At 36.7% G+C, this 72,089-nt stretch overlaps 1 protein-coding gene and 2 non-coding genes across 4 annotated transcripts; all 3 read left to right on the forward strand.

Moving 5' to 3' along the window:
- Window positions 1-4,581: 4,581 nt before the first annotated feature.
- On the forward strand, window positions 4,582-4,689 carry LOC148547751 (small nucleolar RNA R71). Its single transcript, XR_015898230.1, has one exon. It is a non-coding gene; the product is annotated as a small nucleolar RNA R71 (small nucleolar RNA).
- A 15,041-nt stretch (window positions 4,690-19,730) lies between these two features.
- On the forward strand, window positions 19,731-23,613 carry LOC107613673 (1-aminocyclopropane-1-carboxylate oxidase homolog 1). 2 transcript variants are annotated; one of them, XM_016315774.3, is made up of 3 exons: window positions 19,731-20,533; window positions 21,373-21,700; window positions 23,156-23,613. In XM_016315774.3, exons 1-3 carry the CDS (start codon window positions 19,995-19,997, stop codon window positions 23,405-23,407), a joined length of 1,119 nt encoding a protein of 372 aa, XP_016171260.1. In that variant the 5' UTR covers window positions 19,731-19,994; the 3' UTR covers window positions 23,408-23,613. The 2 variants fall into 2 exon arrangements, with proteins under 2 accessions (XP_016171260.1, XP_016171261.1); XM_016315775.3 differs by having other exon boundaries at window positions 19,830-20,533; window positions 21,505-21,700.
- An 11,745-nt stretch (window positions 23,614-35,358) lies between these two features.
- Window positions 35,359-35,466, forward strand: LOC148547752 (small nucleolar RNA R71). The gene has a single exon (XR_015897105.1). It is a non-coding gene; the product is annotated as a small nucleolar RNA R71 (small nucleolar RNA).
- The last annotated feature ends 36,623 nt before the right edge of the window (window positions 35,467-72,089 follow it).

Consider the following 72,089-nt stretch of genomic DNA (forward strand, 5'->3'; position numbering starts at 1 on the left):
GGTCTTGACAGTGTCACAGATTGGCAAGAATTCAGCTAAGAACTGATGAGGATCTTCTAATGGAAGTCCATGAAACTTGTAATTCTGTTGCATTAGAGAAACTAATTAAGGTTTAAGCTCAAAGTTGTTTGCTCCAATGGCAGGGATAGAGATGCTTCTCCCATAGAAGTCGGGAGTAGGTGCAGTAAAGTCACCAAGCACCTTCCTTGTATTGTTGGCATTGTTGTTGTTTCGGCTGCCATGGCTTCTTCTTGTTTGAAAAACTCTGTTAGGTCCTCTACAGAGAGTTGTACTTTAGCTTCTCTTAGCTTTCTCTTCAAGGTTCTTTCAGGTTCAGGATCAGCCTCAACAAGAATGTCTTTGTCCTTACTCCTGCTCATATAAAAGAGAGAGAAGAAGAATGTATGGAATCCTCTATGTTACAGTATAGAGATTTCTTGAGATGTCAGAGGAAAAGAAGAATAGAAGGAGGAGGTAGAGAGGAGAGAATTCGAACTTATAGAGAGAGGGAGTCCGAATTGCACATTGAGGAAGAGTGCTAGTCCCTTAAATAGAAAAATGTGAGAAGGGGAGGAAGAATTTTCGAAAACAAATTAAAAAGATTTTGAAATAATTAAAAGAAATTTTAAAAAAATGGTTGATGATTTTCGAAAATTGAAATTGAGGTGATAGTTAATTGATTTTGAAAAAGATGCAATTATATTTTTTTATTTTATTTAATTAAAAGTAACCGAATAAAATAAAACGAAATAAACGAAAAATAAAATAAAAGTTTCGAAAATTAAGAGAAAAAGTAAAAAGATAAATAAATAATTGAAATGCTAAAATGGCTAATTAATTAAAAAGATTTGAAAATTTCTGGATATGATTTTTGAAAATTAGAAGAAAATAAAATAAAAGCAAATTGAAAACTAAATTAATTAATTAATTAAAAAGATTTTGGAAAAAGAATGCTTAGTTAATTTCGAAATATGAAAGAGAAAAGTAGTTAGGTGATTTTTTTTTAAAAAGATTTTGAAATTAGAAATCAAAAAGATATGATTGAAAATTATTTTGAAAAAGATGTGATTGAGAAGATATGATTGAAAATCAAATTAAAAAAGAAAGTTTTAAAATTAAAGTTGATTACTTGACTAACAAGAAATTAAAAGATATGATTCTAGAATTTAAAATTTGATCCTTTCTTAATAGGCAAGTAAAAACTTGAAAATTTTGAATTAAATCATTAATTGTAGCAAGGATTTTCAAAAATGAAAAAAATGGAAAGAAATTGATTTTGAAAAGATATGATTGAAAAGATATGATTTGAAAAAATAATTTGATTTTGAAAAATTATGAAAATTTGAAAAAGATTTGAATTAAAAACAAAATCTTCCCTCTTGTGCCATCCTGGCGTTAAACGCCCAGAATGGTATCCATTCTGGCGTTTAACGTCCAAAATACTACCCTTTTGGGCGTTTAACACCCAGCCAGGTACCCTGGCTGGCGTTTAAACGCCAGTTTTCCTTCTTTACTAGGCATTTTGAACGCCCAGCTTTTTCTCTGTAATTCCTCTGCTGCATGTTCTGAATCTTCAATTCTCTATATTATTGACTTGAAAAGACACAATTTTAAAAAATTTTTTGAATTTTTAATGATGAGAAATAATCAAAATGCAACTAATCATGGAAAACTAAGATTAAATCAACAATGCATGCAAGACACCAAACTTAGAAGTTTGTATACTAACGACTATAACAATTTGAAAATGCATATGAGAAACAACAAAAGACACAAAACAAGAGAATTTAAAGATCAGAGCAAGAAAATCATCAAGAATAACTTGAAGATCAATGAAGAACATAATGCATGTAATTTTCGAAAATTAGAAGAATGCAATTGACACCAAACTTAAAATTAGACACTAGACTCAAACAAGAAACATAAAATATTTTTGATTTTAAGATTTTATAAATTTTTTTGTGATTTTTCAAAAATTATTTGGAAAAAAATATAAAGAGATTCAAAATTTTTAATAAGAATTCTAGGAATCATGCAATGTTAGTCTAAAACTCCGGTCCAGGAATTAGACATGGCTTACTAGCCAGCTAAGCTTTCAGTGAAAGCTTCGGTCCAAAACACTAGACATGGCCAATGGCCAGCCAAGCTTTAGCAGATCATTATGTTCAATAGCAAGATTGATAGAAATCAACAAGCCCTTGTGATGATAAGTTGAAACCTTGGTCCAAAAGATTAGACATGGCTTCACAGCCAGCCAGACTTCAACAAATCATCATGAAACTCTAGAATTCATTCTTAAAAGTTCTGAAGAACAAAATAATATAATTTTTTTTTGAAAAATTTTTCGAAAATAAAAAGTAAAAAGCTTAAATATAAAAATAAAATTACCTAATCTGAGCAACAAGATGAACCGTCAGTTGTCCAAACTCGAACAATCCCCGGCAACGGCGCCAAAAACTTGGTGCACGAAATTGTGATCATCAATGGCGCCAACAACTTGGTATGCACAATTGTAATCTCAACTCTTTATCACAACTCCGCACAACTAACCAGCAAGTGCACTGGGTCGTCCAAGTAATACCTTACGTGAGTAAGGGTCGATCCCACGGAGATTGTCGGCTTGAAGCAAGCTATGGTCATCTTGTAAATCTTAGTCAGGCGGATTCAAATGGTTATGGAGTTTAAGATAATTAAAATATAAATAAAACATAAAATAAGATAGAGATACCTATGTAATTCATTGGTGAGAATTTCAGATAAGTGTATGAAGATGCTTTGTTCCTTCTGAACCTCTGTTTTCCTATTGCCTTCTTCCAATTATTCATACTCCTTTCCATGGCAAGCTTATGTTGGGTTTCACCGTTGTCAATGGCTACCTCCCGTCCTCTCAGTGAAAATGGTCCAAATGCGCTGTCACCGCACGGCTAATCAGCTATTGGTTCTCGATCATGTTGGAATAGGATCCATTGATCCTTTTGCGTCTGTCACTATGCCCAACACTCGCGAGTTTGAAACTCGTCACAGTCATCCTTTCTCAGATCCTACTCGGAATACCACAGACAAGGTTTAGACTTTTCGGATCTCAAGAATGCTACCAATTGATTCTAGCCTATACCACGAAGACTCTGATCTCATGGAATGGAAGGCTCGGTTGTCAGGCGAGGCAACCATGCGTCATGAACCAGGAGGCTAAGAGATACGCACTCAAGCTATTGCAAGTAGAAGGAAAGTGGTTGTCAGGCACGCGTTCATAGGTGAGAATGATGATGAGTGTCACGGATCATCACCTTCTTCAGGTTGAAGAACAAGTGTATATCTTAGAGAAGAAATAGGCTTGAGTTGAATAGAAAAACAATAGTACTTTGCATTAATTCATGAAGAACAGCAGAGCTCCACACCTTAGTCTATGGTGTGTAGAAACTCCACCGTTGAAAATACAAAAGTGATAATGGTGTTCATTGGCTTCGGCCCCAGAGGGGGAACCAAAAGAACCAAGACCAGATTAAAATACAATAGTAAAAGGTCCTATTTATAGAGAACTAGTAGCCTAGGGTTACAGAAATGAGTAATTAATGCAAAATATTCTTTCGGGCCCACTTGGTGTGTGCTTGGACTGAGCATTGAAGCTTTCACGTGTAGAGACTTCTCTTGGAGTTAAACGCCAGCTTTTGTTCCAGTTTGGGCGTTTAACTCCAGCTTTTATGCCAGTTCTGGCATTTTGACGCCAGAATTTTTATGCTGACTTGAAACGCCAGTTTGGGCCATCAAATCTCGAACAAAGTATGAACTATTATATATTGCTGGAAAGCCCAGGATGTCTACTTTCCAACGAAATTGAGAGCACGCCAATTGGGCTTCTGTAGCTCCAGAAACTCCACTTCGAGTGCACGGAGGTCAGAATCCAACAGCATCTGCAGTCCTTTTTCAGCCTCTGAATCAGATTTTTGCTCAAGTTCCTCAATATCAGCCAGAAAATACCTAAAATCATAGAAAAATATAGAAACTTATAGTAAAGTCCAGAAATATGATTTTTATTTAAAAACTAATAAAAACATAATAAAAACTAACTAAAATATACTAAAAACATACTAAAAACAATGCCAAAAAGCGTATAAATTATCCGCTCATCACCTTCCATGAGAGATTAGGATGATTCCTCCATGAGAGATTGTAAGTGTTTCCATAGGATTCTCCCATATAATTCACTTCTTCCATTCCAGGATTCTCAGGGTCATAAGCTTCTCCTTCAAAGGAGACTTCTTTAGTACTACCGGATGCATCTTGCAATCCAGTCAGATTCTGAGAAATCATATTGACTTGCTGAGTCAATATTTTATTCTGAGCCAATATGACATTCAAAGTATCAACCTCAAGAACTTCTTTCTTCTGAGTCATCCCATTATTCACAGGATTTCTTTCAGAAGTATACATGAACTGGTTATTTGCAACAATTTCAATGAGTTCCTAGGCATCTGTAGGTGTTTTCTTCAGATGAAGAGATCCACCAGCAGAGTGGTCCAATGATATCTTGGACAATTCAGACAGACCATCATAGAATATACATAAGATGCTCCATTCTGAAAGCATGTCAGAAGGACACCTTCTGATCAATTGCTTGTATCTTTCCCAAGCTTCATAGAGGGATTCACCTTCCTTTTGTCTGAAGGTTTGGACTTCCACTCTAAGCTTACTCAATTTTTGAGGTGGAAAGAATTTGGCCAAGAAAGCATTGACCAACTTTTTCCAAGAGTTCAGGCTTTCTTTAGGTTGTGAGTCCAACCATGTCCTAGCTCTGTCTCTTACAGCAAAGGGGAAAAGCATAAGTCTGTAGACATCAGGATTAGCCCCGTTGGTCTTAACAGTGTCACAGATTTGCAAGAATTTAGCTAAGAACTGATGAGGATCTTCCAATGGAAGTCCATGAAACTTGCAATTCTGCTGTATTAGAGAAACTAATTGAGGCTTAAGCTCAAAGTTGTTTGCTCCAATTGCAGGAATTGAGATGCTTCTTCCATAGAAGTCAGAAGTTGGTGCAGTAAAGTCACCAAGCATCTTCCTTGCATCTCCACCATTGTTATTGGGTTCGGCTGCCATGTTTTCTTCTTTTTCGAAAATTTCTGTAAGGTCCTCTCTAGAGTGTTGTGCTTTAGCTTCTCTTAGCTTCCTCTTCAGAGTCCTTTTAGGTTCAGGATCAACTTCAACAAGAATGTTCTTATCCTTGTTCCTGCTCATATGAAAAAGAAGAGAACAGAAAAGAAGAGGAATTCTCTATGTCACAGTATAGAGATTCCTTTATGTGAGTAGAAGAATAGAAGAATGGAGGCAGGGAGAGAATAAGAAGAATTCAAACACAGAGAGAGGGGGAGGGTTCGAATTATGACTAGAAGAGAAGTGTTAGTAAATAAATAAAATAAATAGAAAGAGATGAGAGAGAGAGAGAGAGAATTCGAATATTAATTATAAGAAAAGAAAAATATTTTTGTTTTTATTTTAATTATTGGCTAGTATTCAAAAAGATTAAAAGAAATAAAATAAAATTACAATTTAATTAAAAAGAATTTTGAAAAAGTGGTTAGTAATTTCAAAAATTAGAAAGAGAAAAGTAGTCAGGTGGTTTTGAAAAAGATAAGAAATAGTAAACTTTTAAAATTAAAACAAAAAGTCAAGTAGTTAATTGAAAAAGATTTGAAAATAAGTTTTGAAAAGATAAGAAGTTAGAAAAAGATTTGAAATTAAGTTTTGAAAGGATATGATTGACATTTATTTTGAAAAAGATTTGAAAAGAAAATTAAAAAGATTTGATTTTTAAAATTAAAGTTAATGACTTGACTAACAAGAAACTAAAAGATATGATTCTAGAATTTAAAGATTGAACCTTTCTTAACAGGAAAGTAACAAATTTGAAATTTTTGAATCAAAATATTAAATGTTAGCAAAGATTTCGAAAATATGAAGTAAAAATAAGAAAAAGATTTTGAAAATAAATTTTAAAATTTTCGAAAATATTAAGAAAGAAATTAAAAAGATTTGATTTTTGAAAAAGATTTGAAAAAATAAAGTTTTTAAATTGAAATTTTGACTTGACTAATAAGAAACAACTAAATTTTAAAAAATTTTTGACCAAGTCAACCCAAAATTTCGAATTTTATGAGTAAAATAAGGGAAAGATATTATTTTTGATTTTTTTGAATTAATTGAGGAAAGAGAAAAACAACAAAATGACACAAGACATAAGAATTTAAGATCAAAACAAATAATGCATGCAAGAATACTTTGAATGTCAAGATGAACACCAAGAACACTTTGAAGATCATGATGAATATTAAGAACATATTTTTGAAAATTTTTAAGAAAAGAAACACATGCAAGACACCAAACTTAGAAATTTTTAATGTTTAGACACTATGAATTCGAAAATGCACAAGAAAAACAAGAAAAGACACAAAACAAGAAAATTTAAAGATGAAACAAGAAAAATCATCAAGAACAACTTGAAGATCAATGAAGAACACAATGCATATATTTTCGACAATTAAAGAAAAATTAAAACATGCAATTGACACCAAACTTAAAATTTGACACAAGACTCAAACAAGAAACACAAAATTTTTGGTTTTTATGGTTTTATTAAATTTTTTTGTATTTTTCGAAAATTATTTTGGAAAAAGAAAATAAAGAAATTCAAAATTTTTAATAAGAATTCCAGGAATCGTGCAATGTTAGTCTAAAGCTTCGGTCCAAAAGAATTAGACATGGCCAAATGGCCAGCCAAGCTTTAGCATAACAATTACATACAACAATCCAATGAATATGATATGTTAAAGCTTCGGTCCAAGAGATTAGACATGGCTTAATAGCCAGCCAAGCTTTAACATACCATCATGAAGCTCGAAGGTGGAATTCATTCTTGAAAATTTTGATAAATTTTTAGAAAACTAAATATATTTTTCTTTTTTCTTTGAATGATTTTTTGAAAATAAAAATAAAAAGGAACTTAAACATAAAATAAAATTACCCAATCTAAGCAACAAGATGAACCGTCAGTTGTTCAAACTCGAACAATCCCCGGCAACGGCGCCAAAAACTTGGTGTGGGAAATCGTGATTCACACTTTTCACAACTCCGCACAACTAACCAGCACGTGCAATGGGTCGTTGATAAATCACTATTTCATGGTTTATCTTGTGCTTAATTGAGTGATTTTTATCAACTCTTTACCCACTTATTCATACTATTTGCATGGTTTTACATTTGCCTTCCTAATTATGTGCTTTGATTGAAAACATGTTTTCTATGGTTTTAAATTACTTATTATTAATCCTCTCTTATTACCATTAGATGCCTTGATATGTGTGTTAAGTGATTTCAGAGATTACAGGGCAGGAATGACTCAGAGGATGGAAAGGAAGCATGCAAAAGTGGAAGGAATACAAGAAGTTGAAGGAACTGCAAAGCTGTCCAGCCTAACCTCTTTGCACTCAAACGGCTATAACTTTAGCTACAAAGATCCAAATGATGCGGTTCCAGTTGCGTTGGAAAGCTAACGTCCGGAGCTTCGATTTGATATATAATATGCCATAGTTGCCCTGACGCTAGGTGACGCGAACGCGTGATCCACACGGACGCATCACAGTGATGAAAAATCAGCGTGGTAGATTTCTCCTCTAGCGATTTCTGGGCTGTTTTCGACCCAGTTTGCGGCCCAGAAAACACAGATTAGAGGCTATAAAGTGGGGGAATGCATCCATTCATGAACAAGCTTTTCATATTCACAATTTTAGGATTTAGATGTAGTTTTTAGAGAGAGAGGTTAGGATTAGGATTTAGGATTTCTCTTAGTTTTAGGAGTGCCTCTCAATCCCAGGTTCAATGTTCTTTTACTTTATATTTAACTCTTACTTTCAGATACTTTAATGCTTATATTAGTTATGTTGCCTATCTGGTTTATGCTACATTCATGTTATGATTTTCTTAATTAATATTATTTGAGGTATTTCAGATTTAAGATTGCTTTGCGTTATTTATATTGATGCTTTTAATTTAATTTAGAATTTTCCCTCTTGGCTTTGGTTGAGTCATTGGAGACACTTGAGTTATCAAACTCATTGTTGATTGAAAATTGGAATTCTTCAAGAATTAATTCGAGTTCCAATAACTCTAACTTTTCTCAAGGAAAGACTAGGATCTGAGGAATAAAAATTAATTCATCCACTTAAATTACCTTTACAGTTAGAGGTTAACAAAGTGGGAGAAAAATCCAATTCTCATCACAATTGATAAGGATAACTAAGATAGGACTTTCAGTTCTTATACCTTGCCAAGAGCTTTGTTATTTATTATTTTAACGACTTGTTATCTTACTTTACTTGCTCTTTCTTTCCAAAACCCCCAATTTACAAAACTCATAACCAATAATAAGAACATACCTCCCTGCAATTTCTTGAGAAGACGACCCGAGGTTTAAATACTCGGTTATCAATTTTAAAGGGGTTTGTTACTTGTGACAACCAAAACTTTTGTAAGAAAGGTTGATTGCTTGGTTTAGTAACTATACTTGCAACGAGAGTTTACTATAACCTCTAAACCATCAATCTTCCAAGTTCTTTCAGTCGTCCAAGTAATACCTTACGTGAGTAAGGGTCGATCCCACGGAGATTGTCGGCTTGAAGCAAGCAATGGTCATCTTGTAAATCTGAGTCAGGTGGATTCAAATGGTTATGACGTTTTGATAATTAAAAGATAAATAAAACAGAAAATAAGATAAAGGTACTTATGTAATTCATTGGTGGGAATTTCAGATAAGCGTTTGGAGATGCTTTGTTGCTTCTGAACCTCTGCTTTCCTATTGTCTTCTTCCAATCATGCGTGCTCCCTTCCATGGCAAGCTGTAGGATCCTCTCGGATGAAAAATACCAGGTACGATCTCTGCACGGGTAATCAACTGTCGGATTTCTCGTCTCGGATGAAAAATACCATGTACAGCTACCGAACGGCTAATCATCTGTCGGTTCTCGCTAGCATCGGAATAGGATCTTTATATCCTTTTGCACACTGTCACTGCACCCAACATTCGCAAGTTTAAAGCTCGTCACAGTCATCCCTTCCCAGATCCTACTCGAAATACCACAAATAAGGTTTAGACTTTCCGGATCTTAAGAATGCTGCCAATGGTTCTAGCCTATACCACGAAGATACTAATCTCATGGACTCGGTCTGTGTATTATATACCCAAGAGAATATACTCTGGCTATCGTCCAATGACTACGTTGAACATCATGTAGACTGCTTGTGGTTGTCAGGCATGCGGATCTTGGCTAAGCGAGTAACGAAGATAGTGGGTGATTGTCATGGGTCACCCCTTTATTTTGACATAACTGAATTAAGTACAAGAGTATATCTTGGAGAAGAAGTAGGCGTGAATTGAAAGAAAAACAATAGTACTTGCATTAATTCATGAAGAACAGCAAAGGTCCACACCTTAATCTATGGGGTGTAGAAACTCCACCGTAGAAAATACATAAGTAAAAAGAGGTCTAGGCATGGCTGTGAGGCCAGCCTCCAAACGTGAACAATAGGGTTTCCAAGTGTCAAAGTCTGTAAAGATGATCAAAAGTCCGAATACAATAGTAAAAAGTGCTATTTATACTAAACTAGTTACTAGGGTTTACAGAAAATAAGTAACTAAGTGCAGGTAGTGCAAAAATCCATTTTCGGGGCCCACTTGGTGTGTGCTTGGGCTGAGCATTGAAGCTTTCATGTGCATAGGCCATTCTTGGAGTTAAACGCCAACTTGGGTGCCAGTTTAGGCGTTTAACTCCAGTTTTGGTGCCAGTTCTGGCGTTTAACGCCAGAAAGTTTTTGTCTAGCGTTTAATGCCAGTTTGGGCCATCAAATCTCAGGCAAAGTATGGACTATTATATATTGTTGAAAAGTGCAGGATGTCTACTTTCCAACGCAATTCAGAGCGCGCCAATTGGGCTTTTGTAGCTCCAGAAAATCCACTTCGAGTGCAGGAGGGTCTGAATCCAACAGCATGTGCAGTCCTTTCTCAGCCTCTGAATCAGATTTTTTATCAGGTCCCTCAGTTTCAACCAGAAAATACCTGAAATCACAGAAAAACACACAAACTCATAGTAAAGTCCAGAAATGTGATTTTTGCATAAAAACTAATAAAAATATAATAAAAAGTAACTAAAACATACTAAAAACTATATAAAAATAATGCCAAAAAGGGTATAAATTATCCGCTCATCAGAGAAGAATTGAAACAGCTTAAAGAGCTATGAGGATCCAAACTAAGTGCTTTCCACTCATTGCTCAATCCTTGGCCATTCACCCCTATTATAGAGGAGTGAAGCTTCCAGGGATTGAAATCTTGCATCAGCACCTTATTTGTCTTCTTCTCCAAAAATCAGAATCAACAGCGGTGTTCAGAGGAGAGAGAGGGCAGAAGCAGTGACATGTAACCATACCTTTCTCTTTCATCCTTTTTTATCTTGCTTCTTGAATATGAGTTGTGCATCCTTACTTTGGCCCCAAGTTTGTTTCTTGACCATTGATAAGCAGCAAAGCACCATTGACTTTACTTTCTTCATTTTTCTAGAATGGTGCTTGTGACATAGAGGATTTCTTCAACGTTCCTTGGTGAAGCACAAATAGAAAAACAATCTTTTTGTTATTTTCTTTTCTGATGGGATCCTCCCTTTTGCTATAGCCCCTTTTACCTTCTCTTCTTTCTTGAATTTAGAAACTAGCTTTTTGTTCTTCTTTTTGTCCTAGCTCCAGAACTTTTCCATTCTTTCTTTTTGTTTCAGAGTGATGTGATGTGAAAGAGAGAAAAGAGAGAGAAGAGAGAGTTTTGGTTTTAGTGGTATAGAGTGTTCAAATAAAATGAATTCAAATGAAACGAAATTCAAGTTTAGGAGAGTAAGTTTTGGTTATAGACCACCATATGGGCTTAGGTTTGATCACAGGACACTTTCTTTCTTTCCTTATGATTTCTTTTCTGATAAAAAACATTTGTGAAAGCTTTTGTTCAAGGTGAACCAATACTTGGGCTTTATGACCTTGTTTGTGTGTGTGGGCCGGATGCTATATGGCTTGTGTCATTTCTTCTTGGGCCAGTTTTATTTAAATTAATTCCTGCACACTAAATACAACCAATTACACAAATAATTTGACAATAACCCAATAATATTTTGTCATAATCTTAATCATAGTTTAGTCTCTAAACTCAATAGCTTGAAAACTCTTTCTCACTACTTTTTGATTTAACTAGGAATAACGTTTCAAAGAGTGTGCGACACTTTATGATTTTCGATTGCTCTAATTTGAATAAGTGACATAAAATTTGGATTATAAAACTTTTGGAAATCATTCTTTCTTCTAAGTTTCAATTGTTTGGGACTAGTTTAAATAAGTGACATATAATTCAACCTAAGGACTCTTCTTGAATCTTATTTGAAATAAAATCAGAATTGCGCTTCACCTCTTTTCTTAAATAATTGACTAGGGAATTTGCAATTAATTAGGTTAAAGAGAAATTGAATTGGAAAAAAAATGGAATTTGATTATTTATGATTTGTCGTGATTGATCTCTGCATGCCTCAAATAAATGAACATAAGGATTATTTTCCTAGAGAATGAACATCTCTGAAAACTTAACATCCTCACCATCATTATCTTCACATTCACTGTTTGCTTTTTATTGCTCTCTGATCACTCGTTTACTTTAATTCCTCACTCTTCTATTTATTTGATTTGTCTAATTAGAATAGTCAATTAATCATTGTTTCTTAGTCCTTTAATACTTGTGGGAACGATGACTCACTCACCGTGATATTACTTGATATGATTCGGTGCACTTGCCGAGTTGTGGTTTTTAAAAATTTCGTCGAATTTTTTCATTCATCGCTAATTACTGTTGAAATATTTCTACTGGAAATTTTTACTGTTGGATTTTTTTTCAAGTAAATTCGACGGTAATATATTATTAATTAATAATTGAGTAGGATATTGATATTGTTCTATATTCTTCTTATCAACTATCTGTTCATACGACAAAATTATATATGTTAAACATGAGAAAAATTAGTCAAACTTAAATAAATAGATCATTTCATAGTTTGATGGCCTCTTAATAAAAACAACAATATTGTTTTTTCTTACAACTGGATACAAGTCTGTGTTAAATTCTTAATACAGTATAGCCTTGCCTAAGAAAACTTGAATAAAAAAAATTATTCTTTGAGATACCTCTTTTTTGCAAAAACCTCAGTTTAGGAACCTTTTTGGTTTGTGCTAAGTAGCAAATGAATTCAATCTAGCTTTCTAGTGTCTATATTTTCTAACTACATAACATTATTTAGTGGTAGTACAATAAAAAATAATGAAATTACCAATTTCATATATGTTACACATGACTTCGTAATGAAATATATTCATGAAATACATTCTAAGATTTGGATTGACAACTAACAAATTTAGAAAAATACTTAAACATGAACTACTTCAAATGATAGCATAGGCATCACTAGTCCTAAGCTGAAGCTAAATAGAAAGAACAATAACAAAAAAGCACCACCTAAGTTTTAAAAAACTAAAAGAATACTAATAACTAATGGTATTTCTAAGTCTTCCTGATATGATCATGATCATTTTCAAAGTGAAAATTCAATTATACAAAGAAACTAACCACACCAACCTCAATCCTAGTTAAAATTCTCAAAACCTCAAACTAAATTGTGATAAACCCTTAACAATACATCAACAATGTTTTTAATGCAAACTCAAGTAATAAACCCTTAACAATACAGAAACAATCACTTTCATTCTTCATAATATCAGAACAATAAATAGAAATTATAATAATAAACACAAAATAATCAAAATAAAATTCAAAATTAGAATTATAAACAAAATTTCAAATACAAAATCATCAAAATGGAATTAAAAAAATCCCCATTGTTGTTGCATTTTGTTTGTGATGTTATTGTATGACTTTGGCATTTTTATATATTGTTAGTTCATTTCGTTTGTGATGTTATTGTATGACTTTGTGATCCAGACATTCTAACTAAAATAGTTAACAACAACAAACATATTATTTTCTCATCGCCCACTTTACATCTTTGTATAATTTTTTGCACATCTTTGCAACTCTGTTAAAAGCGGATGGAGTAAATCGATTAACGCTCCGACGTGGAGGATCAAGTCTAAGGTTGTAGCCTTTTTCTTTTTCGCTTGTGGTTGTACCTATCAAAATACAACATATTCAATGACCAACTAATCAAACAAAATAGACTATCAGGTAGTATTCTATCAAAATGATCATTCCAAGAAATTACTTTACCTACACTAAGTGCTGGATCATCGCGACGGTCTTCATCATTTTGACCGCCTGGCTCATCATCATCATCGTCATCATCATCTTCATCCTCATTCTCATCCTCATCCGGATGGTCTACCAGGTAGTCATCAGCCTCATCGTCAACTGCCTTATTGCTCTCCTAAATTAGACCCATCGGAATACACCATGGGTTCCCGTTCTGTATGATCTCTCCCATGGCATCATCACTCCTACTCGAGTCGTCAAATAGTCTACCTCTGAAATTTTCAGAGGAAGTGTGAGGTCAAGGTCTCGAATCCAAGGACCTTTTACTTGAAGCAATACCACTCAGGTGCGCCCTCAAGTTAGTAAAAATGTCTCCGTAATTACCTGAATGTGAGTGACTTGGCACTGGAACCATGAAAGTAGCTGGCTAAACAAACCTTGATCCCCTGATTCAAACTGTGGGACGCTCCAATATTGTAGATGTAATGGGACTGATGGTGTAAACTAATCCGGAGAATGCGTGTCAGGAATATATAGTGTAAAATATTCAGGCTCTTGTTGTGCTTGTGTCTGTGAATGTGGTGGTGCTGGTGGTGGTGGTTGCTCTTGTTGATTCTCCTGATTATGCACTAAATTTCTCTCCTGATTTACTTGAAATACGAGGTCTGATAAATGCAAGTGGACACTATATGTACCTCGATACCAATGCATGTAAATTTTCAAAGGATGATGTGAAGGCACTAGGGGCTCAGCAAGAACATGACTTACCGATTCGTCCATTACATCACCCAAAAAGAGTGGGTTCTGGACCAATCTTGATTCTTGGGTCCTGTCAGTGCTTTGCCATATTTTTCACCTAGATCCAACTCTTGATGAGAAATGCCCTAGGTCAAACCAATTTTTCTCTTCAATTTATCGGATGCATGCCACTCAATGCATTTGAAAGGTATCAGCGGCACCATGGCACTCCATATAATCGAATGTTAGCGGATGTCAACAGGAATCACGTCTGGCTCAATGCGACCGATTGCATAAGCCTCCCAAATAAACTAGACACATTGAAAGTAAAAAAGGATTACACACCAAATAATAATATGGATAAACAAAAACAGATACTTATTTATTACAACATACTTGTCCTTCTTGCAGATCATCCAACAACCTCCTAAGGTGAGCAAGAGAATGAAATCTGTAAGGCCAATCAGTAAGCTCCTAGTTACGCCACTTGACATCAGACAATTTGTTAATTAACTTTTATTGATCAAATTTAAAATACAATGTGCTGCACTTTTTCAAAGCAAATAGTAATTAATTTTACCTGTTTACAATTAGAAAGAGTCGAGGACTTCCAGGAATCAACGCAAGAAATAGTAGACGGATCCAAGCCCAGGTAAGCAAAAGTGTCAGTGGACCATCGATCTCTTTGCAGCCAACACGAGATACTCTACACAATACTTTATACAGGTGTGCCAGGCATGCTGATCCCCAACTAAATTGTATGATCCCAGTGAAGTCACGAAACAAAGCAGAAAATTCCAGTGCACCACTGTCCCAGACTTGTCTCCAAATAGAATGGTCCCAAATAATAACAATATATGGCACTTGACGTACCTCTGAATGTGAATATCATCAGTCAACACTAAACGATCTTTCAGTCTTTAAAATCACATCAATTTTATGAAACTTCCTCTACAATCTGGCTTTCTAGGTGCAACACCAAACTGGTGTAAGCATTCGGCCTCTAAGGCCTTATAATTACTAAAGGTCGGTCTTGTAATTGGAAGACCATTTGTTGGAAGACCAAGAATTATTGCCACGTCCTCTAATGTCACAGCACACTCACTAACTGAAAATAGAATGTGTGAGTCTCAGGGCGCCATTTCTCAATCAGCGCATTAGCCAATGCTGACTAACATTGAATTACTCTAATCTAAAAAATGTGATAAAATTAGTCTACCGTAAATGTCCCTCCACACTTTGATTGTACGGATCCGGCGGCATTAAGTGGTTACATATCAACATCCGTGAACTCTACAAAACGTAGCCATATATCACATTAAACAAAAATAACTATATTTAATTAACAAATTAAATTAACAATATCTCATTTTCATTATCACATAACTAGTAAAATATAATCTTATTAACAAATATATTATTGACAACTTGAAATATGCTAAATCTATTTTACAAAATATCCATATTTATATTTATTAGCTTCTAATAATAATTAATAAACCTTAAATGAATCTAAAATATAAATCTAATTATTATTAGATACATTAAAACTATATTTTCTAATGTCTAAAACCTATTCATTTTATAATAATAATAATTCTTATTCATTATTTTCTATTTATATAACCAGAATAATTTTAAAAAATATTAACACGCACGCACGCGCACGCACACATTATTATTTAAATTTCACTAAATTTATTCACAATAGATCACAATTTAAAAAAACACCATTGTTAACCCAATATTAAAAATAAAAATGTGCACAACCACAAGTCGTTAATCTTTAATTAAATATCTAAATAATATATTCATAACAATAATAATTAATTCAATATATATATATATATATATATATATATATATATAATCTTAATAATTATTAATATAATATTTCTACTCATCTCTAACATTATCATTATTATTTTTATTAAATCAAAATATTTGATAATAAAAACTTACACAATTAAGATGATGAAGATATTAACAATGTGAAATTTTAGACGTTTAATTTCTTATATTTTTTGTCTCCTTGACATTGTTCAAATTTTGATTGTGGCAATTTTTTCTTCCTCTACTGAATTTATGCAGCAACAATAGAAGAAGAGAAGAAAAAAATGGGATTGAGAGTGGTCTGGAAAATGAGGCACGAGTGAGAGTGAAAGAAATAATTGAGGGAGTGTGTTATGGAAATACAAGCAGAGAGAGTCAACAATCTGAGAATGGAAAATGCTGCATAGAGGATGTGTGGCTTACAGTACGAAAATCGGATTTATAATCATTAGATTTTATTAAGTAAGAATAAAAAATCTTATAAAAAAAGAGTATTGATAGACTTTATAAATATATAATATATTAGTGCATACATAAATAAATATATCTTAATACATAATATTTTAAAAATGACAATTATATTTTCTTCCTTTAAAATAAATAAACATAAAGTATATAAATACATACAACAATATTTTTTATTTATTAATATTAGTTATTAAATTATTATGCATTATTATTTTTAATTATAAAATATAAAATAAGTAATTTAATTATTTTATATTACTTGAAAATATTTAGATTATTTGTTAAAAAAATAAAAAATATCGTAGTAGTTAATTTTGTTAAAAATATATTATTATATAAAATTATTTTATCCAAATATTTATAAACATATATTTTATTTCAAATATGATATATAATACATCAAAATGTTGATTTTTTTATTTTTTATATTTTAAACAAATATTTTTGAATTTCTTTACTTAAACTCTTAAAAAATAGAAATAAAAATTAAACATTACTTTTACTTTTTTAAATATAGATAAAAAATTATCTCTACAAAAAGCAAAATCTATGGAATAATATAAATTAAATGCACTGTTAAAAAAAAACGAAAAGTTTATCTTTGAAAATTTTGAAAAATATACTCCACTACTCATTACTCTTTATTTGTGATTCTGGTTAAATGCAATTTTATTTAAAATATAGAAATTTAGGTAATTATAAATTTATTTATTAATTAAATTAAATTTTGATATTTTGACAATGCAAAATAATTTTATATGTGCATTTAATTATATAACACTATATGATCAAAATAAATATCTTTTATATTAATCACGTGAATGGTCATCCAAAATAATAAATATAATTAAACGATTATATAAAATATTAATTAAATTTTTAATATATTAAAATTAAATTCTATTAATTATTAAAAGTATAAGTGTATAACAGATAATTCAATGATAAACAGTAGTATGTAGAATATGGGAGTTTAAAATTTTGTAATAATAAATAAAGTATCTAATATTATATATATTATATATATTAAGTAAATTTAAAATTAAGTTTTATGTAATTAAAAGACTAATAAAAACTTATTTATATTGATAGTTTATAGTATCACTTTTGAGTTTTTTAATTATATTAATATTTGTAGTTTATCCTTATGATCATGGTTCTGAAAATCGAACCGGACCGGCCGGTTCAACCAAAATAATCGGGAACCGGTCATCTAGCCGGTCTGGGTAAAGTCAGAAATCGTCTAACAAAAAATCGGTAAAAAAATCGGTCGAACCGGCGGTTAACCAGTAAACCAGGAGAACCGTCCGGTTTTTAGCGATTTTTTGGTTTAGTTACTCCTTCCAAAACGGTGCCGTTTTGAGCCCTTTAGAAAAAAAAAAAAAAACACCTAAATAGCTACCCGATGCCCAGTCCCCCTAGTCCCTAGTCCCACTCATCTCTTCTCTCTGAAAATTCAAAGAAAGACAAAGAAAAGAACCCTAGCGGCGTAGCCCCCCAGCCTGGAACCCGTAGCCACCGCAACCTCCACAGCCACCACAACCTCCACAGCCACTGCATCCCTGCAGCCCTGCAGCCACCACAGCCCCGCAGGCCCCACAGCCACCGCATCTCCTCTCTTCTGTTCGAGCTCTTTCTCTGTATTCGCCGGTGTCGCCGTCTCTTCTGTCGCCGCCGTCACTCCCCTTCCTCTTTGCCGCCGGTAAGCTCTACCCTTCCTCTTGTTCATAATTTTCTGTGGAGTTTGTTGATTTTGTTGTGGAGTTTGTTGATTTTAGTTTTACCGTGAAGTTTACTGAGTTAATTTGTTCATAATTTTGCTGTGAAGTTTCCTGATTTTATTGTGGAGTTTGCTGATTTTAGTTTTATGGTGGAGTTTGTTGATTATTTTGCTGATTTTAGTTTTTTTTTTGTTGTACATTGAAGATGGAGCAATCACAAAGAGTTAATTATATGAATTAATTAGTCTGTATTCTTGATTTGAATTCTGAATTATATGAATTAATCATTCTAAAAGTTGGATTTTGGATTTTGTATATAATTTGTAATTTGGATTTCAGAATTTTGGATTCGGATAAGCTTCTTTAGCCATGACAAATTTCTTACCCAATTCAATCAATCATGGCATTGTGGAATATGATTGTACATGCTCACACATGTTCTGTCTCAAAGAGATTGTTTTCTAGAATGGTCACATTATATGATCATCATCATTTGCCAGAAAAGATGATTGAGGTATATTTTTATTGTACTATTAATCTTACTATACCTTGATGCAAGTTGTTCAGCAATTATAAGGTTAATTCTTCTATGCTTTGACATGGAGCTATCATGTTTGTAAGTTAGATATTTTGCAGACATGGAGGAGTTGCAGGTAAAACCTGATGAAGATACGGTCAGACGAGTGGCAAATGTCTTTAGAAAACTTGGCCAAGAAGAAAAGAGTAAATTGGTTACAAAACGATATGGGCTCAAGTGGAAATATATTCACTTTATTGGTGAACGGGTTAATGTTAGAACAGAAGCTTGGGAAGAAGAAGGTCCATCTAGAAGTTGAAATTGGTGTATTCCAAATTGTCAATGAAGACACCAGTACACCACCACATTCTATTACCTGGGATCTGCTGTTGTTGCCGATTATATTGTTACATTCCTAATGCTGCTGTATTAGAGGTTCACTAGTTTGGTTTCTTAACATGTTTAGAGCTTAGCAGCTAACCAATCAGGGGAGGAAAAAATTATTAGTGCTTCTGGTTTCATTGTAGAAAAAAAATTATATTATGCATTAAGAACAAATTGTATCCACCATGATTATCTCTCTAATTTTTGGTTCATTGTTATGAGTTTTTATAATTGTGCAGTTGTAATTTTGTCCGTGTTTAACTAGTATACATTAGTCAACCAAACCTTATTAATAAATTTTTTAAGAAAATTACTAATATCAAATTTTGAGGTATAATACTTTTTAGTCTCATGTTGAAGTATAACTCTAAAATTATTTTTATATTAAAATTTTTTGACTTAGAAATTATTGAATTTAAATATTTAAAATTATATATTAAATTTTTAATAATTTTATTTAATATTTAATTAAACTGATTGAACTCCGGTTGAATTCGGTCGAACCATTGAACCAATGAACCAGTTGTCTCATCGGTTCATTGACCACTTCGGTTTTCGCAACCTTGCTTATGATGCATCCATGATCCAACACAATAATTTAGTCGGTATAGTGATGTGACATTGGAGGTCTGCCAAAAAAGGCCACCAAAAAAGAAAAAGAAAAAAAAAAACGAGCCACCACCAATAATTGAAAACTTGTCAGCTATCTTAATGAGTTTATGCATTATATTATGGAAAAGAGAAAATGACCGATAATAAAATGTTATTTTCACAAGCGTATTTTCAAAGTCATCTCTTATATAATATTGAGAGACGAGATAAGTTATTATATACCAATGCAAATTACACCTCGTGGTTTAATGTTATTAGATTAATATTTTCATGATTATTTTCTATAACCTTATCTAGCAGGATATATAACATGTTGAACATTATAGGCCATTAAGAAGACGCCAAAAAAAAAAAAAAAACACAAAAAAATTATAGGTGATTAACGAAGATGGAGAGTGAAGAAGCAGAAGGCACAATAGTGAAGATGATCAATAATTGTGATGATAGGATGAGTGAACTGAAGGCATTTGATGACACAAAAGGCGGTGTTAAGGCTCTTGTTGATGGAGGTGTTACAAAGATTCCAACTATGTTTTATCATCCACTTGATAAATTCCCAAATTCCTCCAACACAGAGCACAGCCTGATTCCTGTCATAGATCTTGAAGGTGTTGCCAAAGATCCAATCACACGCCAACAAGTTATTTCAAGAATAAGGGAAGCATCTGAGACATGGGGTTTCTTCCAAGTGGTAAATCATGGCATCCCTGGGAGTGTTCTTGAGGAGATGAAAGAGGGGATTAAAAGGTTCTTTGAACAAGATGTTGAGGTTAAGAAAGAGGTTTATAGCCGTGATAATACGAAGCCATTTTTTTATAATAGTAATTTTGATCTTTATACTTCATCAGCACTCAATTGGAGAGATTCTTTTGGATGCCAAATAGTTCCTCTGATTGGCAAACCTCAAGACTTGCCAGAAGTATGCAGGTATATTTATGTTCATATTCTTTCATTTATATGCATACTGTTTCAAATTTTTTACCCTTGAGATCTTGGTATGTTTAATTAGGATGTGTTTGGAACTAAAAATAAAGTTATACACACAGCAATAGAATCCAATACAAACATATATATGTTCAGAGAGAGTATACGGAGGTGGAGACATTTATTTGTGTTTTCGGATATTGAATTGATATATTTTGTGTTTTTGTACTACAACAAAAATTATTTTGTTCGACAAATTTCCAGTGACAATAATATAATAATATAATGATAACTGTATGTCTTATTTAATTTATGTTTTTGTGACAATTATATATTTACAGTTATTACTATATGTTATAATGACAATTATATATTTTTTGCGGATACTAAAAAAGTTGTCGCTAAAATTTTTAGCGACAAAGTATAAGACGGCTAATATCTTAGCAGCTATTTTTATTGCCACTAAAAACAAAATAAATAACCACTAAAAATAATTTTTGATAGTTTTATTGATAGAAAGAAGATAAAAATATTAGTAAAGGACACAATTTTTTTAATTTTTTATTATTTATATTAATTTTTTATAATTATATTTTTTATTATTATATTTTTTTTTTAAAATATAATAAAAATAAATTAAACTTTCATAGTTTATTTTTTATATTTATTTTATTATTAAACAAAATATAAAAATATTAATTTTTTTTATTTTTTGTGTCTTATTTTTAATGTTCTATTTTATTATGTTCTGCATAGTTAGTTAGACAAAGAAATTAAATAAGGACATTAATTTAAATCCTATATCTATTTCCTTACTTATTGATCATGTCATTTTTTTGTAGGGATATACTTTTAGAGTATGGGAATAATGTTATGAAATTAGGAATCACACTCTTTGAATTACTTTCAGAATCTCTAAATCTGCATTCAAATTATCTAAGAGACATGAAATTGGGTTGTACTGATCAAATTAGTTGTGCCGGCCATTACTACCCCCCTTGCCCGGAGCCAGAACTCACTATGGGAACCACCAAACATTCTGATGGCGCTTTTCTTACTGTGCTTCTCCAAGACCATATTGGTGGCCTCCAAATTCTTCATAACGACAAATGGATTGATGTACACCCTGTGCCTGAAACTTTAGTGGTTAATATTGGTGATCTTCTCCAGGTAAGTTCTTTATTGTTCTTTTTGCATATGGTATTTTAGGTAGCGTTTGGTGGAGAGACAGAGACGAAAAGACTGAGACTGAGTAAGAGACAGTGATTGAAATAAATCTCAGTATTCTGTTTGATGCAGAATGGGAGACAGGAATTGAAACAAGAATGAAACTTTAATTTAATTTGCACAAATGGTGAAATTGGAATTAATTAATTGAAATGAAAGTATTTTCGGTATAAAATGTTATTAAAGTTTCAGTTTCCATCTCTAAAAATTTCAGTCTCTTGTGTCCCTACTTTTTGAAGGTACTGAAATACTGAAATTTTAGAGACAGAGACAGAAATTTTAGTATCAGTCTCTGAACTAACAAACACAATACTGAGTCTCAATCTTTCAGTCTCTGTCTCAGTACCTCAAAACAAACACTACCTTATAGCGTAAAATGCATTATACCAACACAAATATTCGATACGATATTTAGCATATCTTTGAGTCGTTGTTAAACTAATAAAATAAAAAATAACTAAATAATACGTATCAAACAAGTACCTTTTTTTTGTCAAATACTAAGATGTTTTGAACGAGAAAGTACAAAGATCGACTTTCAAATAATTAATATTAGTCAACTTTTTTTTTTTTGTAAAATTATTTCTTTTAATTTTTATTTTTAGAAAATTTAGAATTTTAGATTGAAATTTGGAATATAAAATTTAAAATTTAAAATTTAAAATTTTGACCGATGTTGATCGAAAAAAGTTAACTCTCAATATGAACTCGTTTCAAAAACATAAATATCATACTCTATTTAATGTGTTCATGCTTCATATTTATGTAACAGTTGTTGTGGATGTTGTTTACATCTGTTGCCTGTTACCTACATATGTATGGTAGAAAAAAGGCATTAACATTGTTATTAAGACATAGTACTAAATTAAGAATGTCTACTGCGTTTGTATGTGCTTTTCGTGCTTTATATTTACTATTAGGAGTTAACTACTAAATTGATTCTCAAAAACTTTAGGGACTGAAAAAATGACACCTCAAAGAAGTTATTGATAAAAAAAATTCTTAAATTCTTATTTACAAAAATTCTGACAAAGATAATCAAATGCATCTATTCTGTTAGTCACTTCAAGATTTTTCATTAATAAAAACGATAGTAGTTGACATTTGATAACTTTTTATCAAATTTTAAAATTATTTAGGGATCTTTTTATCAATAAGGTCTTTTGGATACTATTTTGGCAATACCTAAATCTTTTAAATACGGATTTGGTAGTTAACTCTTATTGTTAATCTTATATTTATCAATAAACAAATTTTTTCCGTGATTCCAGTTCTAAGTTCAAACATATGTTGTTACTTTATATCAATAAAAAGCTCAAAATGCATGAAAAGATTTGCATAATTTGGTACTGCACAAGTACTTAAGCTAATTTGTTTTTTTTTTTTTTTCAATTGTAGCTACTAACGAATGACAGATTTAAAAGTGTTCAACATAGAGTGTTGGCAAATAGAAATGATTCAAGAGTATCTATTGCATCTTTTTTTGGCTATAACAGTCTCGCTCCATTAACAAAGCTCGTCAGTCCGATAAAAGAATTATTATCTGAAGACAATCCTCCGAAATTTAAAGAAACCACAGTTGCAGAGTATGCAGCCTACTTTAAAGCCAAAGGCCTTGGAAACAATCCTCTTCAAGACTTTAGAATTTAAGTTGAGAATTTCGGAATAGAGGTGCCTTGGTTTGGTTAGCACTTAGCAATATAATTGAAACTGAATAATATATATATGTTGGAAGTATTGATTACATTTAAAAAACAAAAGGTTGTATAAATATGAATCCTAGTTCTTGGACTACAGATTTATGGGCATCTCACAACCACATCTATTCTATTAGAGGTATAGTTTTTAGTTAAAAATTTTCTTGGTTATTATATAAAATAATAATCACTATATATTTGTCTGATAAATTACTACATAAGCATAATAGAGTCTGATTTTATTGCTCATCATCTCAATAAAAAACGTTTAGATATATTATAACTATTCTTATATATTCAAAAGATGCTAAGCAAAAGTTTAGATATTTTCCAATGGTCTATGGTTTTCATCGACTGAAATTTCATTTTATCCAGCTATGGTTTCTTCTTTTTTTTTTTTAATATCTGCGTATTTAAAAAGGTCGCACCATTTTTTATCGGCAGTCTACAACACCAAAAATCCCAAAAAAATTGAGAGGAAGAACAATTACAAAACCAACAAGAATTTGAGAAATAAGACACAATCAATTTGTAATAATTTAACCAACTCACGTTATAGTTAGGACATCCATAAAATGATCTCTCTAAATTGGAATCCGTCCCAGACTACTGAAGAATAGGATGCAGCCCACAACCGCACCAATGCGGAACCTTCTCACCTCTGTCACGGTGTGCGTTCTTCACCCAGCCACCATACAAACGAGCTCTGCTAGAACTACCTGAGCCTTGGCTGCTGCTCCTCAATATCCTTCTCAACTTTTGGAGATACTACTATAATTTGGGGAAATTGGGGCTGCGCTAGGTTTTATGTTCAAATTGTAAGGGGTTAAATTGATGCCTTAAAAAAGTTGGCCACGTTATCTAACCGTTACAGTGCCAGGTGTCATTTAAAATTGCCTGGTCAGTTTTTCGGTGATGAAAAACGACGGAAGGGCCAAATTGAGACACGGGTCAAAATTTCAGGGTACAATTTAAGTCAATTGAAAGTTTGAGGGCTAAATTACGTCGAGGGTCAAATTTCAGCGGCCATTTTGAGTATTAACTCATGTAAAACAAGAGAAAACAGAAACAAAGTATTGACTCGGCTAAAGGTATGAACACACCAGATGACTTTTTTGCAAAATTGATGAAGGGAATTGGAGGAATGAATTCAGTTATTACTGTAAAGAACATGCTGGTCTTATCCCTTTATGAATTGAATGGCCATTTAATAATTGAATGATTTTTTCTAGTGATTCATATCTAAACAATGACAATCAATTTGGGTTAATTTAGTGATTAATTTATTAGTCTATTTTAGTAAGTGTTAGAAATTCAAAACTTATCATTTTGTGCATTTAGCAATTTATTAACCAGTAACAAATTCTTAAATGAAGTTTAGATCCGCAACAAATTAATCTTTAATTTATCATGTTGATAATACCATAAAAAAACTGTTACTTGAGTTAGTATATCAGTTAACCATACATGTAATGTAGTTAGTTTAACAGCTATCTGTACATAACTGATGTGTAAAATCTTCTCATAATAAACAAAATTCATATCTAGACAACAAATTTTTTTAAATCAAACACACATGTTATTCTTCGAGTCAGAGTCTTCTTTACCTCTTCTACTCTTATCAGCTTCATCTATTGCTTCAACTTCATTCTCCACAATCCAAATTAAACGCACTAAACCTAAAATGTATGCTAGGCCACCAATGATCATTGTTGGCAAGAAACCATCAATCCTGAACTCAATACTCTAAGAGAAAATAAGACTTGGACCCTTATCACACTCCCTAATAAGAAGAAGGCAGTGGAATATAAGTGGGTGTTCTAGTTAAAATTGAAATATGATGGCTCTATTGAACCTTACAAAGTAAGGCTAGTTGCTTAAAGATTTACTCAAATAGCAGGTATTGACTATTTTAAAATTTACAGTGCAGTTATTAAAATGAACACACTCAGGATCATCTTATCAATAGTAGCATCAAAAGGTTAGTTCGTTCATCAACTAGACGTGAACACTTCCTTCTTACATGGTGATTTACCTGAGGAAGTATACATGAAGCCACCTCTAGATTTGACCCTGCTGATACGAGCCATATCGTCGGTTAGAAAATCGAAGGAATGAAAATCGCGTTGTAGGTATAGTCCCAACCGACAAAATGGCCCGCAATCAAAGTTTAGAAGAAGAATGTCACTCAAATCAAATAACTGGGAGTTTTACTTTCCAAGTCATTTTTTCTCGGACTAGCAATCATGTGCGCGCAAATTTGGTTGTGAAATTGGGGGTTTCCAAGCATAGAATGGAAATTAAAGAGCTAGCAATTAAAGGAACTAAACAAGGGAATAACAAGAATGAAAATTAACAAACAAGTAACGCAATAAAGTTAACAAGCAAGAACAAGAATAACTAACAAGCTATCACTAAATCAAAAGAACAATCAATACAAATTAAAGAGAATTAAAGCAACAAACTCATGCAAATGGAGTTCAATGCATAAAAGGACTTTGACTTGAAATTGAGAGTTAAGGGATCATTTCCTTGTCATAACCACAACTATGGCAATTACAATGAGTTAATGTCACTTCATCAACTCTAACATCGAGGATAAGTCAAATAAGCATAATTGGTCTTAATACACAAATCCTAACTAACTTACTAATTAACTTAGTAAAAAGCTAGCGTTAATGGAAACAAGAGTCAACTAACAACCTAAAATTACCACTAAATGTTGGACATTATTGACTCTAGGATCCTAGGTACTCAAATCCCAAGCTAAAGAGTGAAAATCTACTTCATATTCATAATTGACATTTTCACAAACACTTGATGGGCATAGTAGCAAAACATAGTGAAAGTGTAAAAGATACTTGAAACTATAACTAATCAATGAACAAAAACAATCAAACATATATAAACCATAAAACATCAAATTCATCAACAAAAAACTCAAAGATTCACAAGTAATTAAACTAAACAAAGTAGCTTCTATTATAAAAAAAATGTAGCAAATGTAGTATATTTAAAGAGAAAGTTGGTTAAAGACTACCTATAATGGAATCAAGCAAATATCCAAGATCAAAATATAAATTAGCTATTTCTACTATAAACACTAAATAAATCCTAAGAGAGAATTGAGAAAAAAATTCTAAGAGAAAACTAACCTAAAAACTATTCTCAGTTACTATAATGAAGTATGTATGTGTCCTAAGGTGTTTTCCCCTTCGATTAGCTTCAGCACTCCAAATTTGGGCCAAAAAGGACCCCAAAATCGCGAGCTATGTGACTTTTTAAGTGAGTCACGCGTTAGGACTTGTGTGTATGTACAGGGTTGTGTGCATACGCACACTGGCTAAATCTTCACTTGTGCTTATGCATAGGAAGGTGTGCATACGCATACAGCAGTGTCTTCTTCTCCTTTGTTTCTTCATGAAATCTCTCACTTTGTATGTTTTTCTTCCACTTATCCCAAGTCATCTTTGCCTATTGAACTTGAAATCACTCAACAAAATATATCATGGCATCGAATAGAATAAAAGTGGAATTAAATTGATTAACTAAAGCACAAAAAGTATGTTTTCACAATTATGTGCAATTTAGAGAGAAATCACAAGAGTATGCTATTCAAATGAATAAATATGAGTTTATGTGATGAAATCTACTCAATTCAAGCCAAAATTAATCATCAAATATGGACTCATCACCTGCCTTCACTAGATTTGGTATGCAAGTTGGACAGATCTTTGTATGGCTTAAAGCAGGCTAGCAGGCAATGAAATACCAAGTTGTGCACCACTCTCATTGATGTTGAATACACTCAGTCAAGGAATGATTATAGCCTTTTTACAAAATTCAGCGATTCAAACTTCACAGCCATTCTCGTCTATATAGATGATTTAATCATGGATGGCAATGATATGATGGAAATACAGGAAATCAAAGATTACTTACATGATCTATTTCGTATCAAAGATATTGGTGAGTTAAAATTTTTTTTAGGACTAGAAATAGTTCAAAGCAAGAGGGAGATTGCAGCATGTCAAAGAAAGTATTGACTCGATCTACTTAGAGACTATGGATTGATGGAAGCTAAAGCAGTTTCAACTCTTATGGACTATACAATCAAACTGGCCAGGGATTTTGGAACTCATCTCAACTCCAGCTCAGAGTAAAGAAGATTGGTAGCAAGATTACTCTACATAACAAACACACGACTAGATATAGGTTATGCAATAGGGAGATTGAGTCAATTTTTAGACTGTGATACTGACAAGCACTTTAGGGCTACTATAAGAGTGCTTAGATATTTGAAAACAAATCTTGCACTGGCCTAATGTTTTCATCTTAGACAGATTTGGGGCCATGTGATTTTTCGAATAGCGATTGGGGAGCATGCTCAGACACAAGAAGATCAATGTTTGGGTACTATTTATTCATGAGAACATCAATCGTGTCATAAAAAAGTAAGAAGTGAAACACGGTCACAGTTTCATTATGCGAGGTTGAAAATATAGAGCTCTAGCTATGACAACCCGTACGTGAGGCACAAAGAATTACATACATTTTGGAGGATTTGCAGATCAAATTAGAGAAATCAATTGCTATTTACTGCGATAGTCAATCAGCCTTTCATGTATGTAGCAAATCCTATGTTCCACGAAAGGATGAAGCACATAGAAATAGATTGTCATGTTGTTAGAAATAAATGGCAAGAATAAATGATAAACTATTATCAGTCTCCACAATAAATCAAACAGCTGACATATTGACTAAAGCACTAGCTCCTAATATGTTTCAAAAATGTCATGGCAAGTTTAGAATATTAAATAAAAATGATTCCGATTTGAAAAGGGCTTATTTGAGTTAGTGATGGTAATCAGTGGCTAAAAGAATAGGGGGTTGAATCTTAGCCCCTTTTTTGCTGAATCTCAATCTCTGATTTTTCAAACAAACTTTAGGAGATATTTCCGCTTTTGTCTCGTGTCGATTTGAGAAACACTTTTGTTTTGTCTCGTGCCGAGTTGAGAGACACTTTTATTTTTGTCTGCTAATTAACAGAAATAGAGAAAGGAGTAGATAAGAAGAATTGACACCAGATATTTCCTGGTTCAGCCACTAGGTGCAATGTGGCCTACATCTAGTCTCCATCAAAACAATGATGGAATTTCACTATCTCTTTTTCAAGATTACAAACACCAATTTCTTTTCCTAGGATCTACCCAATCCTATCTGGGACAAATCCAGATTCTAAACCCAATCTGAATTTGACTTGGACACAAACCAAGCTTTCAACAGCAAAGTGCTCACCCAACTTGCAAGGGACTAGGACTCACCCTAACTTTTAACTGCAAAGTGCTAACCTGGTGTGCGAAATCATGATCATTCTATTCCTTGGTAACGGCGCTAAAAACTCAATACGCACGTTCATGATCTTATATCTGTTTCACAACTTCGTACAACTAACCAGCATGTGCACTGGGTCGTCCAAGTAATAAACCTTACGTGAGTAAGGGTCGATCCCACGGAGATTATCGGCTTGAAGCAAGCTATGGTTACCTTGTAGATCTCAGTCAGGCGGATTAAATTATTTTAAGAAATTATAGTGGATGAAAATAAATAAAATATAGAATAGGATAGTGGTACTTATGTAATTTATTGGTGAGAATTTCAGATAAGCGTATAGAGATGCTTTCGTTCCTCTGATCTCTGCTTTCCTGTTGTTTTCATCCAATCAATCCAACTCCTTTCCATGGCAAGCTTTATGTAGGGCATCACCGTTGTCAATGGCTACTTCACATCCTCTCTGTGAAAATGGTCCAATGCGCTGTCACTGCATGGCTAATCATCTGTCGATTCTCGATCATACTGGAATAGGATTTACTATCCTTTTGTGTCTGTCACTACGCCCAGCACTCGCGAGTTTGAAGCTCGTCACAGCCATCCCTTCCCAGATCCTACTCGGAATACCACAGACAAGGTTTAGACTTTCCGGATCTCAGGAATGGCCATCCATGGGTTCTAACTTATACCACGAAGATACTAATAACTCGGACCTGGTCCCCTGTATTAGATATCCAAGAGATATCCATTCAATCTAAGGTAGAACGAAAGTGGTTGTCAGGCACGCGTTCATAAGTTGAGAATGATGATGACTGTCACGATCATCACATCCATCATATTGAAGTGCGAATGAATATCTTAGAAGCGAAATAAGTTGAATTGAATAGAAAAACAGTAGTACTTTATATTAATCCTTGAGGAACAGCAGAGCTCCACACCTTAATCTATGGTGTGTAGAAACTCTACCGTTGAAAATACATAAGTGATAAGGTCCAAGCATGGCCGAATGGCCAGCCCCCAAAACATGATCAAAGGACCAAAAGATAATCCAAAGATGTAAATACAATAGTAAAAAGTCCTATTTATACTAAACTAGTTACTAGGGTTTACAGAAATTAGTAAATGATGCAGAAATCCACTTTCGGGGCCCACTTGGTGTGTGCTTGGACTGAGCATGAAGCTTTCACGTGGAGAGGTCATTCTTGGAGTTGAACGCCAGTTTGTAACGTGTTTCTGGCGTTGAACTCCACTTTGCAACTTGTTTCTGGCGCTGAACGCCAGACTGCAACATGAAACTGACGTTCAATGCCAGTTTGCATCATCTAAACTCGGAAAAAGTATGGACTATTATATATTTCTGGAAAGCTCTAGATGTCTACTTTCCAAAGCAATTGGAAGCGCGCCATTTGGAGTTCTGTAGCTCCAGAAAATCCACTTTGAGTGCAGGGAGGTCAGAATCCAACAGCATCTGCAGTCCTTCTTCAACCTCTGAATCTGATTTTTGCTCAGGTCCCTCAATTTCAGCCAGAAAATACCTGAAATCATAGAAAAACACACAAACTCATAGTAAAGTCCAGAAATGTGATTTTTAATTAAAAACTAATAAAAATATACTAAAAACTAACTAAATCATACTGAAAACTATGTAAAAACAATGCCAAAAAGCGTATAAATTATCCGCTCATCACAACACCAAACTTAAATTGTTGCTTGTCCCCAAGCAACTGAAAATCAAATAGGATAAAAAGAAGAGAATATACTATAAATTCCAAAATATCAATGAAACATAGCTCCAATCAGATGAGCGGGACTTGTAGCTTTTTGCCTCTTGAATAGTTTTGGCATCTCGCTTTATCCATTGAAGTTCAGAATGATTGGCAACTATAGGAACTTAGAATTCAGATAGTGTTATTGATTCTCCTAGTTCAGTATGTTGATTCTTGAACACAGCTACTTTATGAGTCTTGGCCGTGGCCCTAAGCACTTTGTTTTCCAGTATTACCACCGGATACATAAATGCCACAGACACATAACTGGGTGAACCTTTTCAGATTGTGACTCAGCTTTGCTAAAGTCCCCAATTAGAGGTGTCCAGGGTTCTTAAGCACACTCTTCTTTTGCTGACTTTAACCGCTCAGTCTCAAGTTTTCACTTGACACCTTCACGCCACAAGCACATGGTTAGGGACAGCTTGGTTTAGCCGCTTAGGCCAGGATTTTATTCCTTTAGGCCCTCCTATCCACTGATGCTCAAAGCCTTGGATCCTTTTTATTACCCTTGCCTTTTGGTTTTAAGGGCTATTGGCTTTTTGCTCTTGTCTCTTGGTTTTAAGAGCTTTTGGCTTTTTCTGCTTGCTTTTTCTTTTTCTTCCTATTTTTTTTCGCTATTTTTTTTCACAAGCTTCCTGTATTCACTGTTTTTTCTTGCTTCAAGAATCAAGTTTATGATTTTTTAGATTATCAAATAACATTTCTCCTATTCATCATTCTTTCAAGAGCCACATATTTAACATTCTTAAACAACAACTTCAAAAGACATATGCACTGTTCAAGCATTCATTCAGAAAACAAAAAGTATTGTCACCACATCAAAATAATTAAACTAGTTTCAAGGATGAATTCGAAACCATGTACTTCTTGTTCTTTTGTAATTAAAACATTTTTCATTCAAGAGAGGTGATGGATTCATAGAGCATTCATAACTTTAAGGCATAGACACTTAAATACTAGTGATCATGAAGACAAAAACATAAACAAACATAAAGCATAAAAATCGAAAAACAGGAAAATAAATAAACAAGGAGATTAAGGAATGAGTCCACCTTAGTGGGGATGGCGTCTTCCTCTTCTTGAAGTACCAATGGAGTTTTTGAGCTCCTCTATGTCTCTTCCTTGTCTTTCTTGTTCCTCCCTCATAGCTCTTTGATCTTCTCTAATTTCATGGAGGATGATGGAGTGCTCTTGGTGCTCCACCCTTAGTTGTCCCATGTTGGAATTTAATTCTCCTAGGGATGTGTTGATTTGCTCCCAATAATTCTGTGGAGGAAAGTGCATCCCCTGAGGCATCTCAAGGATTTCATGGTGAGGAATCTCCTCATGCTCATGTTGAGGTCCATGATCTCTTGTTTGCTCCATCCTTTTCTTAGTGATGTGCTTATCCTCTTCAATGAGGATGTCTCCCTCTATGTCAATTCCAGCTGAATTGCAGAGGTGGAAAATGAGGTGAGAAAAGGCTAACCTTACCAAATTAGAGGACTTGTCAGCCACCTTGTAGAGTTCTTGAGGTATGATCTCATGAACTTCCACCTCCTCCCCAATCATGATACTATGGATCATGATGGCCCGGTCTACAGTAACTTCAGACCGGTTGCTAGTAGGAATGATTGAGCGTTGAATGAACTCCAACCATCCTCTAGCCACTGGTTTGAGGTCAAGCCTTCTTAGTTGAACTGGCTTGCCCCTTGAGTCAATTTTCCATTGAGCTCCTTCCACAGATATATCCACGAGGGCTTAGTCCAACCTTTGATCAAAGTTGACTCTTCTAGTGTAGGGGCGTGCGTTCTCTTCCATCATTGGTAGGTTGAACGCCAACCTTACATTCTCCGGACTGAAATCTAAGTATTTCCCCCGAACCATGGTGAGCCAATTCTTTGGGTTCGGGTTCACACTTTGATCATGGTTCCTGGTAACCCATGCATTTGCATAGAACTCTTGAACCATTAAGATCCCGACTTGTTGAATGGGGTTGGTTAGAACTTCCCAACATCTTCTTTGGATTTCACGTCGGATCTCCGGATACTCATTCTTTTTGAGTCTGAAAGGAACCTCAGGGATCACTTTCTTCTTGGCCACAACTTCATAGAAGTGGTCTTGTTGAACCTTAGAGATGAATCTCTCCATCTCCCATGACTCAGAGGTGGAAGCGATTGCCTTTCCTTTCCTCTTTCTAGAGGTTTCTCTGGCCTTAGGTGCCATAAATGGTTATGGAAAAATAAAAAGCAATGCTTTTACCACACCAAACTTAAAATGGTTGCTCGTCCTCGAGCAAAAGAAAAGAGAAAGAAGTAGAAGAAGAAGAAAAATGGAGGAGATGGAGGGAGAAGGTGGATTCGGCCAAGGGGAAGAAGAGAGGGTTGTGTTGTGTGAAAATGAAGAAGGAATGAGGGGTTTATATAGGAGTGGGGAGGGGTTAGGGTTCGGCCATTTAGGGTTGGGTTTGGGAGGGAAATTATTTTGAATTTAAAGGTAGGTGGGGTTTTTGGGGAAGAGAGGATGGATGTGAGTGGTGAAGAGGTGATAGGAAAGAGTGATTGAGTTGATTGGTGAGGGGTATTTGGGGAAGAGAGTTATGAAAAGGTGAAGAGGAGAGAAGAAGTAGGTGGGGATCCTGTGGGGTCCACAGATCTAGTGGGGCCAAGAACTTAATCATCCCTGCTCCAATTAGGCGTGTAAACGCCCTCTTTAGGCAATCCTGGCGTTTAACGCCAGATTGCAGCATGTTTCTGGCGTTAAACGCCACTTCCATGCTTGTTTTGGGCGTTCAACGCCAGTCTGTAGCATGTTTCTGGCGTTGAACGCCAGTTTTCCTTTGGGGGTGCATTCCTGGCATTTAAATACCAGAATGCTGCTTGTTTCTGGCATTTAACGCCAGTTTCATGCTCTGTTCTGGCGTTAAACGCCAGCTAGATGCTCCTTACTGGCGTTTAAATGCCAGTAAGCCCTTCCTCCAGGGTGTTCTGTTTTCAATGCTGTTTTTCATTCTGTTTTTGATTTTTTGTGACTCCACATGATCATCAACCTAATAAATCATGAAATAATAAAGAGAAAATAAAATAAAAATGATTAAATAACATTGGGTTGCCTCCCAACAAGCGCTTCTTTAATGTCAATAGCTTGACAGTGACTCTCATGGAGCCTCACAGGTGATCAGGTCAATTTTATAGACTCCCAACACCAAACTTAGAGTTTGGCTGAGGCCTCCCAACACCAAACTTAGAGTTTGACTGTGGGGGCTTTAGTTGACTCTGTACTGAGAGAAGCTTTCTATGCTTCCTCTCCATTGTTATAGAAGGAGATTCTTGAGTTTTAAACACAAGGTTGTCCTCATTCAGTTGAAGGATCAATTCTCCTCTGTCTACATCAATCACAGCTCTTACTGTGGCTAGGAAGGGTCTTCCAAGGATGATGGATTCATCCTCATCCTTCCCAGTGTCTAGGATTATGAAATCAGCAGGGATGTAAAGGCCTTCGACCTTTACTAATACGTCCTCTACTAGTCCATAAGCCATTTTCATAGATTTGTCTGCCATCTCTAATGAGAAATTGGCAGCCTGTACCTCAAAGATTCCTAGTTTCTCCATTACAGAGAGTGGCATGAGGTTTATCCCTGACCCAAGGTCACATAGAGCCTTCTCAAAGGTCATGGTGCCTATGGTACAAGGTATTAAGAACTTTCCAGGATCTTGTTTCTTCTGAGGTAATGTCAGTTGATCCAGATCACTCAGTTCATTGATGAGCAAGGGAGGTTCATCTTCCCAAGTCTCATTACCAAATAATTTGGTATTTAGCTTCATGATTGCACCAAGGTACTTGGCAACTTACTCTTCAGTAACATCCTCATTCTCTTCAGAAGAAGAATACTCATCAAAGCTCATGAAGGGTATAAGGAGGTTCATTGGAATCTCTATGGTCTCTAGATGAGCCTTAGAGTCCCTTGGTTCCTCAAAGAGAAACTCCTTGTTGATCACTGGACGTCCCAGGAGGTCTTCCTCACTGGGATTCACGTCCTCTTCCTCCCTTGTAGGCTCGGCCATGATTGTTATATCAATGGCCTTGCACTCTCTCTTTGGATTCTCTTCTGTATTGCTTGGGAGAGTACTAGGGGGGTTTCAGTGATTCCTTTACTCAGCTGGCCCACTTGTGCTTCCGAATTTCTAATGAAAGACCTTGTTTCATTCATGAAACTCACAGTGGCCTTAGATAGATCAGAGACTAAATTTGCTAAGCTAGATGGATTCTGCTTAGAACTCTCTGTCTTTTGCTGAGTGGATGATGGAAAAGGCTTGCTATTGCTAAACCTGTTTCTTCCACCCTTGTTAAAGCCTTGTTGAGGCTTTTGTTGATCCTTTCATGAGAAATTTGGATGATTTCTCCATGAGGGATTATAGGTGTTTCCATAAGGTTCACCCATGTAATTCACCTCTGCTATTGCAGGGTTCTCAGGATCATAAGCTTCTTCTGCAGAAGATGCCTCTTTAGTACTGTTGGATGATTCCTTCAATCCATTCAGACTCTGAGAAATCATATTAACTTGCTGAGTCAATATTTTGTTCTGAGCCAATATGGCATTCAAAGTATAAATTTCAAGAATTCCCTTCCTCTGAGGCGTCCCATTACTTACAGGATTCCTCTCAGAAGTGTACATGAACTGGTTATTTGCAACCATGTCAATGAGTTCCTGAGCTTCTGCAGGCGTTTTCTTTAGGTGAATGGATCCACCTGCAGAATGGTCCAATGACATCTTTGATAGTTCAGATAGACCATCATAGAATATATCCAGAATGGTCCATTCTGAAAGCATGTCAGAAGGACACTTTTTGGTTAGTTGCTTGTATCTCTCCCAAGCTTCATAGAGGGATTCACCTTCTTTCTGTTTGAAGGTTTGAACATCCACTCTAAGCTTACTAAGCTTTTGAGGAGGAAAGAACTTGGCTAAGAAAGCCGTGACCAGCTTATCCCAAGAGTTCAGGCTATCTTTAGGTTGAGAGTCCAACCATACTCTAGCTCTGTCTCTTACAGCAAACGGGAAAAGCATAAGCCTGTAGACCTCGGGATCAACCCCATTGGTCTTAACAGTATCACAGATTTGCAAAAATTCAGTTAAAAACTGAAAGGTATCTTTAGATGGAAGTCCATGAAACTTGCAGTTTTGTTGCATCAGAGAAACTAATTGAGGTTTAAGTTCAAAGTTATTTGCTCCAATGGCAGGAATTGAGATGCTTCTTCCATGTAAATTGGAATTAGGTGCAGTGAAGTCACCAAGCATCCTCCTTTCATTGTTGTTGTTAGGTTCGGCTGCCATCTCCTTTTCTTGTTCGAAAATTTCAGTAAGGTTGTCTCTGGATTGTTGTATCTTAGCTTCTCTTAGTTTCCTCTTCAGAGTCCTTTCAGGTTCTGGATCAGCTTCAACAAGAATGCCCCTTTCCTTGTCCCTGCTCATATGAAAGGGAAGAGAACAAGAAAAGAAGAGGAATCCTCTATGTTACAGTAGAGAGGTTCCTTATTGTTAGTAGAAGAAGAAATGGAATAAGAGTGAAGAAGAATGGATAATCCAAACACAAGGGTGAGGATAGGAGTAGAGATATGAGATGAAGAGAAGTGTTAGTAAGTAATTAACTAAATAGAAGAAGATGAGAGAGAGAAATTTTTGAAAATAATTTTTGAAAAGGAGTTGATGATTTTCGAAAATTAAAGGGAAAATAAAATTAAAATTAAAATTTAAAACAATTAAAAAGAATTTTTGAAAAAGAGGGAGGTATTTTAGAAAATTAGAGAGGGAAGAATAGTTAGGTGGTTTTGAAAAAGATAAGAAACAAACAAAAAGTCAATTAGTTAGTTGAAAAAGATTTGAAAATCAATTTTGAAAAGATAAGAAGATAAGAAGTTAGAAAAGATATTTTAAAATCAAATTTTTTTTGAAAAAGATATAATTTAAAAAGATATGATAGAAAGATATGATTAAAATTAGTTTTGAAAAAGATTTGAATTTTAAAATCAAAATTAATAACTTGACTCACAAGTAATCATAAGATATGATTCTAGAACTTAAAGTTTGAATCTTTCTTAACAAGAAAGTAACAAACTTGAAATTTTTGAATCAAAACATTAATTGTTGATAATATTTTCGAAAATTATGAGATAAAATTATGAAAAAGATTTTTGAAAAATATATATTTTTTAAATTTTCGAAAATAAATAAGAAAAATGAAAATGATTTGATTTTTTTGAAAAAGATTTTGAAAAGATAAGATTTTTAAATTGAAAATTTGATTTGACTCATAAGAAACAACTAAATTTTAAAAAGTTTTGAAAAAGTCAACTCAAATTTTCGAAAATTTATGAGTGAAAAAGGGAAAGATATTTTTTTGATTTTTGAATTTTTAATGATGAAAGAGAAAAACATAAAAAAGACTCAATGCATGAAAATTTTGGATCAAAACATGTGATGCATGCAAGAACACTATGAATGTCAAGATGAACACCAAGAACACCTTGAAGGTCAAGATGAACATTAAGACTTATTTTTGAAAAATTTTCAAGAAAAGAAAACATGCAAGACACCAAACTTAAAGATTTTTAATTTTTAGACACTAAGAATTCAAGAATGCATATGAAAAACAAGAAAAGACACAAAACAAGAAAATATGAAGATCAAACAAGAAGATTGGCCAAGAACAACTTGAAGATCATGAAGAATGCAATGCATGAATTTTCGAAAATAATTTTTAGAAAATTAAAAAGATGCAGTTGACACCAAACTTAAAACTTGACTCAAGACTCAAACAAGAAACACAAAAATTATTTTTTGATTTTATGATTTTGTAAAATTTTTTTTTGTATTTTTCGAAAATTAATTGAGAAAAACGAAAAAAAAAAAGAAAAATTTTTTTGATTTTTTTCAAAATTAAGAATAATAAAAACAAAAAGGTTAAAATTAAAATAAAGTTACCTAATCTGAGCAACAAGATGAACCATCAGTTGTCCAAACTCGAACAATCCCCGGCAACGGCGCCAAAAACTTGGTGTGCGAAATCGTGATCATTCCATTCCTTGGTAACGGCGCTAAAAACTCAATACGCACGTTCATAATCGTATATCTGTTTCACAACTTCGTACAACTAACCGGCAAGTACACTGGGTCGTCCAAGTAATAAACCTTACGTGAGTAAGGGTCGATCCCACGGAGATTGTCGGCTTGAAGCAAGCTATGGTCACCTTGTAGATCTCAGTCAGGCAGATTAAATTGTTTTAAGAAATTATAGTGGATGAAAATAAATAAAATATAGAATAGGATAGTGGTACTTATGTAATTCATTGGTGAGAATTTCAGATAAGTGTATAGAGATGCTTTCGTTCCTCTGATCTCTGCTTTCCTGCTGTCTTCATCTAATCAATCCTACTCCTTTCCATGGCAAGCTTTATGTAGGGCATCACCGTTGTCAATGGCTACTTCCCATCCTCTCTGTGAAAATGGTCCAATGCGCTGTCACTGCATGGCTAATCATCTGTCGGTTCTCGATCATACTGGAATAGGATTTACTATCCTTTTGCGTCTGTCACTACGCCCAGCACTCGCGAGTTTGAAGCTTGTCACAGCCATCCCTTTCCAGATCCTACTCGGAATACCACAGACAAGGTTTAGACTTTTTGGATCTCAGGAATGGCCATCCATGGGTTCTAACTTATACCACGAAGACACTAATAACTCAGACTCGGTCCCCTGTATTAAATATCCAAGAGATATCCATTCAATCTAAGGTAGAACGGAAATGGTTGTCAGGCACGCGTTCATAAGTTGAGAATGATGATGACTGTCACGATCATCACATCCATCATATTGAAGTACGAATGAATATCTTAGAAGCGGAATAAGTTGAATTGAATAGAAAAATAGTAGTACTTTGCATTAATCCTTAAGGAACAGCAGAGCTCCACACCTTAATCTATGGTGTGTAGAAACTCTACCGTTGAAAATACATAAGTGATAAGGTCCAGGCATGACCAAATGGCCAGCCCCCAAAACATGATCAAAGGACCAAAAGATAATCCAAAGATGTAAATACAATAGTAAAAAGTCCTATTTATACTAAACTAGTTACTAGGGTTTACAGAAATGAGTAAATGATGTAGAAATCCACTTCCGGGGCCCACTTAGTGTGTGCTTAGGCTGAGCATGAAGCTTTCACATGGAGAGATCATTCTTGGAGTTGAACGCTAGTTTGTAACGTGTTTCTGGCGTTGAACTCCACTTTGCAACTTGTTTCTGGCGCTGAACGCCAGACTGCAACATAGAACTGGCGTTCAACGCCAGTTTGCGTCATCTAAACTCGAGCAAAGTATGGACTATTATATATTGAAAAGCCCTGGATGTCTACTTTCCAACTCAATTGAAAGCGCGCCATTTGAAGTTTTGTAGCTCCAAAAAATCTACTTTGAGTGCAGGGAGGTCAGAATCCAACAACATCTGCAGTCCTTCTTCAACCTCTGAATCTGATTTTTGCTCAGGTCCCTCAATTTCAGCCAGAAAATACCTGAAATCACAGAAAAACACACAAACTCATAGTAAAGTCCAGAAATGTGATTTTTAATGAAAAACTAATAAAAATATACTAAAAACTAACTAAATCATACTGAAAACTATGTAAAAACAATTCCAAAAAGCGTATAAATTATCCGCTCATCATAACCCAACTTGCAAGGGAATCCCCTCAAGATCATGACAACAAAACAGAAAAACATACAAAGAATTTCTGAGATAACTATGGCTTTTTCTTTAAGTCTTTGCCTTTTTCCACTCATTAGCTTTTTCTTACAAAACCTCACATTTTTCCTTTTACCAATGAAACACAGACAGACTAAATTGAGAAAAAGAAAAATTCAATGATAGCCATGAAGGAGAAAAATAAATAGCTTAAAGAGTTATGGGAACCCAAACGTGTGCTCTCACTCCTTGATCTCAACCCTTGGCCGTTCATGCTTATTATAGAATGGGAAACTTCCAAGGTTGAAACCGGTTCAACCAAGCAACTTCTTCTCCAACCAAAAACAGCAGCTGTTCAGAAAAAGAGAAGAGAGAGGGAAAACCAAAAACCAATATGCATGTACCTCTCTCAACCCTTTTCATCAAGCTCCTTCCATCTGAACCCTTGATCTTGTCTTTGGCTCCAAGAAAGGATTCGGACCCTTGATGATCTTCTAACCCAGGACAACTTCTTGCCTTCCATTTTTGCTTCTTCCTACGTGTAGCTCAGTGGCTATCTTCTTTCTTTGATGAACAAAAATAGAACTAAACTTTTTCGCCTCAGATTTGCTTCTTCACCGAGGCAGATTGTTTCTTTTCTTGGCAACAAAATCTTGAAGCCATCTTCCAAAATCTTTTCTTCTGAAGTAAAGATCTTCCTTTCTTCTTTATAGCCTTTTTCTTCCGCAAGATTCTCTGATAGCTTCTTCAATCTTCTTCTCTGATGGATGTGACTGAAAGACAAGAGAGAGGAGAGAGAAGAGAGAATAGCTTTCATATGGAGCTTGTGACTTTTGGTCATAACCCACTCTCTGTGCATTCTATTTTCTTTCTTTCTTTCTTGGAAGATGATGTGATTTGACCGAAGCAATTGAGAGAGGAGAGAGAAGAGAGAAACTTTCATTGGAAGCCATCAATGCAAATTAAATTGAATTAAATTTGGAGTTTCAGTTACGAAGGGTGTAGTAACCAAAGCATGCTTTTAATGAAATTAAACTCAATTGAATTTTTACTTCCAGTAACCAAGAATGATAACTTTGCAAAGTGGACCCTTTGATTTTGTGATCACCGTATGGTTCTTGAAGGCTTTGGGCAACTTTTGGTTCCCTTCCTTTTAATTCATCAAGTTTGTTTCATGGGCTTGTGATAAACCATTATTTTATGATTTCTATTGTGTTTAATTATGTGGTTTTATCAAAACTTTACCCACTTATTCATATGATAAACATGTATTTACAATTCCTTCCCAAAATTACTCCATGATTGAAAACTTGCTTCCTAGAGACTTTTAATTATGTATTTTAATTCTCCTTTATCGCATTCGATGCTGTGATCCGTGTGTTAAGTGTTTCAGGCTTTATAGGGCATGAATGACTTGAAAATTGGAGAGGAGGCTTGTAAAAATGGAAGGAACACAAGAAACAGAGGAAATGACCAGCGAGCAATGACGCGAGCGCATGGCCCACGTGAACGCGCGAAATGGAGAATTCACAACGACGCGGACGCGGGCCTGATGTAAACGCGTGGATTGGAGTCTGCACGAGTGACGTGAACGCGTGAACCACGCGGACGCGTGATAAGGAAAATCGCTAACTGACGCGATCGCATGGACGACGCGTACGCGTGACCTGCGCGATCTGCAAAAATAACAGAATACGCTGGGGCGATTTCGGGCCGCTTTTGACCCAGTTTTCGGCCTAGAAACACATACTAAACCTAGGGAACATGCAGAAACTCAGGAGGCATCCACACACATTGAGATTCATCACATTAGGATTACTTCAGTTTTAGATCTGAATCTAGATTAGTGTTACATTGATAGTTTATGCTTTTGCTTGGATTTTTGGATGCTGAGAGTCATTACCTCCGTTGAAGACATTGCTTTAGTTTGTTTCCTTATTCCCTTATTTTTAATTAGTTACTCATTGACTCTATTCAATTAAGTATGTTACCTTTTGAATTTATTAATATATGAAGCTTTTTTATTTTAATTAATTTTAATTCTCTATTTTATTTTTATTAATTATGTCTTCCTATATTTTTATGATTATTAATTTCCTGCCAATGGAGTAGAATTTCTACTTGACATGGGGGTTGATTAAGAGGTGATACTTGAGTTGGAATGCTCAAGTGCTTGGTTAAACTGGACGTTGTTAGCTAACTTCATACTTACTAACACTAGACCTCCCCAATGGAGAGGGCTAGAACCTGAGGGTAAGAGTTAGTTCAATCATCATACCTTTCCTTATTTAGTAAGGGAAAATCGAGTGAGAACAACAACCTTTTTACATCACACTTGAGAAGATCCCAACAAGGATAGAAGTTCCACTTAAGTATTCCCCCAGTCAAGGCCTTTTATTTAGAACATCAATAATTATTCTTAGTTTATTTTTATTGCTTCAATTTTCAATCATTTTAATTACTTATTACCAAAACTCAACTTTCTGGGAATTTTCTGACTAATAAATTAGCACTCTTTCCTGTAACTCGTTGGGAGACGACCTGGGACTCATACTCCCAGTATTGTATTTCTAAAAATTTGTGACAACCCTTTTTAAATTGGTGAGGCAGATTTTAGCCGGTTAAGAGCTATACTTGCAACGCTGTTTTCTTAATTGAATCTCTAAATTGGTTAACTTCTGCCACGCATCAATTTTTGGCGCCGTTGCCGGGGAGTTACAATAGTGTGCTAAATTATTAATTAGTGTATATATTTTATTTTTATTTGCATATTTTATTACTTCTGTTACCATGAGCTATTTGTTTTTCTCATTGAATGACGTGTTCATTGCCTGATCTGAGTTTAGTCCCATTTGATCCTGAAATTGAAAGAACTCTTTCACATATTAGACGAACTTGACGTCGGTTAGCCTCCGAAGGTGGTGAAGTGGTTATTATCAATTCACCAGTCTCATCTGAGGGCGAATCTAAACCGCCATCTGAGAGCGAAACAAGTTTATTTACTACTGATCCAGTTGACTTACGTGCAGGAAACATGGCAGCACCTAGGAAGATTACTCTCCAGGAGGCAGGAGCCCCATATTTTACACTGCAGCCGTATCAAGTGCATCACCCGACTGTAGCTACAGATTTTGAACTAAAAACCGCACTAATCAACTTGATGCCTAAGTTTCATGGCTTACCTGCTCAAGAGCCTATCAAGCACCTTAGGAATTTCCAGACAGCCTGTTCTACTGTTAGGCGTCATGGTACAGATGAAACTTCTATTCTATTAATTGCTTTCCCGTTTTCTCCTGAGGGAAAGGCAAGGGAGTGGTACTACTCCCAACCTCAAGCAACTGTTACCAACTGGGATACACTCAGGAGAGAATTTTTGGAGAAATACTTTCCAGCTGAAGTTACTGATAGATTGAGAAAAGAGATCTCAATGATTGTTCAAGGTGAATCCGAGACTCTTTATGAATACTGAGAGCACTTCAACAATCTCCTGGACACATGTCCCCATCACATGATTGATAGACTAGTTTTGATCAGCTACTTCACTCAAGGCATGAATCCCAGGATAAGACTACACTAGAAGGTACCAGTAACGGTTCTCTAAAAAAGTACAAAACTGTAGATGAAGCATGGCAGCTGATCAGTGACTTAGCTGAGTCCACTAGGAATCACAGACAGAGGTGCAACCCCAAAGCTGTTGCAGAGATTTCCTCTAGCAAGGAAACTACCGCTCTGACCCAGAGTATATGTGAAATGACCAACCTACTGAAGCAAATGCAGTTGAACCAACAACAAGCACATCAAGCTCAGCCTTCACCACAACAAAGCCAACAGTTAGTTCCATAAAGAGTATGCGGGATCTGTGCTGATTACAGTCATTATACAGATGAATATCCGCAGCTCCAGGAAGACAACACTATGGCAGCCACTCACAACTTCTATGATCGCCCAAATCAAGGATACAATCAACAGGGTGGCAACTACAACCAAGGCGGCTACAATAACCATGGATGGCAAGACAACTCCAACCAAGGCTGGAGAGATAATTCTAACTATGGCTGGAGGGATAACTTTAACAGAGGAAACAGAGATAATGGAAACCAGAGGTGGAATAACAATAACAACAACAGACAGCAGAATCTGAACCAACCTTACAGAGCGCCTCACCTAAGACAATCACAAGGAACCCAGCAAACCCAACAACAAGTTTCGCAAACTGCTTATTCTTATTCCTCATCAAATGACGAGATGCTCCGTTCTCTTGCACAAACACAACAAGACATGCAGGCATAGCTGAACTCTGGTCTGAATGACTTAACTGCCACTTTACAAGCTCTCATCTCCCGGATGGATTCCTCACTTAATTCCACACATCAACCTACAAGCTCTAATGGAATTCCTTCTCAACCACTGCCTAATCCCAAGGGTGGCATCAATGCCATCACTTTGAGGTCTGGAACCACATTATAGGAGAGGAACCATAAGGAGCCAAGCCCACAAGAAAACGTGCCAGCAGAAGATGTGGTGGAAGTAGAAGATGCTGAAGAAGAAGAGGACGTACAAGACATAGTTGAAGAAAAGGAAGCTCAACCACAGAATGAAGCCCCAAGGGATGCTGAAGTTGCAAATCGCGCCCCTCCTATTCCCTTTCCACAACTTGCAAGGAAGCCTAGAAAGCAGATGGAACTTGATCCCAAAATGGTAGAAATATTCAAAAAGGTCGAGGTAACTGTTCCCCTTTTTGATGTTATTCAACAGGTACCTAAATACGCAAAGTTTCTAAAGGATTTATGCATACATAAAGATAAAATTAATGAATTAGAGACTATTCCTTTAGGTAGTTCTATATCTACTTTAATGGGAAATATACCTGAAAAATGTAGTGATCCAGGTCCATATATGGTTAACTGTACCATTGGAGGTATAAATTTTTCTGACTGTATGTGTGATTTAGGAGCGTGTGTTAGTATAATGCCTTTGTCTATATATGATACTTTGAGGCTCCCTCCCTTAAAAAGGTCGGCAGCTCGTTTTGTGTTAGTAGATAAAAGCATTATCACTGTAGTTGGAATTGCTGAAGATGTACTAGTGAGCATTAAGGGGCTTACATTTCCCATTGATTTCTACATCTTGGAAATGCCCCCCTAATGACTCAGGCAGACCATCATCAATCCTACTTGAAAGACCATTCTTGAAGACTTCAAAGTTCAAGCTGGATGCATTCTCAGGAACTTACTCCTTTGAGATAGATGGCAGAACAGTGAGTTTCAGCTTAAATGAAGCTATGAAGCACCCTCCGGAAGATCATTCTATCTTCCAGTGTGACATTATTGATGAAACTATAGCTGAAGTTCACAAGGAAGAATTAAAAGAGAAGTATATGGAGCAAGGTCCAAGTGTGGGGACACTTTCTGAAAATAATGAGAAGACTCTACCATTATCACCAGTGCCAGATGATCCAGAGCCTAGCTATGAGCAGAAACTAGAGTTAAAACCCCTTCCTCCACACCTCAAGTATGCTTACCTTGAGGACAAGCAGAAGTTCCCAGTCATCATTGCAAAGGAACTCACTTCTCAGCAGGAAAAATAGCTACTCAATGTGCTGAGAAAACATAAGAAAGTAATTGGATGGAGCTTGGCGGATATAGTAGGCATTAGTCCTCAAGTTTGTGAACATAGAATATTTTTAGAAGAGGGAGCAAAGCCCGTCCGTCAACCTCAAAGAAGACTGAATCCCACCATCTTAGAAGTTGTCAAGAAAGAGGTAACCAGACTACTTGAAGCAGATATCATCTACCCCATCTCAGACAGTGAATGGGTCAGTCTAGTACAAGTGATGCCCAAGAAGTCTGGAGTCACAACAATAAGAAACGAGCATGGAGAGCTCTTGACAACTAGAGTGCAGAATTCATGGAGATTTTGCATTGACTATAGGCGTCTCAACCAAGCCACTCGCAAGGATCATTACCCCTTGCCATTCATTGATCAAATACTTGATCGCCTGTTAGGTAAATCTCATTATTGTTTTTTAGATGGTTATACAGGATATTTTCAAATTCATATAGCTCCTGAAGATCAAGAGAAGACCACCTTCACATGTCCCTTTGGAACTTATGCTTATAAGAGAATGCCCTTTGGCTTATGCAATGCACCCGCTACTTTCCAAAGACGCATGATGAGTCTTTTCTCTGATCTTATTGAGAACTGTATGGAAGTTTTTATGGATGATTTTAGCATATATGGTGATTCATTTAGCCTTTGCTTGGATAGTTTATCTAGAGTGTTAGATAGATGTGTTAATATAAACCTTGTATTAAATTTTGAAAAATATCACTTTATGGTCAAACAAGGAATTGTACTAGGACGTGTTGTGTCTAATACTGGCATTTCTGTAGATCCAACAAATGTGGATGTTATTTCTAGTTTACCTTACCCCTCCTCCATGAGGGAAGTCCGTTCGTTCCTTGGCCATGCAGGTTTCTACAGGAGATTCATTAAGGACTTCAGTAAGGTAGCATTATCTTTATCCAGATTACTGCAGAAAGATATTGAGTTCGAGTTCAGTGAAAGCTGTATGCAAGTGTTTGATAAGCTGAAGATCACCCTGACTCAAGCTCCAATTGTGCGAGGACCAGACTGGAGCCAGCCATTTGAAATCATGTGTGATGCTTCCAACCATGCAGTAGGAGCGGCGCTGGCTCAGCACGAAGGTAAAGACCCTTTTGTAATTGCTTATGCATCTAAGACTTTAGATGCTGCTCAGTCTAATTATACTACTACTGAAAAAGAGCTTCTTGCTATTGTTTTTGCTTTGGATAAATTCCGAGCCTATTTACTTGGTACTAAGGTGGTAGTGTACTCAGACCATGCAGCTCTAAGTATTTATTAGCTAAAAAGGAGTCCAAACTAAGGCTAATACGTTGGATACTGCTGCTGCAAGAATTTGATTTAGAAATTAAGGACAGGAGTGGTAACCAGAATTTAGTGGCAGACCACTTGAGTCGTCTTGAGCACATTAAGGGTGACTCCACTCCTATAAATGATAATTTCCCATTTGATAACCTACAAGCAGTATCTAAAGTAGTCCCTTGGTATGCACATGTAGCTAATTATCTAGTTAGCCACACCTTTTCTCTAAATTTTACTAAGCACCAAAGAGACAAGCTGAAAAGTGAGTCCAAATATTATATATGGGATGATCCATATTTATGGAGGTGTGGTGCTGACCAGGTAATTAGACGGTGTGTGCCTCAATCAGAATTCCAGTCTATTTTAGAGGCTTGCCACTCATCTGAGAGTGGAGGACATTTTGGCCCTCAAAGAATATCTAAAAAAATTCTAGACTATGGATTCTGGTGGCCTACTCTTTTTTAAAGATGCTGCTGAATTCTGTAAATCTTGTTCCCCATGCCAAAGGTTTGGTAATATATCCAAGAGGGATGAGATGCCTCAACAGCTTATGCTTTTCTGTGAAATTTTTTATGTTTGGGGCATTGACTTCATGGGTCCATTTCCAAATTCTAGTGGTTACTCTTATATACTGTTAGCCGTAGATTATGTTTCTAAGTGGGTGGAAGCAATTCCTACCCGCACTGATGATGCTAAAACTGTTGTTTCCTTTGTTAGAAACCATATTATCTGTCGCTTTGGATCACCACGAGCAATCGTGAGCGATCAAGGCACCCATTTTTGTAACAGGAGACTAACAGGATTACTGAAAAAGCATGGGATAATTCACAAAGTAGCAATAGCTTATCATCCCCAGACCAATGGGCAAGCAGAACTCTCTAACAGAGAGATTAAATGTGTTCTGGAGAAGATAGTAAAACCTCATAGGAAGGATTGGAGTGCCAGGCTACAAGATGCACTCTGGCCATATAGAAGAGCGTACAAGACACCCATTGGGATGAGCCCCTTCCGCTTGGTATATGGAAAGGCTTGCCACCTCCCTGTAGAGGTGGAACACAAGGCTTTATGGGCTGTAAAGGAGTGCAACATGAATCTTACGAAAGCTGGTGCTGAAAGAAAGCTGCAACTAGCAGAACTAGAGACCCTTCGCCTAGAAGCATATGACAACTCCAGGCGTTACAAGGAGAAAATGAAGGCTGTCCATGACAAGCACATTAAGAGGAAAGAATTCAGACCAAGGGAGTTGGTTCTACTATATAACTCCAGACTGAGGCTCATGCCTGGTAAACTGAGATCCAGATGGAAAGGTCCATACAGAGTAGAAAAGGTAGAACCATACAGAGTTTTCCACCTGCGTCATCCTATTAACTCCAAATTTATAAAGGTCAATGGACATCGCCTAAAGCCTTATCATGGTGAGAAGATGAAGAATCAAAACGAACTAGAGATCTTCCTCTTGGAAGATCCACCAAGAGAAGCTGAATGAGCCTAACGAGCGTCCAACTTAAGGACGTAAAAGCAAAGTGCTAGGTGGGAGACAACCCACCATGGTATGATCGTTCTATTTCAATCTTATTTTTATTTTTGCTTTATTTTATTTTTACAAGGTTAATGACTCTTCTCATAATCCCTGCATATAACTGCATATAATTGCATGACCATTTTGCATATTATTTTACTTATAAAAAAATGGCACGCATGTGACGCGGCAGCGTCACTAACGCGTCCGCGTCACCAGTGCGTTATGGAGATAAGAAAATTGGAAAGAGAGTCACGCGAAAGCGTGGCTGGAAGCGTGCCTTAGGCACAAATAGGCCCACGCGTCAGTGTGACCCACGCGGCCGCGTCATTTGAAAAGATAGCCTCCCACGCGTCCACGTCACCGACGCGAACGCGTGATCCAACAAATCGACGTAAAAAGGGGTGTATGGCAGAGAGTTATGATGGAGTGGGGCTGGAATGGTGCTAGCAGCACAAGCCCCACCACGCGAATGCGTCACCTACGCGTCCGCATCCTTTTTGAAGTATAGCCATTCACGCGATCGCATGACCCACGCAATCGCGTCACCCAGAATTTTGGTAAACTGAGTTTCAAACAGAGAGTTACGCGAATGCCTCACTGGCCTCACGCCATTCTAACAAATCAAGTCACGCGACCGCATGACCCACGCGTCCGCGTCACTTCAACATATCACATATCACGCGACCGCGTGATCCACGCGTCCGCGTCACATGCGGCGCACAGAGTATCCACATCTGCCAAAATATCTTATCTTTTCTTCCCCAAATCCTAATTTTTCTTATCCCTCCCTCCTTCCTTCTTCTCTCTTCTTCCCTCTTTACTCCTTCTCACTTTTCACTCTTCCCCTTTTCTTTTCTTTTTCACCACCATTATCAAGGTTTTTATTCTTCTTCCCTCTTTACTTTTCCATTATTATTCTTATTTTTATTTTGTTTTCTTTCTCTTTTTCTTTCTACTTTCTTTATCTATATTTTCTAATTTTCTTTTTCCTTCTTTTTTTATTTCTTTTAATTGGTGTTAGAAATTTATTTAGGTCTTTATTTTGTATATTTTGCTTGTGAATTATCATGGATTTGTTTGACAATTATATATTACTTTTCAAAAGGGTTACTTGCATGACTAAAATTATTACTTCCAATAACACGTTCAACATGCATGCCAAGTGTTTGTGAAAATGTCCGTATGGCATTACACATTATTTTTACTTATTCTACACTACTACTTTAATACCTGTTTTTCACAAAACCCCTTTTATATTTTATTAATTTCATATAATTGTCAATACAAACAGATTGACAGTTTGAAAGACTTGGCAATCTAACTTGGACATTGAATGCTTGATCTATGCTACTCATGCCTTTGCCGGCATGCCAATAAACATCTCGTATTCAATTGCCATTACATGCACTTATTCTATTACCTTTGATGAACTTTTCACATGTAGTCTAGACCATGTGTTAACGACATCCTTCTTTCCCGTGCATTGATTACCACCCATAATGTTCGCTCCCTTGCTCGAACCCTTAGTTTTACATATACTTACCTCTTTCCTTTTTCAAGATAGCCACCAGGAATGGAAAGGAGAAAGCTACTCCCAAAACACCAGCGAGGAGAGAAACAAAAAGAGCATTAGTGGCAGAGCCATCTTCAACAGCAGTAAAGCCCTCAACAAAAAGAATCAAGAGGATCATCAAGGTCGATGAAAAAGAAAAAGCCTTTCCAGCAAAGGACACTGCGCGGTTTCCTAACCGCTACTGTGAGCAGATGTTCCCCATCCTGGCAGAGAGGTATTAGAATAATAAATACCTTCTCATCCTCCCACCCCGCATTGCTGAATTTGTTGAACTGCAAATTGAACGACAACAATAGAGATTCCTTTGGAGACAGCCACGGCAGGTTAATCTCTCATGGGTAGTAGAATTCTACTCCAACTTTTACATGCCAACCATGCAGTCTGTCTATGTCCGTCAGAAGCAAGTCCCCGTAACTGAAGAGGTCATTCAACAAGCTTTAGATCTTCTCCCTGCTCTAGAAGGATTGAACGCATTCCAAGAAGCCTCACTCAAGCGCCAGACATACCAATTTGACTGGGACGCCATTCTCAGAGTTATCGCACAACCTGGCAGCAGATGGATCCACGGATACCATCGATCCCGACCAAAAGGGATATCGGCTTCAGCACTTACCTTGGAGGCTCGAGTATGGGCACAGATTATGTCTCATTACGTCTTTCTGAGCACTCACGAGTCCTCCTTCACTGCAGACATGGCTGTTTTACTCTGGTGCATCCTTATAGACCAGCACTTAAACTTACCAAGACACATCCGGAATACAATGGGACACGTCCAAATTACGGGCAACTTACCTTTTTCTGCCTTGGTTTCAGACCTCGTCTCATCAGCCAGAGTCTCCTACAGAGCTGGGGACACCAAAGCCATACTTCCACGGGATGATCAGTACGTCCCTAACGGGAAATATATCAGACCACCAGTAGCCACTACTAGCCAGCCTACAGAACCGGCTGAAGACATTCCTCCATTAGCACCACAAGCACCTACAAAAAATCAACTGCTCCATCAGATACTTGAAAGGTTGGATCGGTACGAACACAAAGCAAAGCTAAGAGAGCGCTGACCAGCAAGTGCACTGGGTCGTCCAAGTAATACCTCACGTGAGTAAGGGTCGAATCCCACGGAGATTGTTGGTTTGAAGCAATCTATGGTTATCTTGTAAATCTTAGTCAGGAAGTCAATTATGTTTATCAGTTGAATTGCAAATAAACAAGAGAGCATGGATTAAAGGTTACTTGTTATGCAGTAATGGAGAATATGTTGGAATTTTGGAGATGCTTTGTCTTCTGAATCTCTGCTTTCCTCTGTCTTCTTGTTCACGCACGCACGTCCTCCTATGGCAAGCTGTGTGTTGGTGGATCACCGTTGTCAATGGCTACCTTCCATCCTTCCAGTGAAAACTACGCTCACGCGCTCTGTCACAGCACGGCTAATCACCGGTTGGTTCTCGATCCGGTTGGAATAGAATCCCTTGATTCCTTTGCGTTTGTCACTAACGCCCAGCCTTCAGGAGTTTGAAGCTCGTCACAGTCATTCAATCCTTGAATCCTACTCGGAATACCACAGACAAGGTTTAGACTTTCCGGATTCTCATGAATGCCGCCATCAATTCTAGCTTATACCATGAAGATTCTGATTAAGAGATCTAAGAGATACTCATTCAATCTGATATAGAACGGAGGTGGTTGTCAGGCACACGTTCATGGGTTGAGAATGGTGATGAGTGTCACGGATCATCACCTTCATCACAGTTAAGCGCGAATGAACATCTTAGATAGGAACAAGCGTGTTTGAATAGAAAACAGAAATACTTGCATTAATTCATTGAGACACAGCAGAGCTCCTCACCCCCAACAATGGAGTTTAGAGACTCATGCCGTCAAAGAGTACAAAGTTCAGATCTAAAATGTCATGAGATGCAAAATAAGTCTCTAAAAGTTGTTTAAATACTAAACTAGTAGCCTAGGTTTACAAAAAATGAGTAAACTATGATGGATGATGCAGAGATCCACTTCTGGGGCCCACTTGGTGTGTGCTGGGGCTGAGATTTAAGCAATTCACGTGCAGAGACCATTTGTGAAGTTGAACGACAGTTTTGTGCCAGTTTGGGCGTTCAACTCCAGCTTTTGATCCTTTTCTGGCGCTGGACGCCAGAATTGGGCAGAGAACTGGCGTTGAACGCCAGTTTACGTTGTCTATCCTTGTGCAAAGTATGGACTATTATATATTTCTGGAAATCCCTGGATGTCTACTTTCCAACGCAATTAGAAGCATGCCATTTCGAGTTTTGTAGCTCCAGAAAATCCACTTTGAGTGCAGGGAGGTCAGAATCCAACAGCATCAGCAGTCCTTTTTCAGCCTGAATCAGATATTTGCTCAGCTCCTTCAATTTCAGCCAGAAAAATACCTGAAATTACAAAAAAACACACAACTCATAGTAAAGTCCAGAAATATGAATTTTTCCTAAAAACTAATGAAAATAGACTAAAAACTAACTAGAATATACTCAAAACTATATGAAATTAACCCCAATAAGCGTATAAAATATCCGCTCATCACAACACCAAACTTAAATTGTTGCTTGTCCTCAAGCAACTAGACAAATAAAATAGAAGACTAATAGGTTGAGAAGCAATAATATCTCAGAGTTTTTGAGTGAAGCTCAGATTCTAATTAGATGAGCGGGACTAGAGCTTTTTGCTTCTGAACAGTTTTGGCATCTCACTTTATCCATTGAAGCTCAGAGTGATTGGCATCTATAGGAACTTAGAATTCAGATAGTGTTATTGATTCTCCTATTTCAGTGTGATGATTCTTGAATACAGCTATTTTATGAGTCTTGGCCGTGGCCCTAAGCACTTTGTTTTCCAGTATTACCACCGGATACATAAATGCCACAGACACATAATTGGGTGAACCTTTTAGATTGTGACTCAGCTTTGCTAAAGTCCCCAATTAGAGGTGTCCAGAGTTCTTAAGCACACTCTTCTTTTTGCCTTGGACCTTGACTTTAACCGCTCAGTCTCAAGTTTTCACTTGACACCTTCACGCCACAAGCACATGGTTAGGGACAGCTTGGCTTAGCCGCTTAGACCAGGATTTTATTCCTTTAGGCCCTCCTATCCACTGATGCTCAAAGCCTTGGGATCCTTTTTATTTGCCCTTGCCTTTTGGTTTTAAGAGCTTTTGGCTTTTTCTGCTTGCTTTTTCTTTTTCTTTCTAATTTTTTTTCTGCAAGCTTTGTTCTTTGCTGCTTTTTCTTGCTTCAAGAATCATTTTTATGATTTTTCAGATTATCAATAACATGTCTCATGTTCATCATTCTTTCAAGAGCCAACATATTTAACAGTCTTAAACAACAAATTCAAAAGATATATGCACTGTTCAAGCATTCATTCAGAAGACAGAAAGCATTGCCACCACATTTAACTAATTAGAATTTCTCTTATTAAAACTCGAAATTTTATTGCCTCTTATTCAAAAGATCTACTACTTTATTCATGTTTGCTGATGATGAGAAAATTAAACTATAGCTTAATTGGAGATAAAATCAAAATAGATACTAATTACTACTATATGACTCCTAAGGTAAACTTCTATAAGGACACTGTCACAGAGTTAAGGCAGAAATTGGAAATTAACAACCTTTATTCTGGGGGAACGGGGGTTCCTCTGATCCTTGGGGTGCTTGGTCCTGCAAGAGAAGACTTTTGGCACTTCAATTCCCTTAAGTCACGCCCTTGCTCCTCTTGTTCTTTAAACATATAGGTCAGCATTTGACTGTGTTCCTTCTGTTCTTTTATTATTTGCTCCATAGCTTCCTGTATCTTGGTAACAGACGTCTCAAGATACTCCCAGTATTCAGATTGAGGGATCTCTGGGAGGAATTCCTGTGCTCTCTTCTTGATGGGATCATCCTGTGCTTGTTGTTTTTCCATTGATGCTTTGGTGATTGGCTTCTCAACTGAGATATACTCAGTTATTCCCATCCTTACTCCAGCGTCCTTGCAGAGCAGAGAAATCACGCTTGGATAAGCCAACCTGGCCTCTTTGAAATTTTTGTTAGCAATTTTGTAGAGTTCAACTGAAATCAGCTGATGAACCTCCACTTCCTTTCCCATCATGATGCAATGGATCATCACTGCTCTTTTAACTGTGACTTCAGAATGGTTGCTAGTAGGCAACAGAGAATGCCCAATGAAGTCTAGCCATCCTCTGGCGACTGGTTTGAGATCCTCTCTCTTGAGTTGATTTGGGACACCCTTTGTGTTGGTGGTCCACCTGGCTCCAGGGATACATATGTCCTCTAGAATCTTATCCAGGCCCTTGTCTGCTCTCATCATCCTCCTGTTGAAGGAATCTGGATCATCCTTCAGCTGAGGTAGCTTTAAGATCTCCCTGATCCTGTCAGGGTAGGTATGAACAATCTTTCCTCTGACCACGGTCTGATAGTCATAGAGAGCAGTCCCAGATAGTTTCTGCTTGTCAGTTTGCCATATATTAGCATAGAACTCCTGGACCATGTTCCTTCCCACTTTCATTTCAGGATTAGCTAGGACTTCCCAGCTCCTGATTCGAATTTGCTCCTGGATCTCCGGGTATTCATCTTCTTTCAGATCGAATCTAACTTCCGGGATCACTGATCTCAGACCCATTATTTTGTTATAATGGTCCGAATGTTCTTTAGATAAGAACTTCCCTTGATTCTAAAGTGGTTTTGGAACGCTCTCTTTCTTGCCTCTTGGAGTGGGTTGTTTTCCTTTGGGGGCCATGATCTTAGTGATTGCGGATAAACACACCAAACTTAGAGGTTTGCTTGTCCTCAAGCAAAAGAAGAGAAAGGAGAGGGATAGAAGGAGAGCTAGGGGCAATTGTTGATGGGAGATGAGGGAGGCCGAACTCAAATTTATAAGGGGGGAGGGTGGGTTGTCGAAAAAAGAGATAAAGATATGATAAAAAGATTTATTTGGAAAAGATAAGATAGAAGTTATGATAAGAGAAGATATAGTTTAAAATTGAGAGGATATGAAAGATTTTTGAGAAAGATAAAGTGGAGGTTTTGAAAAAGATATTGATGAGTTGAAAAAGATAGATTTGTAAAAAAATTTTGAAAAGAGTTGGATTGAATTTGCAAAGATGCCTGGTGCTTATGGATTAAAATACATTTGATATTTTTAGTGGTAGGATTTTTAGAAATTATGGAATTTAGAAATCAGGGTTCTTGACATGTTTATGTAAGAAATCATGAATTGAAGTATGAAAATCAAGATTTAGAATGAAAAATTTTGAACAAAAATGAGTTTTGTCTCCTCCCTGCCATCCTGGCGTTTGAACGCCCAAACACTACCTGTTTTGGGCGTTCAGCGCCCAATTGCTGCTCTCCTGGGCGTTCAACGCCCAGCTGCTGCCATTACTGGCGTTCAACGCCCACTGGGTGCCCATTTCTGGCGTTGAACGCCCAGATTGCTACCATTACTGGCGTTCAACGCCCAGTGAATGCCCATTTTGGGCGTTGAATGCCCAAAATACACTTTTACTGGCGTTTTCTTGCCAGTGAGCTCTTTTTCTCTATTTTGTGTGCCGAGGTCTTCTGTAAATGATTCCTCACCTTAGTGTCAGTGAACTTTATATAAATAAATAAAAATAAAAATAAAAATAAAAGTAGGGCAAAATGCTTAGAGGATTGTTGCCCCATGGCTGGGTTGCCTCCCAGCAAGCGCTTCTTTATTGTCTTTAGCTGGACCTTGCTGAGCTTTTAATCTAGCTTCAGCCTTGAGCATTCTTGCTCAATGTTGCCTTCAAGATAATGCTTGATTCTCTGTCCATTGACAATGAACTTCTTATCAGAATCAATATCTTGAAACTCCACATAACCATATGGTGATACACTTGTAATCACGTATGGTCCCCTCCACCAGGATTTCAGTTTCCCGGGGAATAGCCTGAGTCTAGAGTTAAACAACAGAACCTTCTGTCCCGGTTCAAAGATTCTAGATGACAGCTTTCTGTCATGCCACTTTTTTTATTTTTCTTTATAAAGCTTGGCATTTTCGAAAGCTGTGAATCTGAATTCCTCTAGCTCATTTAGCTGGAGCAGTCATTTTTCTCCTGCTAGTTTGGCATCAAAGTTTAGGAATCTGGTTGCCCAGTAGGCCTTATGTTCCAGTTCCACGGGCAGGTGACATGCCTTACCATACACGAGTTGGTATGGAGAGGTCCCTATAGGGGTCTTGAATGCTGTCCTGTAAGCCCACAGAGCATCATCCAAGCTCCGTGCCCAATCCTTTCTACGGGTATTTACTGTCCGTTCCAGGATTATCTTTAATTCTCTATTAGAGACTTCAGCTTGCCCATTGGTTTGTGGATGATATGGAGTGGCCACCTTGTGGCGAATTCCATACCGAACCATGGCAGAGTAAAGCTATTTATTGCAGAAGTGAGTGCCCCCATCACTGATTAGTACTCTAGGGACACCAAACCTGCTAAAGATATGTTTCTGGAGGAACTTCAGCACTGTTTTAGTATCATTGGTGGGTGTGGCAATAGCCTCAACCCATTTTGATACATAGTCAACTGCCACCAGAATATAAGTGTTTGAGTATGATGGTGGGAAAGGTCCCATGAAGTCAATTCTCCATACGTCAAACAACTCAATTTCCAAGATTCCTTGTTGAGGCATGGCGTAACCATGAGGCAGATTACCAGCTCTTTGGCAACTGTCACAGTTACGTACAAACTCTCGGGAATCTTTATAGAGTGTGGGCCAATAGAAGCCACATTGGAGGACCTTGGTGGCTGTTCGCTCACCTCCGAAATGGCCTCCATATTGAGATCCATGGCAATGCCATAGGATCCTCTGTGCCTCTTCTCTAGGCACACACCTACGGATTATTCCGTCTGCACATCTCTTAAAGAGATAGGGTTCATCCCACAAGTAATACTTTGCATCAATAATTAATTTCTTCTTTTGTATCCTGTTGTACTCCTTGGGTATGAACCTTGCAGCTTTATAGTTTGCAATATCGGCAAACCATGGTGCTTCCTGAATGGCAAATAAATGCTCATCAGGAAACGTCTCAGAGATCTCAAGAAAGGGGAGGGACGTCCCTTCCACTGGCTCTATCCGGGACAGATGATCAGCCACTTGGTTCTCTGTCCCTTTTCTGTCTCTTATTTCTATATCAAACTCTTGCAGAAGCAATACCCATATGATGAGCCTGGGTTTTGAATCCTGCTTTGTGAGTAGATATTTAAGAGCAGCATGGTCCGTATACACAATCACTTTTGATCCTACTAAGTATGATCTGAACTTGTCAATGGCGTAAACCACTGCAAGTAATTCTTTTTCTGTGGTTGTGTAATTTTTCTGGGCATCATTTAGAACGTGACTGGCATAATAAATGACATGCAGAAGCTTGTGATACCTCTGTCCCAATACTGCACCAATGGCATGATCACTGGCATCACACATTAGCTCAAATGGTAACGTCCAGTCTGGTGCAAAAATGACTGGTGCTGTGACCAGCTTAGCTTTCAGCGTTTCAAACGCCTGCAGGCACTCTGTGTCAAACACAAATGGCGTGTCAGCAGCTAGCAGATTGCTTAGAGGTTTTGCGATTTTTGAAAAATCCTTTATAAACCTCCTATAGAATCCTGCATGCCCCAGAAAGCTTCTGATTGCCTTAACATTGGCAGGTGGTGGTAATTTTTCAATTACCTCTATTTTTGCTTGATCCACCTCTATTCCCTTGTTTGAGATTTTATGCCCAAGGACAATTCCTTCAGTCACCATGAAGTGACACTTTTCCCAGTTTAAAACTAGGTTGGTCTCTTGGCATCTTTTCAGAACAAGTTTCAGGTGATCAAGACAGGAGCTAAATGAGTCTCCATATACTGAGAAGTCATCCATGAAGACTTCCAGAAATTTTTCCACCATATCAGAGAAAATAGAGAGCATGCATCTCTAGAAGGTTGCAGGCACATTACATAGCCCAAATGGCATCCTTCTATAAGCAAACACTCCGGATGGACATGTGAATGCTGTTTTCTCTTGATCCTGGGGATATACTGCAATTTGGTTATAGCCTGAGTAGCCATCCAAAAAGCAGTAATAATCATGACCTGCTAGTCTTTCTAGCATCTGGTCTATGAATGATAAAGGAAAATGATCCTTTCTGGTGGCTGTATTGAGCCTTCTATAGTCAATACACATGCGCCACCCTGTAACTGTTCTTGTAGGAACCAGTTCATTTTTTTCATTATGAATCACTATCATGCCTCCCTTTTTTGGGACGACTTGGACAGGGCTCACCCAGGGGCTATCAGAAATAGGATAAATAATCCCAGCCTCTAGTAGTTTGGTGACCTCTTTCTGCACTACTTCTTTCATGGCTGGATTTAGCCGCCTCTGTGGTTGAACCACTGGTTTAGCATTATCCTCCAATAAGATTTTGTGCATGCATCTAGCTGGGCTTATGCCCTTAAGGTCACCTATGGACCACCCAAGAGCTGTCTTGTGTGTCCTTAGCACCTGAATAAGTGCCTCCTCTTCCTGTGAATTTAAAGCAGAGCTTATGATCACTGGAAAAGTGTCACCTTCTCCCAGAAACGCATATTTCAAGGATGGTGGTAATGGCTTGAGCTCGGATTTAGGAGGTTTCTCCTCTTCCAGAAGAAATTTCAGAGGCTCTTTCATGTCCTCTGAATCTTCTAAATCAGGCTGAACATCTTTAAAGATATTTTCCAACTCTGATTCAAGACTCTCAGCTTTGTTGATCTCTTCTACCAAAGAGTCAATAAGATCAACTTTCATGCAGTCTTTTGATGTGTCTGGATGCTGCATGGCTTTGACAGCGTTCATCTTGAACTCATCATCATTGACTCTCAGGGTTATTTCCCCCTGTTGGACGTCAATGAGGGATCGTCCAGTTGCTAAGAAGGGTCTTCCTAGAATGAGAATAGCACTCTTGTGCTCCTCCATCTCCAGCACAACAAAGTCAGTGGGAAAGGCGAATGGCCCAACTCTGACAATCATGTCTTCAATCACGCCTGATGGGTATTTAGTAGAACCATCAGCAAGTTGGAGACATATCCAGGTTGGTTAAACTTCTTCAGTTAAGCCAAGCTTTCTGATAGTGGATGCAGGTATTAGGTTGATGCTTGCCCCAAGATCGCATAAAGCTGTCTTGGTGCAATTACCTTCTAATATGCATGGTATCAGAAAACTCCCAGGGTCTTTAAGCTTTTCAGGAAAGCTTTCCAGAATGACTGCACTGCATTCTTCAGTGAGGAGAACTCTTTCTGTTTCTCTCCAATCCTTCTTATGACTCAAGATCTCTTTCATGAACTTGGCATAAGAAGGTATTTGCTCAAGTGCTTCTGCAAATGGAATCTTTATTTCAAGAGTCCTGAGATAATCTGCAAAGCGAGCAAATTGCTTATCCTGCTCCTCTTTCCGGAGTTTTTGAGGATAAGGTATCTTGGCTTTATATTCTTCAACCTTAGTTGCTGCAGGTTTATTGCCTACAGAAGTGGTTGAAGAAGCCTTTTTAGAGGGTTTGTTATCAGCATTTGTGTGTGTCTGATCCCTCACTGGCGATTGAGTGCCAGAGTTAGAAGCTGGAGTGAAACTGGACGCCAGTTCCTTGTCTACTCCTGGCGTCTGAACGCCAGAACTGTGCCCATTTTGGGCGTTCAGCGCCAGATCTTGCCCATTTTGGGCATTCAACGCCAGATCCTTGCCCATTTCTGGCGTTGAACGCCAGTCCTGCCTTGTTTCTGGCGTTGAACGCCAGTCCTGAGCATGGTCTGGGCATTCAGCGCCAGCCTTCCACCAATTTTCTGGCGTTTTAGTTCCAGAATTACTTTTCCCTGGGCTCTTACTGTCCTCAGGTGAATTTTGGGTGGTTTGCTCATTTCTTAGCTTTTTGCTGCCTTGAGGTGGGGTATTTAATGTTTTCCCACTTCTTAGTTGAACTGCTTGGCATTCTTCTGCTATTTGCCTTGACAGCTGCTGCTTTGTTTGCTTAAACTGTTCGTCCATATGTATATTAGCCATCCTTGTCTCTTGTAACCTTTCTTTGAATTCGGCTAACTGCTTTGTTAGAAAGTCCAATTGCTGATTGAATTCAGTAGCTTGTTTTACAGGACTGAGTTCAGCAGTTGCTGTCTTAACCTCTTCTTTCATGGAAGAGTCATTGCTTATGTACAGATGTTGATTCCTGGCAACTGTATCAATGGGCTCTTGAGCCTCTTCAATTGTCTTTCTCATGTGGATAGATCCACCAGCTGAGTAATCAAGAGACATCTGAGCTCCTTCTGCAAGCCCATAATAGAAGATGTCTAACTGAACCCACTCTGAAAACATTTCAGAGGGGCATTTTCGTAGCATCTCTCTGTATCTTTCCCAGGCATCATAAAGAGATTCATTATCTCCTTGTTTAAAGCCTTGGATGTCCAGCCTTAGCTGTGTCATCCGTTTTGGGGAAAAGTACTGATTCAGGAATTTTTCTGTCAACTGTTTCCATGTCTTTATGCTGGCCTTAGGTTGGTTATTCAACCACTTCTTAGCTTGATCTTTTACAGCAAATGGAAACAGTAATAGTCTGTAGACATCCTGATCTATTTCTTTATCATGTACTGTGTCAGCAATCTGTAGAAACTGTGCCAGAAACTCTGTAGGTTCTTCCTGTGGAAGACCGGAATACTGGCAACTTTGCTGCACCATGATAATGAGCTGAGGATTCAACTCAAAGCTACTGACTCCAATGGAGGGTATGCAGATACTACTCCCATATGAAGCAGTAGAGGGGTTAGAATATGACCCCAGAGTCCTCCTGGACTGTTCATTTCCGCTTAGATCCATGATGGAGAAAGGGAGATGATGTAAAATAGAAAAAATATTTTTATTTATTTATTTATATATTTATTTCGAAAATGAAATAAATTAAAATAAATAAAAATTGAGTGAAGATTTTTGAAAAACTGAGGAGAGAGAAAGTGGTTAGGAAGTTTTGAAAAGGATATGATGATTTTGAAAAAAAAAGTTTTAAATTTTGAAATAAAAATCTGAATTTTTAGAAATATATTTCGAAAAATTATTTTTAAAATAGAGAGAAAAGATATTTTTGATTTTTAAGAGGAAAGAGAAAAACAATAAGATAGCACAAGATTTAAAATTTTTAGATCTAATGCTCCTTATTTTCGAAAATTTTGGAGGGAAAACACCAAGGAACACCAAACTTAAAAATTTTAAGATCAAGACACAAGAAAAACTCAAGAACACCTTGAAGACTCACAAGAACACAAGAACATGAAGGACGAACACCAAACTTAAAATTTTCTAGAAAACCAAAATAAATTTTCAAAAATTTTAAGAAAAATTAACAAGAAAACACCAAACTTAAAGTTTGGCACAGAATTTAGTAGAAAAATTATTTTTTTTGAAAAAGATTTTAAAAAGAAAATAATGATTCTAAAATTTTAACACGACAATAATAAGAGACTCTAAACAAAAAAGGAGAAATTTTTCCTAATCTAAGCAACAAAATAAACCGTTAGTTATCCAAACACGAACAATCCCCGGCAACGGCGCCAAAAACTTGGTGCACAAATTGTGAATCACACTTTTCACAACTCGTACCACTGACCAGCAAGTGCACTGGGTCGTCCAAGTAATACCTCACGTGAGTAAGGGTCGAATCCCACGGAGATTGTTGGTTTGAAGCAATCTATGGTTATCTTGTAAATCTTAGTCAGGAAGTCAATTATGTTTATCAGTTGAATTGCAAATAAACAAGAGAGCATGGATTAAAGGTTACTTGTTATGCAGTAATGGAGAATATGTTGGAATTTTGGAGATGCTTTGTCTTCTGAATCTCTGCTTTCCTCTGTCTTCTTGTTCACGCACGCACGTCCTCCTATGGCAAGCTGTGTGTTGGTGGATCACCGTTGTCAATGGCTACCTTCCATCCTTCCAGTAAAAACTACGCTCACGCGCTCTGTCACAGCACGGCTAATCACCGGTTGGTTCTCGATCCGGTTGGAATAGAATCCCTTGATTCCTTTGCGTTTGTCACTAACGCCCAGCCTTCAGGAGTTTGAAGCTCGTCACAGTCATTCAATCCTTGAATCCTACTCGGAATACCACAGACAAGGTTTAGACTTTCCGGATTCTCATGAATGCCGCCATCAATTCTAGCTTATACCACGAAGATTCTGATTAAGAGATCTAAGAGATACTCATTCAATCTGATATAGAACGGAGGTGGTTATCAGGCACACGTTCATGGGTTGAGAATGGTGATGAGTGTCACGGATCATCACCTTCATCACAGTTAAGCGCGAATGAACATCTTAGATAGGAACAAGCGTGTTTGAATAGAAAACAGAAATACTTGCATTAATTCATTGAGACACAGCAGAGCTCCTCACCCCCAACAATGGATTTTAGAGACTCATGCCGTCAAAGAGTACAAAGTTCAGATCTAAAATGTCATGAGATGCAAAATAAGTCTCTAAAAGTTGTTTAAATACTAAACTAGTAGCCTAGGTTTACAAAAAATGAGTAAACTATGATGGATGATGCAGAGATCCACTTCTGGGGCCCACTTGGTGTGTGCTGGGGCTGAGATTTAAGCAATTCACGTGCAGAGGCTATTTGTGGAGTTGAACGCCAGTTTTGTGCCAGTTTGGGCGTTCAACTCCAGCTTTTGATCCTTTTCTGGCGCTGGACGCCAGAATTGGGCAGAGAACTGGCGTTGAACGCCAGTTTACGTTGTCTATCCTTGTGCAAAGTATGGACTATTATATATTGCTGGAAAGCCCTGGATATCTACTTTCCAACGCAATTGGAAGAATGCCATTTCGAGTTCTGTAGCTCCAGAAAATTCACTTTGAGTGCAGGGAGGTTAGAATCCAACAGCATCAGCAGTCCTTTTTCAGCTTGAATCAGATTTTTGCTCAGCTCCTTCAATTTCAGCCAGAAAAATACCTGAAATTACAGAAAAACACACAACTCATAGTAAAGTCCAGAAATATGAATTTTTCCTAAAAACTAATGAAAATAGACTAAAAACTAACTAGAACATACTCAAAACTATATGAAGTTAACCCCAAAAAGCGTATAAAATATCCGCTCATCAAGCGCCGTAACAAGCGCCGATTCACATACCTTAAGGAGCTACTCATGGGGAACTACAAAGACCCAGACACCTCGGAGTCCACTTCATTTACCAGCATAGGGAGCCATGACAGTCCCGATGGTGGAGATGCTGCTACCAGCCCCCCTTTGTTCCTGACAGATGGCATCGAGGACAGTGCAAAGCCTTAAGTGTGGGGAGGTCGGTCAGTACCTGACTTCTGGAGGTAATTTCTTTCCCTTAAACACCAATAAATCAGGATATTTAGTTAATTTTTCTTTTGTTTAGGATAGGATAAATTGCATAGTAATAATTAGTAGCATGCATGTTCTACTTGATTGAAAATAATAAGTTTCTTTTAAGACCCTATTTTCTGAAAAATTTCACTAATTTAAATCAAAACCTTTGTGTAAAGTTGTTTGAAGTTGTAATTGGAACATAGTTTAAAAAGCTAAGAACACACAACCTGTGAGAATTGAGCTTAATTACATGGTTACATTATTTAACCATAATTATTTTATTCTTGTGTGTTTGCTTCTCTATGACTGTAATCTTATTTTGTTTCATCCTATATGTCCAATGTTTAATATGTTATATGCATGCGTATGATTGAGGCCATTATTTGTTTAGCTCACTTATCCTAAATAAGCCTACCCTTTAAATTACCTTTGTCAGCCACTTTGAGCATTTTATCCTATTTGTTCTATATTTTACCACATTACTAGCCTTAAGCGGAAAAATAATTAAATATCCCAATTGAATCTTTGGTTAGCTTAAGATAGGAATGGGGTGTTAATTGAGTATGGGAAAATTGTGGGAACATGAGTTAATAAGGGAATGTGTCATGATAAAATAATGGGAATTTGGGTTCCTACTCATGTGAAACTACAAAAATTAAAAATCTATGTGCATTGATAAGCTATGTTTATTTAAAAAAAAAAAATCAAAAATCAGTAAATAAATAAGGGGACAAAATTACCCCAATGTTAAGTTAATGAAAAATCAATGCATATGTGATAAAACTAAAGGTTGATACATGAGTATGTAATGCAAAAGTGAAGACTATGGGTAGCTAGGCATGATTTTAGAGTTATACAGAGTATATGTATGTTAGGTGAAAGCTTAGGTTAATTAAAGATTCAATTTATAAAGCTTACTTAGCCACAGATATATACCCTTACCCTTACCTTAGCCCCATTACAACCTTGAAAAGACCTCATGATGCTTGCATTGGTATGTTAAATATTGTTGATTGGTTAGGTGAAGAACAAATTTTAGAAAGCATGACTAGAGAAGAGTAGAGTGATTACCCTATACACTTGAGATAATAGAGTGCACATACACTATCAGTAAGGGTTCAGTGCTTAATTCTATGTTCCCTGCTTTCACGAGCTGTCTTCTTACAATGTTACCTGTATTTACTATATGAATTGAGTTAGTGAAATCTAATTTATAATTGTCTTAAAGAGCTTATTTATTTTTAACTAAGTAGACAAGAAGCATATAGTTGCATATATATATATATATATATATATATATATATATATATATATATATATATATATATATAGGTTGCATTGCATTTCATGAGTTTTACATTTCCCTAGTCATTTACTTTATCTCCTTCAAATAAGCATGAGGACATGATAATGTTTAAGTGTGGGGAGGTTGATAAACTATTATTTTATGATTTATATCGTGTTTAATTATGTGGTTTTATCAAAACTTTACCCACTTATTCATATGATAAGCATGTCTTTACAATTCCTTCCCAAAATTACTCCATGATTGAAAACTTGCTTCCTAGAGACTTTTAATTATGTATTTTAATTCTCCTTTATCCCATTCGATGTTGTGATCCGTGTGTTAAGTGTTTTAGACTTTATAGGGCATGAATGACTTGAAAATTGGAGACGAGGCTTGAAAAAATGGAAGGAACACAAGAAATAGAGGAGATGACCAGCGAGCAATGACGCGAGAGCATGGCCCACGTGAACGCGCGAAATGGAGAATTTGCAATGATGCGGACGCGTGCCTGACGTAAACGCGTGGATTGGAGTCTGCACGAGTGACGCGAACACGTGAACCACGCGGACGCGTGACAAGGAAAATCGCTGACTGACGCGATCGCGTGGACGACGCGTACGCGTGACCTGCGCGATCTACAAAAATAACAGAATACGCTGGGGGCAATTTCGGGTCACTTTTTGACCCAGTTTTCGGCCCAGAAACACAGACTAAACCTAGGAAACATGCAGAAACTCAGGAAGCATCCACACACATTGAGATTCATCACATTAGGATTACTTCAGTTTTAGATCTGAATCTAGATTAGTGTTACATTGATAGTTTATGCTTTTGCTTGGATTTTTCGATGCTGAAAGTCATTACATCCGTTGAAGACATTGCTTTAGTTTGTTTCCTTATTCCCTTATTTTTAATTAGTTACTCATTGACTCTATTCAATTAAGTATGTTATATTTTGAATTTATTAATATATGAAGTTATTTTTATTTTAATTAATTTTAATTTTCTATTTTATTTTTATTAATTATGTCTTCCTATATTTTTATGATTATTAATTTTCTGTCAATGGAGTAGAATTTTTACTTGACATGGGGGTTGATTAAGAGGTGATACTTGAGTTGGAATGCTCAAGTGCTTGGTTAAACTGGACGTTGTTAGCTAATTTCATACTTACTAACACTAGACCTACCCAAGGGAGAGGGCTAGGACCTGAGGGTAAAAGTTAGTTCAATCACCATACCTTTCCTTATTTAGTAAGGGAAAATCGAGTGAGAACAACAACCTTTTTACATCACACTTGAGAAGATCCCAACAAAGATAGAAGTTCCACTTAATTATTCCCCCAGTCAAGGCCTTTTATTTAGAATATCAATAATTATTCTTAGTTTATTTTTATTGCTTCAATTTTCAATCATTTTAATTACTTATTACCAAAACTCAACTTTCTGGAAATTTTCTGACTAATAAATTAGCACTCTTTCCTGTAACTCGTTGGGAGATGACCTGGGACTCATACTCCCAGTATTTTATTTCTAAAAATTTGTGACAACCCTTTTTAAATTGGTGAGGCAGATTTTAGCCGGTTAAGAGCTATACTTGCAACGCTGTTTTCTTAATTGAATATCTAAATTGGTTAACTTCTGCCACGCATCAGCTTGTGATTGGGCTTGTCTTTTCTTTCTCAAATTTCAGCCACTAAGTTTCGGATCAGGTATTTGTGATGGAGTTTGACCAAAGAGAGTATTGATTTGAGCTTTAGACATTTGTTCCTTGGGACAATTGGTTTTACTATCCTTTTAAATTTCAGCCACATGATTTGAAATAAATTTGTATTAGGCTAAACTTGTTTATGGTCAAACTAGGGTTGCAATAACTAGGCCAAGATCAAAATTAATTTTCTTTCCTGCACACAAACCAAATTCATCAAACAAAACAATTAATTAATAATGTTTGATCATCATCTTAGTTTTTCAAACTCAACAATCTCTCCCTTGATGACAAACATTATTAAACTGAATTGAAAGAGTTAGGGCAGACCACTTCCCTTTGAAGATTTTCAAAAATCTCCTCTTTTCTTTTGTTCAATGCGCTCCCCCTTGATGTACGTGTGCCTGATAAACAAAATTTTCAAGGAAGCAAAAAACTGTATACAAGCTTCAATGGGTTCCAAGAAATAAAAATTCAAGGGTTGGAACCTTTAAGGCTGAGCCAGTGTTTCACAACAAAAATGCTTATCAAAAATCCTAATAAAATTCCATAATCCAGACATCACATTTATCAAAATAATCAAGGCTCAAGTTGACATAAATCATAATGCTCAAAATAAAGCAAAATCAGAGCACAAAACAGAGCAGAAATATGAAACAGAGTGCTCAGAATGTATCATAATCGGGCAGCCAATTGTTGAAACAAAATAGTTTCAATTCAGCCCTTTTTCTCTCCTTTTGTTGTTTTTCTCCTCCTTTTGTCATCAAGGAGGGACACATCATATGTCAAAGTTTGCAAGGCTTTTATTAATTCAAAAAAAATCATCAGCTATCCTTGAAACAAGCATGAATCAGAGCTAAACCATATATTAATTAAATGCTATTTATTCACAAGCACAGGTGCTAAGCTATAAACAATATTCACAACTAGATCAAACTGCAGATGCAGATTTTTTAAATACAAATTTAAATAATAAACAGCATCTTCAAACATCATTGGTGCACGAAATCGTGATCATTCATTCCTTGGTAATGGCGCTAAAAACTTAATACGCACGTTCATAATCTTAGTTCTTTTTCACAACTTCGCACAACTAACCAGCAAGTGCACTGGGTCATCCAAGTAATAAACCTTACGTGAGTAAGGGTCGATCCCACGGAGATTGTCGGCTTGAAGCAAGCTATGGTCACCTTGTAAATCTCAGTCAGGCGGATTCAAATGGTTATGGAGATTTGATAATTAAAATATAATTAGAGTATAAAATAGGATAGAGATACTTATGTAATTCATTGGTGAGAATTTCAGATAAGCGTATGGAGATGCTTGTGTTCCTTCTGAACCTCTGCTTCCCTGCTGTCTTCATCCAATCATTCATACTCCTTTCGATGGCAAGCTGTATGTTGGGCATCACCGTTGTCAATGGCTACATCCCATCCTCTCAATGAAAATGGTCCAAATGCGCTGTCACCGCACGGCTAATCATCTGTCGGTTCTCGATCACGCTAGAATAGGATCCAGTAATCCTTTTGCGTCTGTCACTACGCCTAGCACTCGCGAGTTTGAAGCTCGTCACAACCATCCCTTCCCAGATCCTACTCGGAATACCACAGACAAGGTTTAGACTTTTTGGATCTCAAGAATGGCCACCAATAATTCTAGCCTATACCACGAAGACTCTGATCGTAGATCAGGAGGCTAAGAGATATGCATTCAAGCTTGTTTTCATGTAGAATGGAAGTGTTTGTCAGGCACGCGTTCATAGGTGAGAATGGTAATGAGCGTCACATAATAATCACATTCATCATGTTCTTGTGTGCAAATGAATATCTTAGAGAAGAAATAGGCTTGAGTTGAATAGAAAAACAATAGTACTTTGTATTAATTCATGAAGAACAGCAAAGCTCCACACCTTAATCTATGATGTGTAGAAACTCTACCGTTGAAAATATATAAGAACAAGGTCTAGGCATGGCCGAATGGCCAGCCTCCCCAAATGGCATATGGATTCGAAAATAGGGAAAAAGACTCTGAATACAATAGTAAAAAGTCCTATTTATACTAAACTAATTACTAGGATTTACAGAAATGAGTAAATCATGCAGAAATCCACTTCCGGGCCCACTTGGTGTATGCTTGGGCTGAGCATTGAAGCTCTCACGTGTAGAGGTCTTCCTTGGAGTTGAACGCCAGTTTGTAACTTGTTTCTGGTGTTTAACTCTGCTTTGCAACTTGTTTCTGGCATTTAACGCCAGAATAGGGCAGAAAGCTGGTGCTAAACGCCAGTTTGCATCATCTAAACTCAGGCAAAGTATAGACTATTATATATTTCTGGAAAGTCCTGGATGTCTACTTTCCAACGCAATTAAGAGCGCACCAATTGGATTTCTGCAGCTCCAGAAAATCCACTTTGAGTGAAGGGAGGTTAGAATCCAACAGCATCTGCAGTCCTTCTTCAGCCTCTGAATCAGATTTTTGCTCAAGTTCCTCAATTTCAGCCAGAAATTACCTGAAATCACAGAAAAACACACAAACTCATAGTAAAGTCCAGAAATGTGATTTTTATTTAAAAACTAATAAAAATATATTAAAAACTAACTAAATCATACTAAAAGCTATGTAAAAACAATGCCAAAAAGCGTATAAATTATCCGCTCATCACAACACCAAACTTAAATTGTTACTTGTCCCCAAGCAATTGAAAATCAAATAGGATAAAAAGAAGAGAATATACTATAAACTCCAAAATATCAATGAAACTTAGCTTCAATTAAATGAGCGGGACTAGTAGCCTTTTGCCTCTGAATAGTTTTGGCATCTCACTTTATCCCTTGAAGTTCAGAATGATTGGCATCTATAGGAGCTCAGAATTCAGATAGTGTTATTGATTCTCCTAGTTCAGTATGTTAATTCTTGAACACAGCTACTTTATGACTCTTGGCCGTGGCCCTAAGCACTCTGTTTTCCAATATTACCACCGGATACATACATGCCACAGACACATAACTGGGTGAACCTTTTCAGATTGTGACTCAGCTTTGCTAGAGTCCCAAGTTAGAGGTGTCCAGGGTTCTTAAGCACACTCTTTTTTTTTTGCTTTGGACCTCGACTTTAACCGCTTGATCTCAAGTTTTCACTTGACACATTCACGCCACAAGCACATAGTTAGGGACAGCTTGGTTTAGCCGCTTAGGCCAGGATTTTATTCCTTCGGGCACTCCTATCCACTGATGCTCAAAGCCTTGGATCCTTTTTAACCTTGCCTTTTTGTTTAAAGGGTTACTGGCTTTTTGCTCTTGCCTTTTGGTTTTAAGAGCTTTTGGCTTTTTCTGCTTGCTTTCTCTTTTTTTTCACCATTTTTCTTTCTTTTTTTTCTGCAAGCTTTTGTATTCACTACTTTTTCTTGCTTCAAGAATCAATTTTATGATTTTTCAGATCATCAAATAACATTTCTCCTTTTTCATCATTCTTTCAAGAGCCAACAATTTTAACATTCATAAACAACAAATTCAAAAGACATATGCACTGTTCAAGCATTCATTCAGAAAACAAAAAGTATTTCCACCACATCAAAATAATTAAACTAGTTTCAAGGATGAATTCGAAATCATGTACTTCTTGTTCTTTTGTGATTAAGAACATTTTTCATTTAAGAAAGGTGATGGATTCATAGGACATCCATAGCTTTAAGACATAGACACTTAAACACTAATGATCATGTAATAAAGACACAAACATAAATAAAACATAAGACTCAAAAACCGAAAAACAGAAAAATAAGAACAAGGAGATTAAGGAACGGGTCCACTTTAGTGAGGGTGGCGTCTTCTTCCTCTTAAAGAACCAATGGTGTTCTTGAGCTCCTCTATGTCTCTTCCTTGTCTTTGTTGCTCTTCCCTCATAGCTCTTTGATCTTCTCTAATCTCATGGAGAATGATGGAGTGCTCTTGCTGTTCCATCCTTAGTTGTCCCATGTTAGAACTTAATTCTCCTAGGGAGGTGTTAATTTGCTCCTAATAGTTTTGTGGAGGAAAGTGCATCCCCTGAGGCATCTCAGGGATTTCATGGTGAGGAATTTCCTCATGCTCTTGTTGAGGTCCATAAGTGGGCTCTCTTGTTTGCTCCATCCTTTTCTCAGTGATGAGCTTTTGAGATGAATCTCTCCATCTGCCATGACTCAGAGGAGGAAGCTTTTGCCTTTCCTTTCCTCTTTCTAGAGGTTTCTCTGGCCTTAGGTGTCATAAATGGTTATGGAAAAATAAAAAGCAACGCTTTTACCATACCAAACTTAGAAGGTTTTCTCGTCCTCGAGCAAAAGAAGAAAGAAAGTAGTAGAAGAAGAAGAAAATGGAGGAGATGGAGTTAGAGAGTGTATTCGGCCAAGGGGGAGAAGTAGTGGTTGTAATGTGTGAAAATGGAGTAGTGTTGAGGGGTTTATATAGCGGTGGGGGGTAGGGTAGGTTTCGGCCATTAGGGTTGGGTGTGGGAGGGAAAAGAATTTTGAATTTGGAGGTAGGTGGGATTTTTGGGGAAGAGATATAGAGGTGATTGGTGAAGGGTATTTGGAAAAGAGTGTTATGAGAAGGTGTGAAAAGGAGAGAAGAAGAGGTAGGGTAGGTGGGGATCCTGTGGGGCACACAGATCCTGAGGGGTCAAAGACTTAGCATCCCTGCTCCATTTAGGCGTGCAAAACGCCCTTAGAATGCATGTCTGGTGTTAAACGCTAGCTTGCTGCTTGTTTCTGGCGTTTAACGCCAGCTTTTCTCCCATTCTTGGCGTTAAACACCAATTCCATGCTCTGTTCTGGCGTTAAACGCCAGTTTGATGCTTCTTACTGGCGTTTAAACGCAAGTAAGCTCTTCCTCCAGGGTGAGCTATTTTTAATGCTGTTTTTCATTCTGTTTTTGATTTTTCAGTAGTTTTTGTGACTTCACATGATCATCAACCTAAAGAAAACATAAAATAGCAATGAAAAAGAAATAAATATAATTAAATAACATTGGGTTGCCTCCCAACAAATGCTTTTTTAATGTCATTAGCTTGACAGTGAGCTCTCATGGAGCTTCACAGATAATCAGAGCAAGTTTGGGGCCTCCTAACACCAAACTTAGAGTTTGAATGTGAGGGTTTTGTTTGACTCTGTATTGAGAGAATCTTCTCATGCTTCCTCTCCATGGTTACAGAAGGAGAACCTTGAGTCTTAAATACAAGGTAGTCCTCATTCAACTGAAGAACCAACTCTCCTCTGTCAACATTAATCACAGCTTTTGCTGTGGCTAGGAAGGGTCTGCCAAGGATAATGGATTCATCCTCATCCTTCCCAGTGTCTAGGATTATGAAATCAGCAGGGATGTAAAGGCCTTCAACCTTTACTAACACGTCCTCTACTAGTCCATAAGCCTGTTTCATTGATTTGTCTGCCATCTCTAGTGAGATTCTTGCAGCTTGTACCTCAAAGATTCCCAGTTTCTCCATTACAGAGAGTGGCATGAGGTTTATCCCTGACCCCAGGTCACACAGAGCCTTCTCAAAGGTCATGGTGCCTATGGTACAAGGTATGAAGAATTTTCCGGGATCCGGTTTCTTCTGAGGTAATATTTGCCTCGTTATTGTACTCAGTTCATTGGTGAGCAAGGGGGGTTCATCCTCCCAAGTTTCATTACCAAATAAACTGGCATAAAACTTCATGATGTCTCCTAGATATTTAGCAACCTGCTCTTCAATGATGTCTTCATCCTCTTCAGAGGAAGAATATTCATCAGAGCTCATGAATGGCAGAAGGAGGTTCAATGGAATCTCTGTGGTCTCTGTATGAGCCTCAGATTCCTTTGGTTCCTCAAAGGGGAACTCCTTTATGTCAAGAGGACATCCCAAGAGGTCTTCCTTACTAGGGTTCATGTCCTCCTCCTCCTCTGGGCATTCGGCCACACCAAGTAAAGTTATGGCCTTGCACTCTCTCTTTGGATTTTCTTCTGTATTGCTTGGGAGAGTACTGGGAGGAGTTTCAGTAATCTTCTTACTCAGCTGACCCACCTGTGCCTCCAAATTTCTAATGGAAGACCTTGTTTCATTCATAAAACTTAGTGTGGTCTTGGATAGATCAGAGACTATGGTTGCCAGGCCAGATTGGCTCTGTTCAGAATTCTCTATCTGTTGCTGAGAAGATGATGGAAAAGGCTTGCTATTGCTAAACCTATTTCTTCCACCATTATTATTGAAGCCTTGTTAAGGCTTCTGTTGGTCCTTCCATGAGAAATTTAGATGATTTCTCCATGAAGGATTATAGGTATTTCCATAGGGTTCTCCCATGTAATTCACCTCTGCCATTGCAGGGTTCTCAGGATCATAAGCTTCTTCTTCAGAAGATGCTTCTTTAGTACTGTTGGATGCAGCTTGCAATCCATTCAGACTCTGAGAAATTATATTGACTTGCTGAGTCAATATTTTGTTCTGAGC

The sequence above is a fragment of the Arachis ipaensis genome, chromosome B8, assembly GCF_059453495.1.
Source record: "Arachis ipaensis isolate K30076 ecotype BB chromosome B8, ASM5945349v1, whole genome shotgun sequence".
NCBI lineage: Eukaryota > Viridiplantae > Streptophyta > Magnoliopsida > Fabales > Fabaceae > Arachis > Arachis ipaensis.

Bases quoted from the DNA above. Each gene is read 5' to 3' on its own strand.
- LOC107613673 (XM_016315774.3), top strand. From the start codon at position 19,995: ATGGAGAGTGAAGAAGCAGAAGGCACAATAGTGAAGATGATCAATAAT. The intron at 20,534-21,372 runs GTATATTTATGT...ATTTTTTTGTAG, and splicing joins GACTTGCCAGAAGTATGCAG to GGATATACTTTTAGAGTATG. The intron at 21,701-23,155 runs GTAAGTTCTTTA...TTTCAATTGTAG, and splicing joins ATATTGGTGATCTTCTCCAG to CTACTAACGAATGACAGATT.